Raw genomic sequence first — 70997 nt, 5'->3', positions numbered from 1 at the left:
ACATCACCTCATGCTAGCCATGCTATTACTCATAGAATTACAGTCTCCTAGGCAGCTTGATAAGATTTATAAACGCCCCAGGCATGACGAATTCTCCTTGTGAGTGGGTTACTTCCTGAAGGAGACTCCGGGGATGGCTCACTGCGTAGATGCAGAGTGCTGGTATGGCAATTGGTGCCTGAGATAGTTATGACTGTTTTCTGTGTGAATGCTTCAGGGTCAGAGAGAACACGGATCGCTCTGTGGATGACTTGTACACAATTGAGTGAAATGTGGAGTCATTTTGAAAGACTTTGCCTTAATACCTAAAAGATATTTGGTTCCAGCCCCCTGGAGACTCCCTCGAGAGGTCCCTTGTCCACAGTATGATGGGTGGCAGTTTCTAAAAACGACTGAAATGTTTCTGTCCCATGTGCTCTCCTAGGGTCTTGCCACTCCCAAGAAATGGACCCTGCTTCCTCTTTCTTTGAAGCTGAGCCAGCCTTTCTGACTGTGTCCCACAGGCTGTGAAGACACACACATACACACACACACACACACACACACACACACACACACACACACACACACACACACACACAATGACCATGGGGATTTCTGAAGCTGTGTCCAACAAGAGAACATGCTTTTTTTCCTTAATATTAATTATGTTAGTTGAATTTTATTTATATTGGTTTTTAGTCTTTTCTTCAACAGTTTTATACATGCACATAATTATTTTAGTCAACCCCCTTCCACTGCCCTCATCCATCTCCCACTGAAACTCTTTAACGTGTGTGTGTGTGTGTGTGTGTGTGTGTGTGTGTGTGTGTGTGTGTGTGTGTGTTGGGAGGGGCAGAGCATGCGTGGACATGAGGCACACTGAGTTTAGTTAGAGTGGCCCAGATGAACATGGGTGGGAGATTATTTACAGGAACACGGGCACCTTACCAGTGGATACACCACTAAGGAAAGTGACAGCCCCACTTCCAGTGACCCTTCACTGTCGGTGATGATGAAATGTTGATGGGCGCCATTTTGTGTGGGTCTTTGGTGGAGAACCCCAAGGACAGCACAGTTCTCCACTCTTTAGCCTTACATTTTTCTGTCCTGTCTTCCTAGATATTCTCTTAGCCTCGGAGAGGGTGGTGGCGTTGTCCCACTTAGGGCTAAGCCCTCCACCATGTAACATGCTTTTGACTGCAATGTTGTAAGAAAGCTCAGAACCTCTTGGCGAGTGCATGCAGGGTCCCAGGGAAGGTCCCAGCTGACAGCCAGCACCAATCACTAGCTGTCAGATAACAGCGATGTGAGAAGGATTCAGATGGTTCCAGCCCCAGACATCAAGCAAGCCACCAGTCCTAAGCCAGGTGGAGCCGAGAAGAATCAAGCAACCCTTATGAGTGATGCCCAAATTGCCCATCTGTGAGCAAAGGAAATGCTGGTGCTATTTTCAGTCACTCCATTTGGGGTTGATTTGTTATGCAGCAATAAACAAAGAGAACAATGCCCTTGGGTGAATTCAAGCTTCACTGAGAGCTCAGTGCTTGTACATAACTGCGAGAAATCCTGGGTGGACACAGGGCCATATCCTGACGGTATCCATGGCTCTGCATCCTGGTGAGCTCAGACTGGGCGCAAGTGACTTCTGGATCTGAGGGAAGAACTCTGAGTGCCAATTTTACAGTAACAGGAGCCCAGTGGCTGTAGTATTAGGAGAGGACATGGAATATATGAGAAGCTCTGACTAGGGCTTTCTATGGAATGGAAAATGTCTTCATAGCATCGGACAGCTATATATTCACCTCCAGAATTGGGTATCTCTGAGAAGAGTCAAAACATCAAAGTTGTTCCAAGGTAAGCAGGGATGAGTGTGCTATAGAGAGTTCCAGGGCCACTGAGGGTAATACCTACACATCCGAAATCTGATTCTATCAAGTTACTCCTGAAAACTGGAGTTTGTGTGACTGATAGGGATGAACAGGCCCCACACTGAAGAATATCTAGCCATATCTATAAGGCAGATAGTCATCAAGACAGGTCATGCTATGATAGACTGACTGACCATTGCATCTAAGAATGTGTTGTATCTTAACATTTTCTATATTGATAGCAATGTGGTAATCCAATAGTTGGACCCCATTAACATTATTTCTTTTTCTTAGAAATTTTATTGGTTTTGTTTTAGATAAAATAATAACAATAATAATAAAAGTACCCCTCAAGTGGAATTCCTGTTGAAAGATTTAAAAATAGGCCATGGACTGCTGTGAGCAAGTACTGCTTTCCTTTGGCATTTTCTGGTCAGGTGCTCATAGAATCTCTAAGCAGACAGGACAAGTCTTTGGTAAGCAGAAGACACAGAAAAAAAATGCAGAGTTAGATGTTGGAGGAATGGCACAGGGAAAGATCCAATGCTAACAAGCAAATGTTCCAGTACAAATAAGATATCCTGCCAGGTGATGGTGGTGCACGCCTTTAATCCCAGCACTCGGAAGGCAGAGGCAAACAGATCTCTATAAGTACAAGGTCAGCCTGGTCTATAAAGTGAGTTCCAGGGCAGCCAGAGCTACACAGAGAAATCCTGTCACGAAAAAACAAAACAAAGCAAACGAACAACAAAATCAAATAAGATATCCAATAAGCAGTTCAGAACAAGCCAACAAACCATCAACCAACCAAAGGGAGGTTGGGGCCCAGAAAGAACTCAGCAGTATCCACCTGAGGAAGAGGCAAGGATGCTCGGGCACAAGAAGTCCTTGCTGGTACCTGATGCTGGGGCTGATCCAAGAGACTACTGCAGTGAAAGTAATCACCCTAGGGGGCTCACGGTGAACTGCCAAAGTGTTGATGCAACCTCTTTCACTCCAAAGGGAGTAAGATCATCTATTCTGAACCAAGTTTGAGTGACTATGGCCTGGGAACACAGATTTGAGACACCCCAAATGACAAGTTCCACCACATAGTGGTTACACAAACTTTTATAGATACGGAATAAGTACAGTAATAGATCAATTTATATACCAAACACATTAGTGGGAAGAGCAGGTGTTGAGTTGCAAAGCAGATGTGGGGGTTTGAATGAAATTGGCCCCCATAGGCTCATAGGGAGTGATACCATTAGTGTGGCCTTGTTGGAGGAAGTGTGCCACTGTGGAGGTGGGCTTTGAGGTCTTACATGCTCACACTAGGCCTAGTGCGGAAGTCTCCATCTTCTGCCTGTGGATCAAGATGTGGAACTCTCAGCTCCTTCTCCAGCACCATGTCTGCCTGCATACTATTCCCCCATACTTCTCACCATGACATTAATGGATTAAACCTCTTAAACTGTAAGCCAGCCCCAATTAAATGTTTTCCTTTATAAGAGTTGCTGTGGTTGTGGTGTCTCTTCCCAGCAATAAAACCCTAACTAAGACAGAGGGGAAAACTCTGCTCTAGATTTCATACACTGTCTGGCAGCCTTCTTAACTTTCGAGTTGGTAGAAGCAAGGGGTTTGACAAAAATTCATTCAGAATGTTTATCTAGCCATAAAAGGGATATTTGATAGATACTGAGGTGGCAGTAATAAAGACATTGAAGGGACTAAAGATCACCTAAGATAATTCTGGCTCTCAGCCTGCAACATCCAACACTCTACATTCCAGAAGTCGAATCAGTCAGTTGGCAGAATCTTCAACAGAGGTATGGATTTCTCAAGTAACTTACTCCAGGGAAGTAAGACATGAGAAAGAAATAAAGGAACTTGAGTAGAAAGAGAAATCAAGCTATCTCTATTTGAAAATGGCATGATTCTATACTTTAAAGACTCAATTAGAAAACTCCAGTAGCAGAATACAAAGCCAACATGTATAAATCAGTACCTTTCCTATATGGCAGTAATGAACTTACCAGGGAAGAAATCAGAGGAAAATCTTGTTCACAATAGCCAAACGAACAAACAAAAACACCCAAGAGTAAACCCATCCAAGGAGGTGAAAGGCCTCTGCAAATGAGAGGTTTAAAGCACTGAAGGAAGAAAGTGAAGAGAACATAAGATGGAAAGACCTCAATGGTCATGGGTTAGCAGAACTAATGTTGTGAAAATAATCTGTATTACTGAAAGCAATATACAGAGTCAACACAAAATGTCCATTAAAAAAAAACTCAGCAACATTTTCACAGACTTAAAAAAAAAACTTGAAGTTTATTTGGAAGTGCAAAAGATTCCAAATATCCAAGATAATCAAAAGTAGAAAGGACTGGAGTTTTCACAATCCTGGATCTCAAATTATACTACAGAGCCATAGTAACCAAAACAGCATGGCACTGGCACAGAAACGTGGAACAGAATAAAGATCCCAGATATAAATACACAGAGATAAACACACAGCGATACAGCCATTTAATGTGCCAAAGGTGTCAAAAACATACATAGGAGAAAAGAGCCATAAAAGACCCTGGAAAAACTGGATTTCCACATGTAGAAAAGTGAAACTATTTCCAGATTTCTCACCTCACATAAAAAAAAATCAATTCAAAATGGATCAAAGAACTCATTGTAAAACTTGAAGTTGAAACTTCAGAGGGAGGCACAAGGAGATGTCTCCAGATACAGTCACAAACAAGGACTCCATGCAAAGGATTCCAATCCTTAGCACAGGGAATAATCCTGAGAATGAGGATCACAGGTTCAATGTCGGGCTGGAGAGATGCCTCAGCATTCAAGAGCACTCACTGCTCTTACAGAGGACACAGGTTCAATTCCTAGCACCCACACGGCAGTTCCAGGAGATCCAATACCCTCTTATTATCTCCACAGGCACCGGGCATGCACATGATACATGCAGACAAACATTCATATACATAAAATAAATAGACCTCAAAAAAAAAAAAAGAAAAGAGTTTCCGATCATTCTTGAATGCATAAAGAACTTGAAACCAGCAGTGCTCAAAAATCTAGAATACATATGCAATCTCTCTCTCTCTCTCTCTCTCTCTCTCTCTCTCTCTCTCTCTCTCTCTCTCTCTCTCTCTTACACACACACACACACACACACACACACACACACACACACACACACACACACACCATGAAAGCACAAAGAGATTACAAGGAGAGAAAACCAGGTCTAAAGAAAGGAATACAGGAACAAGAGAGGGTGGGAGGGAAGCAAAACAGTGTGTGTTCTCTGTCATTTGTAGAATTTAGATTTGAACATACACATCTGTGTGTGTGTGTGTGTGTGTGTGTGTGTGTGTGTGTGTGTGTGTGTGTGTGTAACATGAAAGCAGAAGACTCTTTGGGGGCAGGTAGGAGACAAGCAAGGCAGGAAGGAAAGGAGGAGGACAGCAATGCTAAATAGGAGCAAAATACAAATTACAGTCATGTAAGTATCACAGTGACACCCATTATTTTGTGCACTAAATAAAAGGAAAAATTTGAAAGGGCTGATCCTCCGTGTAATGCCTACCCAGCTCTGTAGGATCAGACACCCACTAGGCTTATGCAGGAGCAGAGATGTTGAGAGTGGGGGCCCTGCAATACATGGTAAGAAGCTGGCACATAGCCAGGTGGCAGTGGCTCAATCCCAGCACTCGGGAGGCAGAGCCAGGCAGATCTCTGTGAGTTCGAGGCCAACCTGGTCTACAGAGCGAAATCCAGGACAGGCACCAAAACTACCCTGTCTCGAAAAACCAAAAAATTAGAAGAAGGAGAAGAATAAAAGGAAGAAGAAGCTGGCACATAAGAGCTTTAGGAAGCCTGGTGGACAGTCATGGCTGAAGGAAGGGGACCCATAAGGGAGCTTGGGCCTCGGAGGTAGAGTTGAAGGATGAATACCTGTCCCCGCAGTGTTGACATCTTCTCTCCCGGGCTTCCAGATTGAGGTACAGGTACTAACAAGCTCCTCTGCCTCCAGGAGCAGGACTGAGAAGGAAACAGAGGAGCTGCCTAGGGAGGGACATCTATGGCACTCTCCTCCATCTCCTCCGCTTCAGTGTGTCCCTTACCACTGAAAAGCACAGGGAATCCAACACTGGCCCTGCCCTGCAGGACGATCAGCCCCACACCCACACAGCTGTGAGGCTCATCAGCCTTTGAGCTGGAGCCCAACCTGAAGCTGCTTACAGAAGACAGAGAAGCAGCCCAGGGCCAGGCCAGGGAAGGCAGCAGTCTAGATGTGAGGGACTTGCACTCAGCTGCTGCTTAAGCAAGTTTCATCGCCAACATGTTTAGGTTATGGAAAAACTAACCACCTGGTTTGACGATCATACATGTACTGGAACATATAATTACCCCAAATATACAGTCCTGATGTGCTAATAAACCCTTGTAAATAAATAAGACTGAATGCTGGATATAGAGGCATACAGCTTTAATCCTAGCACTCGGGAAGCAGAGGCAGGTGGATCTCCGAATTCAAGGCCAGCTTGGTCTACATATTTCCAGAACAGTCAAAGCTACACAGGGAAACTCTGTCTTGAAAAACCAGAAAACAAAAAATAGAAAAATAAATAAATAAGACTGAATGTGCAAATCCTGAGTGGAGATCTGCTCTGACTCTGGGTCCCGTGGCAAGGCTGTCTGCACCAGCATTGGGCAGCCTGGCCCGGATGACTCCCACAGCCCCTGGAAAGGCTTAGCAAGAAGGTTCGTGGACCAGGGCACATGTCAACTTCAACCAGAGCTCTCCAGAGAGGCTGAGGGGGGCAGGGATTGGATGGGTCCCCTACTACCCCTAGCCTCCAAGCAGCAGGCATACTCCCTCTGGCCCAACCCAGGAGGCAGGACCAGCTGGCCCCATTTCTCATCCCTATCGATTACTGTGGCAGAAGCCCTACGAGCAGAATGTAAATCAGTGTCCCTGGGGTATTTAACCTAGGGAGGGTTAGTTGGAGGTGGCATCCCTTATAAGCCCCACATCTGATGTTTTTATATTAATTCCTATAGTGGCCAGATTAATTTTTATTCCACTGACTGTTATCTCTTCTTCATTGACTAGGAGACATTTCTCAGAAGTGCATATCTCAATGAGTATCAGTCATTTAATGGGGTGCTGCCCCTGCCTGCAAGGTTTTCATTAAAGAATGAACATTCCTTTGATCCAAAGACTCAGTCTTTGGAAATAACAATACACAGGCCAGCCCGAGTCACTGTCACAGCCATCACCACCTGTGGGGGAGGGTGGAAGCTGTGTAGAAATCCATAACCATGGGCACAGGGTGCCCTTCCTCCATCCACATCTCCCTCCTGTTTTACCCAGGCCCAGAATCTGAGTCATCACAGAGGACTCCAGGGACCAAGTGACCACAGCTTGGCAGAGGGACCCTGCCCACTCCCAGAGATAAACATGTGGTCACCAGCCTTTGCTTTGCAATAGGCACCCCCTCACCTCCCCCTAAGTCAGCTCCCCTTTCCTTGAAAACACAGTGAGGCTGTTGCTATAGCCCTTTGAAGGCAAAAGAGTGCACTAGCCAGAAATTCCCAAAGTCCAGTACTGTACTTGGTCACCGATCGTAGGTAGGGTCAGGTTCAGCTCATGAAAATGATTTGCCTCTTTGCTGGTGTGGCGTAAGCATTAGACTGGTGTCAAGGAGCCCAGGTCTGGCTCAAAGGTCCAGATGAATAAGTAAGGACTGGTAGAACCTCAGCACTACCTGCCAACACAGGTGCCTACAGAAAAGTCAAAGCAAGTAGAGCTGGGGACTCTAGCTGAAGCCAGGGCTGTGGGCACAAGTCGTAGGGGCAGAAACTGAAATCAAAGGAGCTGCAGGCAGCAGAGGCACAGCACTGCAGGGAGAGCTGGCTGGCTGGCCTTACACGAGGGAGCCCACTTCTCTCTCCTGCGGTCCCTTGCATTAGAGCATGGGGTCCCAAATGTGGTCCTGAAACCAACAGCATCTGAAGTCAGAAAGCCTGTGACAAGGGCACATCCTCTCCTGTCTGATGCTTGAGAGGACAAGCAGTATGGAGCAAGAAAGGTGTGCTGGCTTGAGTGAGAAATAGTCTCCATAGGTTGGAGCATTTGAGCCTTGGTTCCCAGTGGGTTGGTACTGTTCAGGGAGGTTATGGAGCCTTGCTGGAGGATGTACGTCACTGGGGGGCAGGCTTTCAAAGTTTATAGCCTTGCCCCACTTCCAATTTTTTTCTCTTTGTACTTCCGGTGTGCAGACAAAGATGTGGTCAGTCAGCTTCCTGCAGCCATGCCTGCCACCTACTGCCATACCTTCTCCACCATGGTCCATTCTCTCTCTCTCTGGAACTGTAAGCCAAAACAAATGCGTTCCTCTATAAGTTGCCTTAGTCATACAAATAATAACTGGACAAGGCCCGCAGAGAAAGAATGCCTGCTATTATGATTTGGATTTTAAGTGGTCCCCGTGAGCTCATGTGTTGAAAGTGTGGGCCCCTCACTGTGAGGGTCTGGTAGAAACTTTAGGAGGTAGGTCACTGGGGATGTGCCTTTGAAGGTGATACTGGGGCACCCACAGAGGTGAGCAGTCTCCTCTGTCACATGCCTGCTGCTATGATGTTCTTCCACACTATAGGTCTCAAAGCAGCCGGGCCAACCATGGACTAAAGCTTTGGAAACTGTGAACCCAAGTACAACTTTTGTCCTTTCAGCTATTTCGGGTATTTGGCAATAACAGAGAAAACCACTAACACACCCAAGCTTGTGCCTCATCGACCTCACCCGTCAAACAGAGATCCTGTCGCCATCTGGAGGTGCTGCCTCCCCACCGAGCCAGAGGCTCCGTACACTTTGTATGTACTCACCTCCCAGGCTGCTGCCTCTCCTAGAGGACATGATTCCCAAAGATTTACCTCTCAGAATGAGCTCACTTGACTCATCCAAAGTCAGGCATGTGTAATTAGACCCTGAGCCTTAAGGGTTTGGAGCATGTTGATAAATAACAAAAGTGAACAAGTAAGCAGACCACACTCCCTCCCCGAGGTTGTGTATCAGCTCCAGCACACCAATCTCTTCTCTCAATTCACACATGATGCCTAAAGGTCCAGAATATCCATGCATCCTTTGGGGGGGCTGCTTCTTAACTTGTTGGAAACTGCTTCCAAGATACAACAGGGGTGGAGGTGTTGCTGTGAGTAGTGTCTAAAGAACCAGCTGCATCCATGGATCTGAATTCTGCAAGGACGTCTATGATGAGGTGGAGTCAGTGAAGTAAGAGGCAGACCTGAGGATAGCGAGAGACAGGTCTGGTTCAGTTCCAGCCCTTTAGCATCCACTGCCTCATTGACTGCCCTAGAAAGCCAGATGGTGGGCCACACATGATCTCATTGATGAACAATCTCTGGACATCCTCAATGAGGAGGCGAAGACCAGGGCACAGTGAGGAATCTGAGGGAGCCTTAACTTAAGGGCTAGGCTGGGGAAGGGGATGGGGGACAGCAAAATATCCACAGAAATGGAAGCCCTAAGACAGATTTTCTCAGTTCCAGCTGCTGGAGTTGCTGAAAACATGGCTTTGGGTCTAACAGAACACACTTGACCAGGAGGTAAGCTTCGGGTCTAACAGAACACACTTGACCAGGAGGTAAGCTTCGGGTCTAACAGAACACACTTGACCAGGAGGTAAGCTCCGTGAGGCTCCTCACTACCATCAACATGGAGCCCTCCTCCAGCCCCTAGGAAGGTGTCCCAGGAAATAGTAGAGAAACATTTGGCCTTCTCCCATGATTCTCACCAATGACCTACTAAGAGCCCCCTCCCCCCACCCCCAACATATCCCTGGGTTTCCTCCCCTCTCCCATTCCTGTCTGTTCTCTGCCAGCGAGATCCTGGGGCCACGGTGCCCCGCCTCCTCCTGGACTCCATATATATTCACTGTGCTGCAAAGACAAGCTTCTTAGGATCCTACCCTGGAAAGTGGCCATAGCACAGGCCACCTGGTGCGTATTTCTTTGGTGCTTGATAAAAAACAGTTTTGGATGCAACTCAAAAAGAGCCCCTACCCCCTCATACATGGCCCCTGTCAGAGAGGGGATTCAGAGGGCAGAGCAACTTGGGAAGGTATACTCAGCTCCACACATGTCTCACCTAAGCTGGGCAGAAGGCAGCTCAGGACCTGCCAGAGCCCAGGATGGGCAGGTAGAGGCCCATGTCTAAGCACAAGAGCAACTTCCAGACATGATTGCATCTGACCTTCTCCTTGAGTTTCCGGTCTCTGGCGCAGGGCCCATGGTGAGCTCAGCTCCTTCATACTTCTGGGCTTCGTTATAGAGAATTTTGTAAGGCGTCCAATCTACAGAAAATTGCCAACTTCTGGAATCATCGGGAGTACCCACATCCTCTGTCCAGAGCCCTTTTCATCCCTGATGCACTTGTCCAGCCTTCTCTCTGGGGATGCAGTAGACTGGGGAGGGGACTCTCCTTGAGCCAGCAGGGTACTTCCAGCCTTCTAACTCAGGTTTCCCAGAGACCTCCCAGCCTAGCCCTGCTGGCTTGAAGCACTGAGGCCTCCAGAACCTTCCTGAACATTCCTCAGTTGAGCAATCGCAGCCCAAGCCAAATCCCAAAGGAACCTGGAGAGGGTAGGCCCCACCCCTCTCTGAGGTGGCTCGGAAAGTTTAAAGGGCCAAGGGAAAAGCATTCCTGAGCTTTTTAGAGTCTCCACAAAACACTTCCTGATGTTTGCCTGACACTAAAAACCTATTAAAGTCGTAAACTTCTCCTGCAGAACGCTTCTCAAAACTGTATTTATCTAAAGGGCATCTGTGTTTGGTCTCTAACACAAATGCTCCAAATGTCGGGCCCCAGGTGATTTATTTGGGGCGCTTTGCTCTCTCTCTCTGCTCAAGCCCTTTCAGCTTCAGACCCTGGTTGCTCGGCCCCTTTGCTCCTTCCGCAGATGTTTATGGATGGCTTCAATCTACTCTGAGGGGCAGCCCAGAGGGAGAGGGGTACAGGGGAGTGTGTGAACTGCAGAGGGAGGGACAGGGGTTGCTGCTCCAGCGGATGCTCACAGAGCCCACCTGCCAGCATGGCCACATTCCCCCGTGCCCAGACCTTGGCTAGCCTCTCTACCTAGAATGCCAGACACACTCAGATGTGGAACCATTAGCCATGAGTCCTTACTAGGTCCCCAACTACGTGAGATGCTGGACATTGGCCATCAACAAGCTACAGTCCCCACAACAGGCAAATGTAGATCAGGGAGTGTGTACAGTAATTAACAATTGTGGCACATAAAACATTAAGAAGAGGCGCCCATGGTCATTCCAAGACTGCCGCCTAGGACTGTGGGTCAGCCCAGCACATTCAGACGAGGCTGCTCATGGGGGTCTCATGCAGTCTCCACAGGGCATCTGAACAGGGGCTGAGTGCTGAACAATAAACAGTTGGGCGTAGAGGGATCCAAGAATAGAGCAATGGGGGATCAGTGCTGGGGAGCCCCAGAAAGTCTATCCAATGGGAAGATAGGGGGCTTTCCTCAGAGGGGAGAAGTGCTAAGATCCCAGCTTTGGTGAGCAGGCCCTTAGGCCTCGGGCTGTAGCAGAGTCCCCTGACAATCCTTCATTACAGCATCTTAATATGCATGAACTCATCAGCCCCTTTGCAAAGAGGCCCTGGAGAGCAGGCCCTGCTGGGGCTGCTCTAGGTTTGCTGGCAGTGGGAGAGATTTCAGAAGGCCGGGGAGGCTGAGGACTCTGCCTGGAGGAGAATATAGGTCTCCACGGGTGGGTAGATGCCCAGAGCGTACTCCCACAATGCTATCCTTCTCTCTGGGGCCTTGGCATCTTCGAGCCTTCAGAAAGTGAATCCACAGAGCGAGAGCTGCTGGAGCAGTCTGTTGGAGCCTTCACAGCACTCCCCGGCACCATCCTGCTTCTCTGCCACTCCACTGGCAAAGATTAGGCCAGAAGCCCATCTTCCCCTCCAAGAATCTTAGGGGAGAGGCTGAGAAGGTGTTTAGGGGGGTTTGTTTTGTTTTAGAGCCACACTGCCTGATAAATACACTAGCCACATGTGGCTATTTAACTTTATATTATTTTCAATTCTACACAATTAAGGATTCAGTTCTCCTTCCTCACTGCTACATTCCAAATGTTCAGAAAGCACAGAATGGAACATAACCAGCATGGCAGTGCCATGTTTCATTGGACAATGTTCTTTCAGGCTATATGACAGGCTGGCCACTTCTGGTGATCAGGCAAGGGCAAGCAGCATCTGGTCTATGGGAGGAATCGGGGGCATAGCCAGAAGCCCAGAGCAGACCTCCCTGCAGAGGTGGAGCTGGTGCTGAGGGGAAAGCAGTGAATGGGAGCTCCCGAGGTGTGGCTGCAGTTGGCTTCTGAGCTGAGTGCAGAGGAACCTAGGGGTTCCTCAAGACAGCCGCTGGTCCTGCTTACACAGAGGGCTAAGAGTCACAGGGGGTGTGAACAGCTTGGACTGTGCCCCCTTGCTCGGCACCTCTGACCAACCTGCAGCTCTGCTGCCCCCAGCTCACGGCTGCTACCATGTGTGCAGCAAGCAGGCAGTGAGCATGTCCGTGTCTACAGGCCTGAGCTGACCGTGGACAGCATGTCCCACACCTAGAACTGCAGCCCACAGAGATCCTGGGCGAGGGCAGCCTGAAGAGGCCATTACAGGGCATTAAGTCAACGGACTTCCTATTTGTCAGTGTGCCAAAAACACAGCAGGTGTTTTTGACTCTGAAGGCAAAAACTCTCTCAGAGGCCAAAAAGAATGCTGGAGACTCCAGAGAGTGGGGACAAAGGCTGCAGAGGGGAGGATTCACGTGGTCGTGTCCTTTCCAGGCGGTGTGGGAATTCCAAGCCATTGGTGTCACACTTTCTGGTGTCTACAGGCAAACACTGTGAGCCCAGTTCCAGCCTCTTTGCCCAAAGTCAGCTAGCCCAGGTCCCCAGACCTGACTGCCACCTTCTTGTGTCCCTTCTTAGGTTACATGCCAATGAACACGTGTCTGCCAGCTCAGGGAATGTCCATGAGAAAGAGCATAAAGGGAGAATCTTTGTTTTCTTCACCATAGTGTCTCCATTTCTGGAAAATGGCACCTCAAATATTGTAAGCACCCAATAAATCAATGCACTTTTAAGGTGAAGTGGAATATACAGATCGGGTAAAATGTAGGTCCACACTGCCTGCAGGATGAACTGAGACCCCTGCCCCTGTCCACTCTGAGAGAGCTAGCCAGTGTTTCCAGGTCTGAGCTATGCTCCTGGACTCATGACCCCTGAAGACCTTGAGGGTCAGGTTGCTGTTCCTGCACTGAGCTTTCTTGACACCTCAAGATGCTCCCACACCATTGTCTCAGAGCATCCCATAATACCAAGTCTCTTCTTTATCCCCAGTTTACCACTGCAGGGTCCATGATAGGATAAGGCAACAGTGAGGACATTAGCAACTGGGATGGAACAATAGGGTCACTGAATCCTAGTGAACAGCCTCTTCTTCTGCTTCAGCCTCCTGCCACAGAGTGAGCATCTCCGGGTCCCCTAGATGTCTTTGCCATCCTGCAAAACACTACTAGCCCCCCTTCTCTCCCCCCTCCTCCTTCTCTCTCTCTCTCTCTCTCTCTCTCTCTCTCTCACACACACACACACACACACACACACACACACACACACACACACTGCCACTGCACTATAGACCAAATCTAGGAGCATCATCCATCCTACCTGAAGGTTTAGCTATTTTAGCCTGAAACTTGAGAAGTTGGAGATAGATTTTGTGATGAGAAAGGTAAGCTTAATTTTTCATTTCCCTCTAGCTAATAACAGACTGAAAATAGGCCCTCTTTTGCTTCCAGAAGCCAAGGGAAAGGAAAATGCTTCCTGGTGACAGGATAATTTGTCAGAAGTTATGAGTGAGTTCAGCAGAGCTGTATAGGAAGTGTATATTGAACAATATGACACACTGGCTTCTAATTGCTTCTGCCTTTCTGATCAATAATACATGTTTTCAAAAAGCCTTCTGTTTGCATTTACACAATGGACAGTAACTACTGCAAAGGATCCATTAAGACCTATTTTAAAAAGTGCATTCTTAAAAAAGTTGTCTAAATCTGCATTACAAGGCAGATTATGAAACTGCCTTGGGAGACGTTTTTCTAAGAGGCATTCAGGCCGTCTCTGCCGGACTTGCCAACTGTGCTCACTGCCCTCTCCATGGCTTGCCTGTGAGCCAGAAAGCTTTCTCCGCAGCTCCAGATGATACACTGAGACACAGTCAAGCCTGGGGCCTCCATAGCGGCCAGCTATGTCCTCCACCAGGACACAGAATGAGCAAACGCCCCAGGAGTCCAGGTAGGTGCAGTCATGAAGCCACCTACCATTCTTGAAACTCAGCTAGAGTCTGAAGTGGCAAGGAGTGGGCTCCGGGGTCCTAGGGCTCTTTCCTTCCAACACACCTGTGGGTCGGAAGGCCCGGAGCCAATGACCAAGGCAGGAATGTGGAGAACAGGAGTTAGCTCAGGCAGGCAAGGCTTGCATTGGACACAATGGGTTCTTACCCTGGCAGGTGGGGAACCTGGAGCAGAGGGAAGCAGGCAGTTTGGAGGAGGGACCACCAGGATTCATATGCTACCTTAGGAATAGCCTCTGATATCTGTGGCTTTCTACTTCTACAGCTGATGGGAACACTCATAATAACAAGGGTTACTCATTGGGACTGTGGTGGGCTCTGACTGAGGGCTCTCTCTCAAACAACCTGGGGAGAAGGGACTGCTTCATGTGAGGCCCCAGACTTGAGACAGAGAAAAGCCTTAAAGATGGAGAAAAGCACCGCTGTCCACTGAACCCATCCGTGTACCATTGCTTAAGCTCAAAATAACACTGGTAGGCAGTTGTCTTGTTAGACCGGTGCTGAAGAACTCTGGACGATGCTGAGCGATGCAGTCAACCTGATTCTTATACTGGGTGAAAAGAATGGAATGGAATTCCTCCAGGGAAATGGAGAGGGGCTGAGGGAAGATGGGAGAGGCCGAGGGGAAAGGAAGAAACTTAGAAGACCCAGCAGGAGGAACATATGAAATGCTGGGGACAAGTCATGTGGAGGTAGACTCTATCCAGTCCCCAAGGGCCTCAGCTAGGCCCTGTTGCTTGCCTCCATGAGGTAAGGGCTCAGGCCTCAAGTGTCTAGTCTGGCTCCAAGAAGGTATAAGAGGAATGTCTTCTCACAGACAGACTGAAGCCCCATCTATGAGCGTCTTTGGTGGGCACCAAGGCAGGCAGCCAGGCAGGATCTCCAGGGGCCAAAGTACACCTCTGGCTATGCTATGCCAGCCAAGCCAGCTACCCTGTGACTATGTTGATGATACAGCATATCTGATGAGGTGCACCTACCTGCCTCCACTGTGGTGCCCTCAGAGTAGCTGTTGGGCATGCCTTTCTTCCTGCAGCTCCCTGGAGGGCAGCCAACAGCAGACAGGGAGGTAAACTATGGAGAAGCAACAGGCCCACCCCCACCCACCTCGACACCCTGCTGAGGTAGCAGAGTACCCTGGTAGGCAGGTGGAGAAAAGATGCTAAGTAGTCCCCCCAACAGGGTCACAGAATCAGAGCTGCCAACTCGTATGTCACACAGCCCGCAGGGGAAGTGTCCACATCCACTCTGAGGGACCTAGCCTGCCAGCCCGGGCTGTACTTGTGGACTTGTGACCCTGAGGGCCATATTCCTGTCCCTGCCTTGAGCTTTCTTGATAGTTCTGGATCCTACGCCATCCTACACCCCATGCCTCCATATTCCTAAAGCACCCCTGCCCATTCTCCCATCCAAGAAGTAGCTCTTTTCGACTGGAGCGATCCCTGGGTCAGCTAGGATCTCTGTCCATGCTGAACCTGGCCTCCACCGTCTTGTCGTTGGGTTGTGTTTTAGGGACAGATTAAGGGGCTCCGAGTGGGCCTCACATACTCAGAAGGTTACCATGAACCTTCCATTGCCAGTTTCTGCAAGGACACCAAGAGAGCTGCCTACCCATCCATTCCTCACAGCCGGCCCTCAGTCAGCTCCCGCTGGGCAGATGACACAATGGACTCAGAGGGGCAGAGCTGCGGAAGTGCCAAGATCCAAACTCAAATTAAATCACTCCAAAGCAGCAGCCTGCACTACAACCTCTGAGGAGACTTCACTTTAGAGTGTGGATGAGGAGTGGCTCAGCGGTAGAGTGCTTGCCTAGCATACTTGAGGCTTGGGTTCAATCTCCAGTATCTTTTTGTGGAAGGAAGGAAGGAAGGAAGGAAGGAAGGAAGGAAGGAGGGAGGGAGGGAGGGAGGGAGGGAGGGAGGGAAGGAAGGAAGGAAAGAAAGAAAGAAAGAAAGAAAGAAAGAAAAAGAAAGAAAGAAAGAAAAGTGTCTCTGTGGGTAAAGTTTAGCACCTACCAAGCCATGCCCAATTCTAGCTCCTGGAGCACTGTGACCTTCAGTGGGGGAAGGGCAATGCCAAGGCCAGGTTCTAGGGGAACCTAGGCAAGACAACGGTTATGATTTGCTGAGCATGTACTCAGTGTTGACACTGAGTTCCACCCACATACGTACTCCCTTTTTAAAATAGTAAGTCCTTTCTCTGAGAGGAAAATGTTTACAGTTGGGGAAACTGAGGCTCAGAGTAAATAGATTAGGAAGAGTTTAAAAAAAAAAAGGAAAGTAGAGCCTTCTGCAAACCCTCCCTTTCCCCAAAAGTCACGGGAAGGGAGCAAGGGGTGGGGCTTCCTAGGTGAAGAACTGGTGGTTCCTTTCTACTGCGCTCAGATTCTCAATACTGAGTTAATGTCTTGAACCCAGATAGAGCTAAGTTGCACCTTCCATGTGGCTCTCAATGCCAGGAGGTCCAGGACTTCCCTCTGATCTAGATACTGTTGCCTCTGTTCAGCTCCCGGGTCATGCACACGGGAGGGTAAGATACACATTCAAGTATGTAGGTGTCCATATGGCCAAACACATGTGCATGCATGCGTGCATTTGTATGTCTGGAGTTCACACAAGATCTTCTGAGAAGAAAGAAATGTCCCCACCATGGTATCTGGACACTCAAGGATGCAAAGGCTTGAAGAACAGACAGGACTGTATTCTTACACGGGTCCTTAAAATGGCCAGAGTTCATCCCAGTGTCAGTGAAGGAGGTATGAGGGTGAGGCTGGTTGGAAGAATGGACCAGACCTCCCTTTTTTCTCTGCATTCTATTGGAAAACAGCCACAGGAACCTGTTTATAGTCGAAAGGTACCTCTCTCCCACCCTCCTATTCAGGTACCTTCCTTAGGCTCAGGCCCAAGTGACAACTCCAGAGATCAGGTGTATTGGCACCCTGTGACTAACACCAGCTCCTTAAACCCAAAGGCCAGGGATCTCAGGGTGCCTCTCCTGGGCTAGAAGGCTGGTGCTCTGGACACCCACCCTCGAGCACACAAGCTCTGAATAACATCTCAGTTGGCCTGGTCCCAAGTCAGCCTATGTCTTGGCAGCTTCTGCTCCTGCCTGTGAGGGTGACTTCACTTTGACTTCATATCTGCAGAGTGATGTAGAGATTGCTTATTCAGCCCTGAGCTCAGCCAGGCAGGAGGGTGGGGCTCTGCATACTGCAGGAGAGGAGCAGCTGAGCCCCTCCCCAGGCTCAGGTTCCAGGGACCTGTTTGCTCACTCCCAAGATCCCACAGGAATCTGTTCTCCTTTCCTTCCACTACTAGGTTCAAGCCAGGCTTCAAAAAGCAGCTGGGAGTTGGGAGAGCCGGGCTTTCCCCACAGAGGTCTAGAGCCCATATCTCACCTTCCATCTCCTGTCTAGAAAGCGCCCCTATCAAGGGTAAATACATTTTGGCATAATTTCTTTGTGTGTGGGGAGGGGAGAATAGATTCTTCTGGCAAACTTCTGTTTTCATCCTCCCAACACGCACCCCTGTACCAGCTGCCACAGTCTGTCAGATCACATCCTAAGAGCTCTTCTATTTGGTGGGATAAGAGCATACAATTCCAAGCACTGCCTTAGACTACAGCAGCCGGTCTCTTTGAAAGGTGTGCTGTTAGCCAGTTTCTTGATCCTATTGGTTGTATTGGTCCGGGGAATCACAAACACCCCCAACAGAGGACCCCCACCCTCTCCACCACAGGATATATCCGCCACTGGAAGCAGGCTCTCTGGTCCTCTTTCTCTTGGTCAAGGCTCCTCCCCTCTTCCCGCCTCTAGCCCCAGAAGAGGCTGCAGGCTCCAAATGCACTTCCCACTCCCGCCCCCTGATAAATGGCGGAGGATGCTCTCCGAGTCCAGAGGATGTCCCTGAGTCCAGAGACTGGAGGGACATCCGTCTAGTGTCTGGGTCTCTTTGAGAGTATAGGTAACCAGTCGGCCCAGACTCTGAATCTTCTGTGATGCTCTTTCTGGGAGGCGGGAAAGGACAAACGCAGAAACAGCAAGCAGGCGCACAGGGTGAGAAAGTGGCTGTGCCAGCAGATGATCATGGATCCAGGCTACCTTTAGTCGACCTGCAGCAGCACCACAACCCAAATGCACCCAGTTCCAACCGGCCTTCCGCTAGGAAGGAAATCGCAGTTCCCGCAGCAGTCGGGTGCCGCCCCACCTTGCCCCACGTAGTACCTGGAGCCCCGCCCCTACACACACACCCGCACCCCCTGGTCCCGCCCCTCCCGCTGCCCCTCCCTCTGCGCCCTGCCCTGCCCCAGTCCGCTCCCAGGGCGCAGGCAGCGCAGGTCTGCAACTGAGACCGTGCACGCAGCGGCGGAGAGCGGCTCCGAGTCCGCACCTGGGAGTCGCGCCCGGACGCAACGCGCCCGCAGTGCCCGCTGCGCCCGGGCTGGCATGGGGAGGCCCGGCTGAGCGCCGCACCCCACCGCCGAGACCCGCCCGCTCTTCCACCGCGGCTCTCGCGCGTACAGCCGATGGCGAAAGCGACGTCCGGCGCCCCGGGGCTGGGGCTGAAGCTGTTTTTGCTGCTGCCGCTGCTGGGCGAAGGTGAGTCCTACGGGCGGCTGGGACGGTAGCGACCGGGGCGAAGTTAGCGCTGCGCACCGAGCCTGGGAGCTGACGCGCGCAGAAGCGCGCTGACATTGGCTGGCATCGGCCGGCTGCGCGGCTGGCGGCCTCCCGGCCTGGGAACCGGGTCCCTACGGCTGGCGGCTGCGCCCGGAGCGCTCGGGCTGCCGGCTGGGCGCGGCTCGGGTCGGTGCGGGTAGCTGGCCGGACGGCGTAGTGGGTGCTTCGCCAAAGCCGCAGCTGCGCACCCTAGGCTGGTCGCGCCTCCAGCCGCGGCCGCGTGCCCGGGGGAAGCGGACAGAGCTTGTCGCCGTTGGGGAGCAGTCGCGAGCGGACAGGGTCCGCAACCCTGGGAAGCCCGCGACTTGCGCCAGCGCTTGAAGACTGCTGCGTCCAGGTTTTCTTTGCGCATCTCACTCCCGCACTTTGTGTGGCTGTGCTCTTCTGGCTGAAGGGTGCTGAGGTTCTTGGTAAAGGTTATTTTTCCCTTGTGTGTTTTTGCCACCCTGGTCTTAAAAAACGTAAAAGCCTGTGATTTCTGGCGTGTCTTCCCCCATGAGTATGACACGGTCTAAGCCCTGCCCGGTATTCAGCTGGAGCACCTGAAAGTGTGGCGTTTGAAGGTGTAATAGGGTCCAGGACGGACATTTGGGCGCTTTGGGCCTGGCCACTCGGGAGTCGAGTGTGGTGATGTGCTCGGCATCAAACGCACATAGGAATCCTTTTATTAGGTGTGGCTTTCAAAGGCTGGTCACTGCTCTCATCCCTATACCCTGACCAAATAAACCCTAAGGATGCAAGATGTTGACCCCCGTGGCTGCACCTGTTATAGAGTCCTTCCAACCTACCCTAACTTGGTTCCCCCCCTGGAAAATATACATACCAAGTTTCTCTCTGATATCAGAACGGAGCCCAGACCACCGTCCTCCCCTTCCTTACAAGGGGCATTTTCTCTTTGCAGTCTTTGGAAACAGAAAAGGCCTTGATCACCTTGCCCCATGTCTTGCCGAGACTGGGTTCACAGGCCAGCTCAAGACTGCATTTGTGGGCCTCCTGGCACCACAGAGACGGATGCAGAGAGGGGAGTAGAATAAAGGCTTTATCATCCCTGTGAAAGAAATAGATTGGAGAGTCTGATGCTAGGTGTTGGGGCACAGTGCTGCAGCCGGTATGTAGGCAGGAGACTGCGTAAACAGTGTGGAGCATTCCTGTGTCTTTGGGTTTAAACTTAATAGCTTCAGGTGTGTAGTCAGGAGTGAAGTAGGAAGACGTGCGGGGCAGCTTCCCCAAACCCGCCTAGCCCTGAATTTAGCAAGGTCTCCAGCTGTTGCAGCAACCCAGCTCAAGGGTCTGGCCTCTGGCATTCAGCAGGGATATTGGGGGCTTTCTGTGTGAGACCCCTGGCCCATAGAATCAGGTGGCCACAACAGTATATAGAATCCAGTGACAATAACCCTTGTCTTATACTCACCCCTTTCTGGATGGCCAAGAACCCATGATAGTGGTACAGAGGAGAGGAGGGGGGGGGCTCGTATCCAGGCAGAAATAATTGGGCTTTTTGAGAAGCCCTATAGCCTCGACTTTGGAGCAGCGGTTGTGACACTCAATGATCTGCTCCAGACTGCCACTAGCGATCTCGGGTGCGGTTCCTCACTGTATTACAGGGAGCAGCTTGGCCTCCTGCGCTCTCTAGTGGACACAGTGTTCTAGTTGCTGGGCCTGTCCCCCAGGGTTTGGACAGGGTCTGTAGAGGAAAGGGAGCCTTGCTCAGCTCACAGGCACCCTCATGTCAGGTCATCAAGACATGCTCCCACCATTCCCATGAAATCACGCTCAAGAGACCGATGGGCACATACGTACTCCCACAGCATGGCCTGGCTCCCTTCCCACCGTCCTCCAAAGACACCCCACCCCCACGTTCACAGTACCGAGCCCCCCCCCCCCCATCTTCTCATTGCTGTTGGGCCCAGTGCCCTGCCTGGAACTAGAGAGATGGCAGCCTCCTTCTCTAAGTTGTTAGAATTTTCTGGATTTTTTTCACTTCTCAGTACAGCTACAACTTGACTGTATGGACGAGGATACTAGATCACAGCTTCTCAGGCTCCCATACATGTCCCAGGGCACCTTGCCCACTCCCACCCCGCCCCAACTACTTGGCAAGACTCTTGTCCGTCATCTTCCTGGCCAGGCATCTTGCTTAACACCTCTAGCTGTCATACCGAAAGGCTCTGGCACCATGTCATGGGAGGGTCCCCTTCCGGACAGCCTTCTGTAAGTGTGAGGGACCCATCTCTGTATTCACCAGCAACCTTGTGAGTAAGGGTTGGGGGCTGGGGCACACAGTCACTGTTTCCTTTTTCCTCCCTTCCCTTACTGAGTGCAAGGGATCCGGGGGATTTGTCCTGATTGTCCCTGATCCAGGCTCACCTGGTCCCTTCCTCGTCTCTTGCCTCCAGCTGCCGCAGTGTCTATTCTCTGGGCTGGGCCAGCCAGGGAGCTCCTGAGGGTGGGGCCTGAGAGCACACAGCAAGCAGGGAAGTTACTGAGCCCATTCACTAAATTGCCTTTATTTTGTAGAATTGCTTTAGGAATGGGCTTAAGTAAATCACTGTTTCCTTGGGGGTGTGAAGAAAATGGGATGCATTCACCTAATGGGGTACTAATGGCCTTTTAGCTAGGGGAGGGGAAAACTAATTAAAAATTATGGTATCTGTTGAAATGGAGCCTGGGATAGGAAGGGAAGGGGAAGCTGGAAGCTGCTACCTCCCTCGGGATCTTCTCTGCAGACTGGCAGAGGACTCTTGTTGGTCCTATTTCCTGCTAACACCAGCAACAACTACTACCCCCATCATCCCATTGACAACCCTATGAGGTTTGCCTTCTTTTCCCATTTTACAGGTGAACAAACTGAGGATCTCCCAATCTCTAGACTCTAGAGCCCATGAAAGCTAAGGACTCCCCAGATCCTGGTCTCTAGTTTTTAGCAAGTCCTATCTCTGGGCTGATGGAGCTTGGTTCCAGGAGTGGAGATGGAGAGGGACCTGGGAGAAGGAAGCGTCCCTGCCTTTCACACCTTGGCAAGTCACTCAGGTTTGTCAGAAGGTGCTGTAGAGAAAGACTAGACCAGATCTAGGTGTGACATGTCACGTACAGCAACCCCCACAGACATGAGGCCTGAGCCTCTCTGGGTGTGAGCAGAGTTCTGAATGAGATATTTGTTGCTTTTAACTGGCTGGCTGACTGTGGGAGTCCCATAGGCTAGGAATGAACAGTAGGCCTGGCTCTGTCAGAGCTGTCCTGGAAAGGGAACCTCTGTGCTCCAGGCATGACTAGAAGGTGCATGTGTATGTAGCCAGAGGGCTGGTGGGGACAAGCCACTCAAGGACAGTGTCTGCTGAGGCACCTGGTGCCTTGACCTCAGAGCTGTGCTAGGGGAGGGATGCAACCGTGTGCCGTCATCCAGGTGGAATCTACCTCCCTAGGGCACTGGGAAAGATTGACAGAGGAAAACACCCATCCATGCCCAGGAAACAAGGGCAGAGTTGGCTGGGAGTCCAGCCCCCACTCACTCGGTAGTTCTTTCCTTCCAGATGAGTGGCCGGAATTGTACTGTGGAGGGGTGTGTTGTGGGGGGAGGGGGTTGCTTCTGGGGTAAGGGCTGGGGCCTGCCTGGCTGCTGATCTCTTACCTCAGTCTTCTCCCGTCAATGCTGTACTTTCTAACTTTACCTCCTTCCCCGTTATTTTTCTGTGTGAATGACTTGATGGTCCTAATCGAAAAGAGCCTTGAGTGGTGTTTTGCAAGTAGGAACTAACAGCAAAAGACACACCTAGTAGTTTGGGAGAGGGAGAGAATGTGTATAGTTCAGCTAGAGGTGAGCAGCTACCAGCAAGAGCAGGGAGGCATGGGCCGCAGAGGAGGTGATGGCAGCGGGGGCCCCTGTCTCTCTGGTCTGTGAAGACTGTCCTCTGTGATCTTAAGGGGTGTTTCACCCTAGGAAGTTGTGGGGTTGGTACAGCTGCCTCTGAGCTGCGCGCCGCCCCCCCCCCCCCCCCCCCCCCCCGCTTCGTTCATAGCAGCAGCCAGGGCTTTGTGTCCTGGGATTTAGGACACAGAGCCTTTCCACACAGAGGCTCCAGGACCCTAAAGGGCTCTTGTGGACTGTGCCTCTTCTTCCTCCTCCTTTCTTTCCCCAGCTGTTCCCTCCCCCATCACCCATCTCCCTATTTTCTACAGCCATGGAGAAACCCCGAGCAGGCCTCACAGCTGTGTGATTTATTGTAGGGGGCTTCAGGGACCATCCCCCTCAGTCTGAGCCTGGACTCTGTCCTGAGTCGGTAGATCCCTGAGCCATCTACTGTGAAACCCTGACCTTCTCGGGGTGAGAGGAGAAGAGAGGAAGAGTGCCGTTGTATTGTGGCAGCTCCTTCTCGGGCACACCGGTGCCCCTTAGAAGGCTGTCTGGTGAGACCCTGAGGGCTGCTTCTGAGGCACCACCTGGGCTCTGAGGAGAGCAGGTGGCCAGCCTCAAGCAAACACTTCTGTTTGCTTTTGCCTCATAGGTAACTCCGCTAAGCAGAGCAGCCCAGATGCTACTGCAGGTTAACTGTGCACCTGGACAGGTGTGCGCCTGCCTGGTGAGCTGACAGCGGAGTCTCTTCTCTGCAGCACGAGGTGTGCCAGTGGCCCTGAGGCCCAGATCTTAGCAGATGGGAGCCCCTTCTTCAAAACTCGAGAGTATCAGACGCCCCTCATGGTGGTCCCAGGCCCTCCCTCTGTGACCTGGGGTGCTGGTGTCTGAATTCTTCAGGGCTGTCTGAGGGACAGCGTGAGCCTGGAGCAGGAGACGAGGGATGCTGGTCAGTGTTTATTGAAATTGATTCCACTCCCTCAGACGGTCCTTAACATTTTCACACTTGAATTCCAGGAAGGAAAAGGGGGCGGGGACTTTAACATCTTGAAATTTAAGAAACCTGAAATGCTCTGAGTGCCATGCTCTGAGTGGGTGAGAGTCGAGTTGTGGGGCACACGGTGAGTGAATTTCTTAGACATTTTTGCCAATGTGACAGGAAGAGATGGGACCTGATTCTGGGTGACTTGGGGGCTTTGTCTTCTCCAGTCTTCCTTTGTGGCCTTCTACCCTCCTTACCTGGGACATCTACTGCATTGGGGAAGTCAGGAATCCATTTCTGCTCACCAGCAATCCAAGCAGCAAATGGTTCTAGGAACCACCCTCCTCCCAGGCAAGACGGGCTTAATGTGCTTCGCACATACTTTGCCCCCATGAGTGCTCTGCCTGGCTGTGACTCAGCACAGGTGGTCAGCTGGAGGTCACCTTTGCAGAAGATTGATCCAGCAAGTCCACATCTGCCGAGCCCTAGAAAGTCTAGATTGAGGTTCCCTAGTCACTCCAGCCTGTATCTACAGTACTAGGTAACAGGCACCCCACCTAGTCTCTGTGGCTTAGCATAGGTGCCCTACCTGTGTGGCAGCTAGCATGCCCTCTCCATCCAGGAATAGCCTCTTCCATGAGAGCTGCACCCCAGAACCTGTGCACCTGGCCATGTGCACAGAAAGATCCAGAGCTTTGTGGAGCCGGGCTTGGAAGGGCCTTGTGTCACCTTGCCTGTGTTGTGAAGGTCAGAATCACACCACAGAGCCCCATCTCAGTGCAAGGTGGACTGGGGGGTTCCGAGAGGAGTGAGTGGGGCCCCAGGATGGGGTGCCACTGTACGAATTCTGGGGATGAGAGGAGTCTCCAGACTTGGGGACCCTTTTTAGTTTGGTTTCTGTTGTGATAAACACCATGACTAAAAGCAATGTGGTAAGCAATTTTATCTTATAGCTTACAGTACATCCTGAAGGGAAGTCAAGGCAGGAACTAAAGCAGAGACCATGGAAGAATGCTGCTCACTGCCTTGCTTTCCTGTGGCTCTGCCTACACACACACACACACACACACACACACACACACACACACACACACACACAGAGAGAGAGAGAGAGAGAGAGAGAGAGAGAGAGAGAGACACCCCAGGACCTACAGTGGAATGGACCCTCTCACGTCAAGAAAATTCCCTCACACACTTGTCTACAGGCCAGCCCGATGGTGGCATTTTCTTAGTTGGGTTTTTCTCTTCCCAGATGACTCTTAACTTGTGCCAAGTTGATAAGCCAACCAAACAAGCCCTTACCCGGTTCACTGGCCTCTCCAAGTGGGCCCCGCTGCCCATTTTCCTGGGTGGCACAGCAGGGGCCTATGCTGGGCCCAACCTCTGTGGGTGAGGGAGGAGACAGTTTATTGGAATTGTCTTTTAAAACAACCTTTTAAATGAAACGAATGTAGCATAAGGGTAGCCATTTTTAAGAGACTAGTGCAATGGCATTTAGCCTGTCCCAGTTTCCAGTGTCCCCTCGTAGTTCCATCACACCCTCATTATCCCCGAAGGATACCATATATGCACTAAACAGTTGTCCCCATTTGTCAACTTCTATCGCTAGATTTGCTGTTCTGGGCATGTTGTGTAAATGGTACAAAGTTTAGGGTAGTTTTTATTAGTGTTTAACCTTCACTGTAGCACGCATCAGTCTGCAGTTCTTTAAGAGTGACTAATACTCCTTTTGTTTGGATACGGCCGCTTATGTATCCATCTATGTATCCACTTATGTATCTCTTGATCCGGGGAGGTGTGTATTCTATTGTGAACGTCCTCTGGATCTTCTGTTTAAGGCTTGTTTTCCGTTTTCCCAGGAGTGAAATTGCTTAAGGCTCTGGTGTTTGGTCTTTGAGCAGCTGCTGAACTGCCCTTCCCCCGGAGGGAGCATCATTTTCAGCAAAGCTTACACTTCACCCACATCCTCTCCGACACTTACTAGTTCCTGCTGTTGTTTGGACACTCTAGCCTTCCCATGGGCTCATGGGTATTTCGTTGTGCTTTTGGTTTGAGTTCCCTAAAGATGAGTGATCTAGTCCTAAGACTAGATGAGCCTGTTTACACACTCACTGGCTGGTTGTGCATATTATTGGATAAGCGTCTCTCCAGATCCTTTGGCCATTGCTTTTGTTAAATTTTTCGCTGACAGTTATATACATGTATGTAGTACATTCTGTTTACTAACCCAGCACCCTCTCTTGTCTCCCACCCATCCCTGTCATCACAACCCTCCACAGGTCCCTTCCCATATTCTTGTTTTGTTTGTTTGTGGTGCACTGACTTTAACCAGTTCCTTCTGTGATGCCGTGGGTTTAAAACTATCCATTGGAGTCTGTGGACTTACCACAGGAACTTTCCCTCCCTAAGAATCTAATAGGCTGGGCAGCGGTGGCACACGCCTTTAATCCCAGTACTCAGGAGGCAGAGGCAGGCAGATCTCTGCCAGTTCGAGGCCAGCCTGGTTTACAGAGTGAGATCCAGGACAGGAACCAAAACTACACAGAGAAACCCTGTCTTGAAACCTCCCCACCCCCAAAAAATGAGAAGAATCTTACCAGTAGTTAGTAATTCAACAGGGAGGTCTAAGCCCCCTTGTGCCTGCTCTGTGATTGACTGTTGACACGTAGGCATGTGCAGCTGCGTTGTGTTTACAATGGCAATGTCATGCCCTAAGAATAGTATTTTGGGGTCATTGTCCGTCTTACAGCCCTTACATTCTTTCTGTTCACTCTTCCTCAGTGTTCCCTGAGCCTTAGAGTTCATGGTATAAAAAATACTTTATCCAGGGTTGAACACTTTTGGCCAATTTTTATTTGCGTGCCTTTGACCTGTCATCTCTGCCAGGCATGGCTGAGAAGCCACTTCATCCAGTAGCATCACAGTCAGTTAGGAGAATTCTCTTGACATTGATGCCCTTGGATGGACATTGAGTCTCCACTGCCCACTGAGTGTCTGTGTTTCTCAGGAGACCAGGACTCTTGCGCCACGTTGAGCACAACTGTTCCAGAAACAATGGCCTTACAGCTCGTGCAGGAGAAGCAGATGCCCTGGAACCTCCCTGCGGAAGGGGAGGATGCTGGAAACCAGAGACCTGCCCCACATCCAATAAGAGTACTGGCAGCCTGGGAAGCCAGGGCTGCCCTCTCGCTCTGCCTCTATCTAGACTAAAAATAACTGGGCAGATTGGTCTAAGTTGATTACGGTAATTGCTGCTGTGATGTCATGCTGCTGGCCAGAGCTGTGTTGCAGGGACCGTAGCCTGTGCGGAGGCAGTGGCCTCTCCTCTGCATTCGCGCTCAGGGTTTGCAACCACAAGCTACGGATACCAGTGATGGGCCTTCAGTAATGGCCTGCCCTGCCATACCAGGGACCCCAGGATTGCAGTGTGTTTGGCCTTAGGTCCTTGCAAAGCAAGAAACTTCTCCTGTGAGGTCCCTGACTTTTATCCTCCACTCTCTTCCAGAGCAGAAGCTTGGGACTTCTTTATCTGCCACCCCCTTCCCAAGAAGAGGCCCACTGCTTCTGCTCCAGAGACTGAAGCAGCCTCCTCCTGCTGCTGCACCTCAGTCAGGACACACTGACCTGCCCAACGTTCCAGCTTTCCCCTCACTCAGAGCAGATCCCTGCAGTTTGGGCACATGGAGCCACACTGCAGGATTGTCACATGTGGGTACATCTTCCTTAGGAGCTGTGCCTCTGTGCACGTGGTAGATTGCAGGCCTGATCCCCACACAGAAGCAGGAATCGCTCTGTATCGGCTGCAGTATCCACCCTCTGACACGGTCAGGGACCTTTTGGCCATTAAAGGCTAGGACTCCGCAATATTCAGTCAGTTCTCCTGTGTCTAGCGAGTTGGGCATATGAAAGCCTAACATTGGGTTCTATACCTGTGGGTGCTTCTTCCGTGGAAGAACCTCTGGTGGGATGGCACCCCTGTGAAAACTCCACCTGGTCTCACATTCCTGAGCCCTCACTTTGTTAGGGGGGCTCCTGCTGTGACTCTATCTCACTGAAGTACTACAGGAGCCAGTTTATAAGCACCAAAGAAACTTCAAGGGGCATCAGCCTTTTTGAGGAGAACCTGGGAAGACATGGATGAATCTCCACAGTGGCATTTTCAGCCCCCTTTGCAGGCACATAAATGGATGGCCCCGGTCCTGGATCTCTGTGACCCGGTTTCTCAAAAGCACTATATGAACAGCTGTCACTGAACAAAGGAGCCTGGGCCAGAGTGGCTAAGTCCTAAATCACTCTGTGTGACCTGGGGCCATCCTCTGTCTTGGTTTATTGCTCGGTGAGATGGGAATCCTACTATCATTAGGTGTGCTTAAAACGGCACTGTGGAAATCTCACTGGTGAATATTGAAGGTAGCACAAAGCGTGTTGGGATGGAGTGTTGAAAAGGAGCATGAGGTGTATGTGGGGTGGCCACTCAGCATGTGGACATGTTCTGAGTCATGCTGTTCTGCTGGGTATATGGGGGACAGCTGCACAGCCCACAGTCCCCAGGGTCAAAGCTGGTAGTGCCTTGGCCTGGTTGTGCCAGTAGTAGTTAAGGCCACAGAGTACTAGGGAGAGCCCTGGAGCTAAAGGGGCCTGGTCTCCCACACACGGCCATCTCTAGACCACTTGGGTGGCCAGGCCTTGCCCTAGGAAAGAAATTAATTGTAAGCTAATTGGCAGTTTCCTTTGTATAGAAGCCGGAAGAAACTGCCAGCAAGACCCACGATTAAGTCAGTAGCAGCTGGGAAATCACATTTGGGTGGGAGCATCCTTCATCTCAGTGAGGCCACTGCAGCTGGTCTGGGTGGGTATGGAAATGCAGGTGGTAGCCGCAGTGCCTACTGGATAAAGCCTGGTGCTCACGTTCCTTGAAGAAGAAGGCTGGGTCTGTGTATAGAGGACAGCTCTGGGGTCTGGCTATCCCAGTAACCAATTAATCCCTAACCTCAGCGGTATAGTAGACCCCTGCCCCACCTGCAGCAGGGAACACTGACAATGTGAAGCTTCGGAGGACTGAGCCCTGGGGGAGCAGTACCAACATGACTGGGAGAGATGATATCCTACAGCACCAGCTCAGGGGATGGGACATATGAGGACCATACCTGGGTATGCAGGGAGAGCAGGGACTCCCAAGCCAGGACAGCCCCACCCCCATACCAGGTATCTTCTGTCCAGCTGCTACCAGCCACCCTCCTCTGGAAGCCTAGTAAGACAAGTGTTGACAGGGATGCTGCACACTGAGGCCCCCCTGCTCTGTACTGGTGGGGGTTGCAGATTTAAAGGGATGATGTGGGGGGAGCTTTGGGAGCTGTACTGGGTGTGGACTCTGCAGACAGGTCTGGAAGAGATGCTGGTAGTTGTAGAGAAGATGGGAATGATGGTTATGATCGTGCAGGTGTTTATGGTGCTGATGGTGGGTAATGGAGGTAGAGGTGTGGGGATGGAGTGGGGATGATTGGAATGGCAGCAGGCAGCAGCCCCTGTTCTTAGAACTTCACGTCCATCAACTCAGTTTTGCTCCCAACAACCCAGTGAAGAGGAAGGGCTTAATCTCCTGGAGAGCAGGGAGGAAACTAATAAGACACAGAACGTATAGCCCTTGCCCAAGACAGTGCCCCACCTCTACCAGACATGGTGCACTTTGTCACCCCAGATTTAGTCCACAGTCTTGCCTGGAATCCACAAGCTGATTCAGCCTGTCACTTCTGACAGGGCTCCTGAGGTCATGATCTCTTAGCCCTGAGAAGCTAGACTTCCTGTTAGTACTTGCCACTTGGAGCTCTCTCTTTCCTGAACTTACATCTTCTCTAGTCCTCTCCCCCCTCCAGGCCAGGCCACCACTGTCCTGGCTGATACTGTCTCCTGTCCCATGCTTCCTAGCAGAGTCCCACCTCCCTGGCCTCTATCTGTGACTCCAGCCAAGCGATTCAGAAGCAGCAGCTTAGGTCTGGATAGTTATTTTCTTGTTGCTCTAAGTGCCTGACAAGAAACAACTCTTTAACTCCTGCGCCGTGTCTCCAACCCCTCCCCTTGGTTGGATTTTGCAAATGGCATTTGTCCTAGTTAGGGTTACCACTGCTGAGATGAAACACTGCTCAAAAACAAGTTGGGGAGGAAGGTTTATTTGGCTGACCCTTCCACATCCTAGTCCGTCATCGAAGGAACTCAAACAGGACAGGAACCTGGTGAAGGCGGGTTATGATGCAGAGGCCATAGAGGGGTGCTGCTTACTGGCTTGCTCCCCATGACTTGCTTTAGCCTGCTTTCTTACAGAACCCAGGACCACCAGCCCAGGGGTGGCACCATGCACAGTGGGCTTTGCCCTCCTCCATCAGTCACTAATTAAGAAAATGCTCTATAGGCTTGCCCTACAGCTGGATCTTTCAGAGGCATTTTCTCAATTGAGATTTCCTCCTCACAGATGACTCTAGCTTGTTCCAATTGACATAAAATAGCCAGCACAGTATCAGAATACCTTTCATTTAAAATTAAGGCTGAATGATGTGTGTGCTGTACATTGCACATTCTCTGTACCCATCCATAGGTGCATCCACCTTTGGCAGTTGTGATTAATGCTGCCATGAGATGGATGTGTAACTCTCTGGGATTTAAGTTCTTTGGAATGATACTCAGATGGAATTGCTGGATCCTATGGGGAGTCTATGTTAAGTAGTTTGGGGGACCCTCCTGTGTTTTCTATAGCACCCACGCCATTTCGAATTCTGACCATCAGCGTGCACAAGGCTTCTAAGGAGCTCTTGCTATTTGAAAACACTATCCTGAAAGTTACTGGACGTAAACAAAATCGGCAGAACAGCCCGAGCTGTAGCCAAGGCCAACATCCACAGCCCTCTCTGATTAGTACTTCAGTGAATCTTACTTCGCCTTGTAAGTTTCCATAGCTGTGACCAAAACAGTACACAGAAACAACTTAGGAGATAAACATGTTTGGGCCCAGGTTTTGTAAAACCAAAACAGGAGCTAGGTTGTTAGGGAGCTACGTTGTTACACATTGTTACTAAGTCCCTGTAATTTACTAGAGTGTTTGTTTTCCTAAGCCTGATGTATCCTGCAAACTTATCTTTTTAAACTCAACACGGAACTTGTAGACCCTTGTAGCCCCTGATGTGTGCCCACCCCGTTGCCTTGCTAAACTCCTAAACCTGTGCTAGACGATTGCCCTTTTGCCTTACAAAAAAAAAAAATGTATCTTCCAAAATCCCTTGATGATTCCCCTCCTGTGTGATGTATTCTTGCCCTTACCTACCCCACAGGCAACCTTGAGCCCCGAGTCCCTCACTCTTCTGTCCAGGTGCTAAGAGCTAATTACCTCGACAGGTGTTTTCTATCAACCCTAACCAGTCCCCATAAAAGGGACCTCAAAAGCTAGTGAGGGGCTGCTCTCTGAAATCCCGACTTTGGGAGAGGCCGCCAGCTGGTGAGTTCTAAATACAGTTTGCTTTAGTCAGACAGTCATGGCATCGGTCCCCCCACCCTTCAGGTCTAACAGTTTAAGTCCATCTTGGCTGGAAGGGCATGATGGAGCAGAGCAGTTCACATCCTGGTGAGCAGGAAGCAGAAACAGATTCCTGGCTCTTTCTCTCCTGTTAGGCCATCCAGGCCCTCAGCCATTGGAACAGTGCAGCCCACTTTCAGGGCCGATCCCCTCCTTAGTTGATCCTTTCTGGAGATGCCCCCCACAGACACACCCAGAGTGTATGTGTGCTTCACTAAGCTCTGAGGTGCTGGTTAATCCAATCAAGTGGTCAAGAGTAGCCATCACAGATTGAAAGGCATGCATCTTAACTGTGCAGGGTTAGGAACTAGATTATGCCCACATGACCTGTCTCCTCATCAGGACATAAGATATTTTACATTCCCCCCAAATTCCCCATCTGCCACTTCCAGGCTGTCAACCCTATACCCACCTAATGGCCCTAATAATCATGTGAAACCTGTTGAGATCACAGCCATGTGTGTTCATTCTGCCTGGCTGCCTCAGCCAGACAGGATTAACAAGGTCCATCCCTTTTCATTACTGCCCTAGGATTCTATGGCATGGATGTACCAGTTTGCCTTTCTGAATACCCACTGAAGGGCATCTGTGTTTCCAGCTCTTGGTTGCCTTAAGTCATTTTGCTGTGTAGTATTAGGGTGCTTGATGGATGGGTTTAAGTTCTGCTGGATAAATGGAGTGGACTTGCTGGGTCATATTTAAGAGCATATTTCAATAAAGATCAATCGCTTTCCTATACAGTGCCCTCTTTGTTTCTGGTGACTGATGCCTGCCCTGCTTGTCTGGCAGTGCCTCATATCATTGAAATGTCCTCTGGCTCCAGATGGCTTGTTGAGAAGCTTATTGAACTTCTGGATCATGTGTGATCTGGGGCTCATCACACTGGGGTAGCAGAGGACTATTTTGCAACTGGTTTGTACTTTCTCCCTGCTTTTCCTTTTTCTTTCTTTGCTTTAATGTGGTGTAATTTTCAGTCATGTTTGCCTGTGTTCGTGTTCTTTGGACTAGAGGTGAGAAATTCTTGGTAAGGTTCGAATTTAAAATTAATCTTTGGGGGGGCATGAAGAAGCTGTTTCTCCCCCCCCCCCCCCCCCCGCCATTCACACTCTGGTGTCTCCTGCAGCCCCACTAGGCCTCTACTTCTCAAAGGATACTTACTGGGAGAGGCTGTATGTGGACCAGCCACCTGGCACACCCCTGCTCTATGTCCATGCCCTACGGGATGCCCCTGAAGAAGTCCCCAGCTTCCGCCTGGGCCAGCATCTCTCTAGCGCCTTCCGCACACGGCTGCATGAGAATGATTGGATCCGCATCCATGAGGACACAGGCCTTCTCTACCTCAACCAGAGCCTGGACCACAGTTCCTGGGAACAGCTCAGCATTCGCAGTAAGGGAATGGCCTGGCACCCCATCCCCACTCCACCTTGGCCTAGCCCTCAAGCGACCCTCATCTCAGCTGCCAGTCTGTGGCTAGGGATGGCTCCCCCTAAGGCTGCTGTGGGCAAGGGTGTAAGGTGTGGGGTGAAGGCAGCTGCTTTGTGTCCAGTCTAATGAGGGACCCACATGACTTTGGCAGCACTAATTGCTCCTGGGCCTCCTGAGGCTATTGGGAGTTGGGAGAACCATTCAAACGACTTGGCATTCTCTCCTTGTGGAGCAGAAGCTGTTTGCAGTGGGGCGCTAAGGGTGTTCAGGTTGTGAGAGAGATTCTAAGGAGTTGGAAAACCCCCAGGGGTTTAATTTAGTGGGTGACCTGGAACTTGCTAAAGAATACCAGGTCCCAGGAAACATGCCTCCCCATCTGCGACAGGCTGGCAGAGGTGTCCAGGACGGAAGCAGAGCAGATGGAAGCCCAGACAGAACAAAAAACTGAGGCTGGAGCTGCAGTCAGGGCTGCATAGGATGCTAGCCCTGGAGGGGAGAGTGGGGGACCTGAGTGGCTTGTGTGGCATGAGGTGGTGATAGTATGAACTGGGTAGCTCACACCTCCCAGCGCTTTCTCTGAGGCATGGCCTCCCTCATCTTTAAGCTCCAGTCCACAAATAAGAGGCAGGGTAGAATACTATGAATACAGAGTGAGCTACGTCACCCAGGGTGTGTAGAATAACTGACCTATTTGACAAGCACAGCCAGTATTGTAAGATGGGAGGGCACCCGGGATGGGCAGTTCCCTGCCAGCACAATCTGTACAGCTGCGTCTCAACCTGTAGGTCGCAACCAGGATTGCGTAGAGATATTTACATTACGATTCATAACAGTAGCAACACTGCATTAAGTAGCAACGAAACAGTTTTACGGCTGGGGGTCGCTGCAACATGAGGAACTGTATTAAAGGGTCGCAGCATTGGGAAGGTTGAGAACCACTGGTTTAGGGACAGTTCCTGAAGGAAGTGCTCTGAGGTCTGCCTTGGTTTTCATATACCCTAGTTTCCTCTGTCCTCCTCCTGAGCCATAGTGATAAACTGGAGAATGAGAGCCTCTTGGTGGAGGCCAGGGTAGAATGTGCTGTGAGCCTGCAGTTCCCTGAGGACCTACACCCATCATCCTTCACAACTACCTTGTCTAGTCAGGAATGAAGCACTCAGCAATCTGGACAGTTTGTGGGTCATAATAATGCAATATAGGCTAAGAGCAAGCGAAGAGAACCCTGGAGCCACTAAGCCAGGTGGAAGGTCGAGATACCGGGAAATGCGTGCCTCAGCCAAGGCCTAGACTTCACTAAACTGGGATGTGGTGCCTCAGAGGTAGAGCTTAACTGGAAATTCTTCCTCTAGGTGTTAATGAAGTATGTCCATGGGATGCATCTGTGGAAAAAAGTACTCGATGTTAGTGGCCAGGTAGTGCAGCTGGCCAATACATACTACAGAAGCCTACGCTGTGAGGTCACTCACCTGAAGGAACCAGGAAACATTAGCCCCAGGGCTTGAGCGCATATCTCAGGAGGTGCCATTTGAACAGAAACCTGAATGACAAGAGAGGCAGATAAGAGGGCTAGTGATGCTTCAGGCCTCAGCACCCTGCAGCAGAGGCAGGGAGGTAGCAGCTGAGGCTTGTGGACCACATTGAACCCCAGCATCCCTGCCCCCCTACCCTCCATCCCTCACCTGACAAGGGGCTGTCTTCTTTTCTCCCTGCAGATGGTGGCTTCCCCTTGCTCACCATCTTCCTCCAGGTCTTCCTGGGGTCCTCAACCCAACGGGAGGGCGAATGTCATTGGCCAGGCTGTGCCCGGGTGTACTTCTCCTTCATCAATGACTCCTTCCCAGCGTGTAGCTCCCTCAAACCTCAGGACCTCTGCGTCCGGGAGACGGGCCTGTCCTTCCGCATCAGGGAGAACAGGCCCCCTGGCACCTTCTACCAGTTACACCTGTTGCCTGTGCAGTTCCTGTGCCCCAACATCAATGTGACCTACAGGCTCCTGGAAGGTGAGTGCCAGCCTTGGGGCTGTTCCTTGGTCCTGCTGCACAGCAGGCATGGTGCTGTACACCCTTAGGGTGAGCCACCTGTCACTTTTGCCAGTGCCGAATGCTCCAGCAATATCTCACAAGTGTCTGTCATGAGCCAAATACTGTTGAAGGAGGCTAGGCTACACCCAGAAACAGACAGGCTGGCATCTTGCCTGCCTGCAGGCTCGAACCCTCTAGAGGCTAGAGCCCATGCTGTGCCCAGGAGATTGGATGGTTTCTGGAAGGAGTGAGGAGGAAAGAAAAGCAGAGAGGACCGGGAGTGATGAAGACTACTCTTTTTTTTGGTTTTTCAAGACAGGGTTTCTCTGTGTAGCTTTGTGCCTTTCCTGGAACTCGCTTTGGAGACCAGGCTGGCCTCGAATTCACAGAGATCCTCCTGGCTCTGCCTCCCGAGTGCTGGGATTAAAGGCGTGCGCCACAACCGCCTGGCAAAGACTACTCTTAATTGTGTGATCAGGACAGGGGCCACTAAACAAGGTGGGTTGGTGCTGGATAGACAACTCGGGCACCAGAGGGTTCTAAAGTGGGATCTTCTGTGGCTGGAGTTCAGTTAGCCACGAGAGGAGCAGAGGCCAACAGGGACAGGTTAGTTCTATCAGGGAACATTTCAGGGTTTGTTTCCCTGGAGCATGGGGAGCTATGAAGTTGGGGGGGGCGGGGGGGGGGATGAGAAGTCTCCACTTATATTTGAAAGGTTTAGTCTTGACTCCTTCATTGGGTATGGGTCAGGGTCAGGGTGGTGTATGGTGGAATATGGAGAGAAGAGGTACCAGGACAGACCCCTGAGTTGGAAGGATGGGGGCTGGCATGAGGCTGGAATTAGCATGATAATTGGGGAGCTTCCTGGCACGCTCTTACAGAGACCCAGGTGGGTTCTTCCCGACCTAGATATGGGGTGTTGAGCCCAGTTCCAAGGATGCTGCTGGTGTCAGCAAGCACAGTAGATGTTGCTGGAGAGCTGACCCTTTGGCCAAAGTGGACTTGCACCCTTCGGCATCCTGTCCGCTGTAGAAGAAATGAAGGCCCCGAGAGACCAATCTCAGGTCACACACCCAGGAGATACACAGCAGGAATGCAAACCTCACATCCAAAAATATCTGTTTTAATGTCCATCACGCCCCAGCTGCCCACTATTTGTTTTCCAGTCATGGAACTGTGATGTTGTCTCACATTGTCTAAAATGAGCAAATACCACATCTGTGATTTTAAAAATGGCTGACGTTATTCTTATATAACCAGCTAGTACCCGGAGCTGGCTCTCTGTCTATCCTCTGCCCTCCTGGACCCCGCCCCCAAGCCCACCATAGAGGTGGGGGGCCCTCCCCAGTCATCAGAAGACATCTGACCCTGTGTCAACACTTGTTTGCCCGTCTGCATGAGTGAGGGCCCCAGCCACAAAAAAAGGTAGTGAACACACATCTCAAGCAGCCTTACATTCAGAGTAATGAGTGCCATCCCCACGGAGCTAGAGAGGGACAGGCGGCCACTAGGGTGCCAGAGTTCTCGCTGCCGAGTCCTTCTCCGTTGTCATCTACTCTGGGTAGAACCATAAGGCAGTTCACACCCCATCCCAGTTCACACCCCATCGCAGTTCACACCCCATCCCCCGTGGTCATGCGGGATTCCCTTCTGCTTGGTGACAGAGGAGAGTCTGCCCTTCCGTTGCAACCCAGACACCTTGGAGGTGAGCACCCGCTGGGCCCTGGACCGGGAGCTTCAGGAGAAGTATGTGCTGGAGGCCGAGTGCAGAGTGGGCACTGGTGCCAACGAAGAGAAGGTGACTGTGTCCCTCCCGGTCACCGTGTATGATGAGGACGACTCGGCACCCACCTTCTCTGGAGGTGTGGACACTGCCAGTGCTGTGGTGGAGTTTAAGCGGAAGGAGGTTTGTCCACAGTTGCATTTGCTTGTCGGTCTGTCCTACGCCTCCGTTGGCAGTTTGAACCTTAATCTGTGTAGCTGTTCCCATCAGCCATCCAGCCCTGTGGCTCTCTACTTGTTCCCTTTGTCTTGTCTGTTTGGCTGACTGTCAGCCAAATAACCAGCAGTGAACTGGACTCTTAACTGTGAAGGCCCCAGGGAGAGAGCATCAGAGAGAACATTCTGGCTTGTCCGACCTGGCAGGAAGGGGAGGCTGCTCCCTTCTAGCAGCTGGGCAACCTCTCACAAGAGCACCTCGGAGGCAGGCAGGAGCCAAGGGGTGATTCTGAGACAGTGTCCTTGCGCATGCTGCCCTGACCAGCCTAGGTGGTGTCCTAGTGCCACCTGCTGGGCGCCATGCCACTCTGCAGCTGCTCCTGGGCTCAGTAGCAAGGGGGAAAGCATGCCACTCTGCAGCTGCTCCTGGGCTCAGTAGCAAGGGGGAAAGTTGCTTCTCTGGGAACCAGATGCAAGTTTCCTAGGGAGTGAGAGCAGGTTTGGGGATGGGAGAGAATGTCTGTTGGACAACCTTAGGGTAACTCCAGTGGTCCTGTGGCTTTGCTCACAACTCTTACTGAGGCCCTGGGGACAGATTCAGTTCTGACCATCTGCCCCTGGGACTAGTTCTGCTAAACATACTTAGTAAATTCTGGGCTGTGCTAGGTTATGTGGTCTTCTGGCTATACTTGCTCTGACTGGCACTCTCTGCTCCTTCAGGGCACTGTGGTGGCCACTCTGCATGTGTTTGATGCAGATGTGGTACCAGCATCTGGGGAGCTGGTGAGACGGTACACAAGCACACTACTCTCAGGGGACTCCTGGGCCCAGCAGAACTTCCGGGTGGAGCACTCACCCAACGAGACCTTGGCCCAGGCCAACAACAACTCCGTGCGGGCAACCATGCATGATTACAGTAAGGAGCCAATGGTGTGATGTCTTTCCGGAACTTCAGAACACTCCATACACATCCCATGAAAACCGCATACACTGTCCACGCATACCATACATACCAAAACAACAGAGCACACACCTCCAAAGCCACACACAGTCTGTATGTAAACACAGCACATGTTCTGTGTACACAAACACTACACTACACAAATACCCTATACACAAACCCATTTATACATGCTACTTCTGCACACACCCACCGTTAAATAAACATGTCACTCACACATTCCATATCCACATAACACACTACACCCACAAAAATATACACTTACTCTATATACATATCAGAACACAGGACATAATATACCATATATATAAACACACACCACACACATACTATGTGTACTTTCTATCTCTGAAACACACGCACACATGCACATGGTATGTGTGTACACACACACACCAGAGATCTAGCTCAGTAGAATGTTGTCCAGCTTATAAATGCAAGGCTGCCCACCAGGCCTATTACCTGGGCACATAAGTGAAAGTAGCATGTGTGTGCAGGGTTGTATGTAGACGTGGGAGTGTAGTGTGTGATACAGGGCGTGATCTTTGAAGCATAGTAACTGGGTTTGTCTCATTGTGTCCTCCCCTACAGAGCTCGTTCTCAACCGGAGCCTCCCCATCTCAGAGAGCCGAGTCCTACAGCTGGTGGTCCTGGTCAATGACTCAGACTTCCAGGGGCCTGAGACAGGTGTCCTCTTCCTCCATTTCAACGTGTCTGTGCTGCCTGTCACCCTGAACCTACCCAGTGCCTACTCGTTCCCAGTGAATAGAGGAGCTCACCTTTATGCCCAGGTGAGCCCATGGCCCACCATGTGACCTGAGATTAGGGGGTCCTAAGACTGCAGGCAGGACTGTGGGTGGATGGCACCTCTTCCCTAGCCCGCCAATGCAGAGTTAGCATAAGTGGAGCCATGGAAGGCTCCAAGGTAGATCCTTGAGCCTGTTTGTACCTTTTCACCGGAGAGGGCTCCTAGCTCCATCTTGGCTCCTGGAGCGAGCCCCTCCATTTTTACCATCTCACTTCTTGGTGTCTTTAAAACATATTTTCACTAATACAAAAGCATAACCCTACATAAGCCTACTTGGAAAGATGTTTCTGGTGTACTGACCAGTGGGAAAAGTGGTTTGAGGAACCACTGGCCTCTGGTAACACCATCAATGCAAAAGCAAATTTTTATTGGGGAGAATTGGAGCGTGCAGCAGGGTAGTAGTGCCCTGTGGAGAGAAGGCAGAGGTCACGTCTGCTTTTGTAAGTTTATGTGCTAGAGCAACTACAATGAGATGTTTGTATTTGTCTTTGGAAAATTAATAATTGACATGGGAAAGTAAAAGACCAGGGCTGCCATTCAGTGGTATAGAGCTTTCCTAGCACATACAAGGTTCTATCTTGAGCACCCCTAAAATAAACAAAAACTAAAAGAGTGGAAAATAAGCCATGAATTTTTTTTTTTTTTTTTTTTTTGGTTTTTTGAGACAGGGTTTCTCTGTGTAGCTTTGCGCCTTTCCTGGATCTCGCGCTGTAGACCAGGCTGGCCTCGAACTCACAGAGATCCGCGTGCCTCTGCCTCCCGAGTGCTGGGATTAAAGGCGTGCGCCACCACCGCCCGGCCATGAATGTTTTTTAAGGAAGATGGGGAAGGAGGTGGGCTTGTCCCTCTCTGCCCATAGCTGCCAGTGACAAGCATTTATGTCCTGGCTTGGTTTTTCTCAAGCACACTCTGGGTTTCTTTACAGTTTGGGTGTATATGGCTTAACCAGCTGCAGCAGGTTGATTTGTCTTCAGAGTGTGCTTAGGACCACCTCCAGTTGTCCCCCAGTCTTCCCAATTCCTACAGTCAGCTTCAGACTTGCTCCTGTCACCAGCACACAAGGGACTCACCTGTAGATGCAGCCCTTGGCCCGTTCTTCAGGGTGTTAACATCAGGTCAGGGGTGGGGATGACAAATCTTGGGGCCTGAGGAGGAGTTAGAGGCATCAGTTGGAGGGAGATGCACCTACGTTTAACAGACTCCGAAGCCCTAGGCATTGTCCTTGTGACTTCCTGTCCCCATCGTTTTTAAAACCCCACTGAGCCCAGGGACCTTGGATGGTTTTAAGGACCATCTGAGAAGATGGAAGTGAACATTCTTCATAGGGGAAACTGAATCGACCAGGAGGCTGATTTGTTACGGTGTAAGTGTGGCTTAGAGGGCACCTGCCCCTGCTCCTGGCCTTACGACGCTGGCCTGTTGTAGGCCTGTTCTGCACCTGTAGATAGGGCCTCACATCCAGAACCAGTGCTGCAGCTCTTAGCAACCATGGCTCACTGGATGGCTAAGAGGTAAGGGCTCAGTGGCTGGCTCCAGAGCCAGGCATCCTCAGAAAGGGCTCTCTTTCCAGAATCCCTAAAGAGGCCTCTTGACCTCAAGTGGGACAGGTGACAACATTACAGTCACGTGACTAGGGAGCAGTGCCCTACCAGTTAGGAGAACTAGACAAGGATCGTGACCCTCTCATCTGATTCCCAGTGGTGTGGGTGTCTGGTGAGTCGGTGTCCATAAGCAGAAAGTTGGCCAGGTAGGTGGACCTGTAGCTTTCTGAGGATGTAGAATACTGCACATTGAAGAAGGTTGCCATCCCGGCTAAGTTGGGGACCATCCTGGGACTCGGTCTACCCAAGAACTTCTCCAGCTACTAGCTAAGGGGTACTGGTGCCACCCCCCTTCTCTCCCCCAGATTGGGAAAGTCTGTGTGGAAAACTGCCAGGAGTTCAGCGGCATCTCCGTCCAGTACAAGCTACAGCCCTCCAGCACCAACTGCAGCGTTCTAGGCGTGGTCACCTCAGCTGAGGACACCTCGGGGACCCTCTTTGTAAATGACACAGAGGCCCTGCAGCGACCTGAATGTGCCGAGCATCAGTACACGGTGGTAGCCACTGACAAGCAGACCCGCCAGCAGGCCCAGGCTTCACTGCTCATCACAGTGGAGGGGACATGTGAGTGCTCCATGGAGGGTGGGGCATTGGGGACGATCACAGAGAGCCGGTGTTTGTAGTTTCTCTGAAACTCTGGTGTAACCAGTCATCCTGTGTGTCCTCTGCTGAGCCTGGTCACCCTCACATCCTTCCTGCCCTTATCTACTCCCCGGACCGGAGGATAACAAGTACCTGCCTCTGGCTCTGCCTCTGGCGCCCCAGCCCTGTTCATCTGACACGCTCTTTACCCCTGAACCCATGGAGCCTCACTCCAGAGGCAGGGTGGAACTGCTGCACTCTGTCCGTCGGTGAGGTCTAGAGACTGGGCCCACGTCAGCCCCTGTGACCTTGGCTTGTCTGCCACTCCCAGACGTTGCTGAAGAAGAGGACTGCCCCAAATCCTGTGCAGGCAACAAGAGACGGCCTGACTGTGAGGAGTGTGGTGGCCTGGGCTCTCCCACAGGCAGATGTGTGTGGCGTCAGGGAGACGGCAAAGGTAGGCCTGAGAGCTGGGGGAGGGCGGGAGGGTCTGGACTGGCTGTCACCAGGAGTGAGGACAGCCGCTTGATAAGGGTTCCTCCAGGGTCGGCCAGTCCCTGCAATGAACTTCCCCAACCCTTGTCTTCTGAGCCTTGTCCCTCATATGGAACCAGTGCCAACAGAGAAGGCCGGGTATGGGGTCACGAGGGCTTTGCCACCTTGAAACCAGAAGTTCCTCAGTTGGATTCACTCTGGGATTAGAAGGGTCTATCTAGATCAAAGCTGGGATATACAGGGGACAGAGTGGTTCTTCTAGAAGGTCCCAGCCAGGCGGTGTTACCTGCCTCCTGTGAGTGTGCCTAGCACTAAAAGGCTCCCACTGGCAGTATAGCTTTGACAGGTCTTTGCCTTTAAGTGGCCTCCTTAAAAGAAGGTGTCTGCAGTCCTGGAACTCCCCAGTATTTCAGTCCTTGGGAGACCCCTCTGTCCCATCATTCCTCAGCTGATACCTGACGTGTATGTAGTTCTCACTCTGGGGGTTCCTCTGTCCCCCTAGAGAGGGGCAGGGTTAGTCGGGGGACTATGACAGAGTTAGACCATGATAGGATATGGCCATGTGAGGTGACAGCCTGCTCTGTGTTCCATCACAGGAATCACCAGGAACTTCTCTACCTGCTCCCCCAGCATCAGGACCTGCCCCGATGGCCACTGTGATGCTGTGGAGAGCCGGGATATCGACAACATTTGCCCCCAGGACTGTCTCCGTAAGCCTACGCTAGGCCCATGGTGATGCATTTCATCAGTGTACAGGGAAGGACAGAGGCAAGAGAGCCAGCAGCGGAGAGCTTGGAAACTCCAGCCCCCACCCGCACACAGTCTGAAGCCACGTTTATCTGTTTGATGCGTCAAGCTAGACTGGGGTATAGCACCATGGCTGTGTACCAGCTTAGCTTATGTAAGGCCCTGGGCTCATCTTCAGCACCAAAGAACAGAAGTGTGTAATAGTAGGTTCACTGGGCGGCAGTGGCGCACACCTTTGATCCCAGCACTGGGGAGGCAGAGCCAGGAGGATCTCTGTGAGTTCGAGGCCAGCCTGGTCTACAGAGCGAGATCCAGGACAGGCACCAAAGCTACGCAGAGAAACCTTGTCTCGAAAAATACTCCCCCCCACCTCCAAAAAAATAGTAGGTTCAACCAGGCAGAATGTGTCAAGCCAGTCCTCCTACCATCTCATTTGAATGATTGCTGCTGTGTTCCCCAAGACTGGGCCTCTGTACCCTGACCTGTCTCTCCTTGGCTGACTCATGAGCTGTGATCCACATTCTGCTAGCTCAGGGCCCACCTTCCCTTTGGTCTCTTTCCTACGTCTTTACCATTACTGGATGATAGCCATGGATGATGCCTTCTGGGACCTCAACAATGACCTCTAAACAGTCTTGGTTCCCCTACTTCCATAGCCAATGTAGGGGGACACTGTGTTGAACCCCCTGCCCAGGTGAAGGAGTTTCTGAGCTTTCGCTGGGCCTGAGCTGCTGACCCCAAGTTGAGAAAGCTATCACAACCTGGGGACCGTGAAGTGTCAGGCCACACCAGGAGACTGAATAGGCTGCGTATGTCCTCAGGTGGCAGCATTGTTGGAGGACATGAGCCAGGGGAGCGCCGGGGGATTAAAGCTGGCTACGGTACCTGCTACTGCTTACCTGACGAGAAGAAGTGCTTCTGCGAGCCAGAGGACAGCCAGGGTAAGGAATGCCCCACACAGGACTCCCTGGACCTCTCCAAACCCCAAAGAGAGTTTTGAGCAAACATTTGTGAGGTCCACCAAGGGAAGAGACTGGGGGGAGGCCCTTAGACCCCAGGAGGCTCCCTCCTCCCTTCTGGGCCTCAGTTACCCTTTGGTGCAGCTATGAATAGAGCCCCTATAAACATAGCTTCTTCTAGCCACAAGTTCTCAATGAAGGATGACCAGAAAAGCAGTTCTTCACAGTGACTTGGTCAGCGTCCTGTACAGGGTCTTGCTTGGCTTCTGGCACTGTGACACTCTGCTGGTATTAGAGTCACTCTCAGACTCTCTGTCCAGAGCCTTTGATGTTTGCTCCTCTCTTCCTACCATCTTGCAATGACCATCCAGATATTCGTGACAGGAAGACGGTACAGCTGGTGTGGCTGGCACACTGCCTCTGCTGTCTGACCCGGACAGTGCGCTCTGGCCCCGTGCTTGCCATGAGAGGGTGAACAGTGGTCTGGGATAGCCAGCACGGCTGCACCTCTACCAAAGCTGAAACCCGTCGCTGTGCCCTGCCACAGGTCCGCTGTGTGACGAGCTGTGCCGCACAGTGATCACAGCTGCTGTCCTCTTCTCCTTCATCATCTCGGTCCTGCTGTCCACATTCTGCATCCACCGCTACCACAAGCATGCGCACAAGCCGCCCATTGCTTCCGCGGAAATGACCTTCTGCCGGCCAGCCCAGGGCTTCCCAATCAGCTATTCCTCCTCGGGGACCCGCCGGCCCTCACTGGATTCCATGGAGAACCAGGTGTCTGTGGACTCTTTCAAGATCCCGGTAAGGGGCCCCAAGAGGTAGGTGGACAGTGTTGGAGGATACATGGCCACATGAGCTTTCTTTACTGCCTGAGGCACCCACGAATGGTTGATGTGGCATTGCCTGTGTCTCCTGCCACATAGGACTAACAGCAGGGGGATCCCTGCCCTCATATAGTCACCTTCCAGTGGGAAGCTAGGCTGTGAAGGCAGGCTTGTCTAGGAAGGATATGACAGGTACCAATTTAGATGGGCCTGGCTGGGACCTGAGATGTGGGCCGTGAGGTCCCAGGGAGTGTGGGCTTGGTCCTACCTAGCAGGAGAGGTGTGAGCAGAAGCCCCAAGGGATGAGAGCAATGAGTCCTGTGCTCACATAGACAGAGACAAACAGACAGACACACACACACAGTCTGTCAAGTGTTTTATTTCCAAGTAGGAACAGTGGAAGAGGCCATGTTCTGTAGCATTTCAACAAGCCACCCTATTGAGAAGTGGGAGGGGCGAGGCAGAGTGTGGGGATCGTAATGAAGTGCAGGTCCCGAGTTCCAGGGAAGCAGTAGTGTACAGGGTGAATACCCAGACATGGATGGAGGAGGCAGTGAGAACACAGCGAGTGGGACAAAACTTAACTCCCTGGGGCCAGTGACAAAGGGGAAAACGCACGCACGCACACGCACGCACATCTTCAGGGTCTTTCAATCATCTCTCTCCTTTCTTTTCTTACCTCTATCTGGATGTATCCCTTTTATGTATTCTTAATTTTTTTCCCTTACAGCTTATATACCCCAGTAAAATCTTCCAAGCAGTATAAAAATTACAATGTGGTTACATTTTTTTAAGTGAATGATTATAATGAATAAAAGTTAAAAAAAAACGTGTTTCCCATATTCCTTAAATTGTTTTTTTTTACCTCAAAGCCTTTAACAAAAACATCTTAACCTAACCTTAAGTCATTATTTGCCCTAACCTGAAGTCATAGCTAAAAGTTTGTTTTAGCTATGATGCACACCAAAACCTATGAAGACATCTCCCAACATTAAGATGAAAAGAATTTGAGCTATCCTAGCTTCTGGGACTCAGTTGTTTTTCTTAATCATTAAACCTAAGCCACATCTATATGGCTCCTCAAGAGAAACTCCTTAGTCTCAGCTGCATGACACTTCTGTGTTCTTATTTTCTATCCTCTTCAGCGCCTGCTTTATCAGGGGTGGGGGCAACGCTGTATCCTACCTTTACCTATATTTTCCACTAAAATAATCTCTATCATAATCCCTTACTATATTTATTAGGAACCCTTAATAATCAAAGTTCTGTTTAAACTAACACTATTATTGTATAAAATCATTGCTTCAGTTAAGCAATACAGCTTAAGAGGAAATCGTCTTCATAATAATCCACAGGTTAAAATGCCCAGTAGAACAGGATATTTCCATGAGATAATCACATTACATTAAAGACAGTGGGGCTTCACACACACACACACACACACACACACACACACACACACACACACACACCCATTCACACCATGCCAGATAACCAGAGAAAAATGGCAGCAGCAAACACGTAAAGGCACAGCAGCAGGAAGAGACATTCAGGAGCCCAAGCCCTCAGGGGCTTGCCTATACCTGAAGCGGGGATATAGCAAAGTGGAGTGCATGGGACAGGCCATGGGAGGAGCAGCTGCCTCACATTTCAGGTGGGAGTTTCCCCAGGGGCTCAGTGGTGCCTTTCTTTGTCAGGCAGCCACACAAGGAGGTTGCTCTGAATATTTCCACTGTGGGGAGATTCTGGGCTGAGACGTGCCCTGAGCCATGGTGTCTATTCAGTCCTCTAGGGGCCTTGGGTGGGGGGTGTCAGAAAACTTGGGTCTGGGCTGCTGTCGAGTCAGCCACAAGCACCTCTGGACCCAACTGGCCTTGAGGATGAGAACTTGAGACTAACTGGTCCTGGGGTATTCAGTGGAGTGGAGACAGGGCGAGTTAAGATACTGAATGCAGGCCCTTCCCTTGGAGACTCACTTACGGCCTCCCTGGCCTGGCCATGGTGTCCTCAGTAGATGAGTTGTGAAGTGATGGGTGTGACTCAGGTGATGACCAGCTCTGCATGCTGACCCTTGTCAGGCAGGGTTAGGCGTTAGTATTTAATGGCCTTGCCTTGCTCAGCTTTGCCCAGCATACTTGTCTCCCTTCTCTGCTAATGGTCCCTGTCTCTACCCCAATATAGGAGGATCCAAAGTGGGAATTTCCTCGGAAGAACTTGGTTCTTGGGAAAACCCTGGGAGAAGGAGAGTTTGGAAAGGTGGTCAAGGCGACAGCCTTCCGTCTAAAAGGCCGAGCAGGATACACCACAGTGGCCGTGAAAATGCTGAAAGGTACCTATCTGGGAACCGCATCTGTAGGGTGGCTGTGGCCCTCCTTCCTGAGACCCCCTGCAGAGCCCCCATTGCCGTTCTGTGGCAGCTGCATTCTGAGCACCCCGTGGGTACATAGCCAGTGTTCTGAAGAGGCAAGGTGCGGACCTTGCTCTCGTGGAGGATGCTGTGGTACTGCATCTGCACCATGTCAGGGAAGAGGCCAGCACTGACAACGTTTTAAGGCCCTTTGGGGTTAAACTGAGAGTTGCCAGCACCCCAATCTGCCCCATTTATTCTTCTCATCCAAGAGGCCACTGGGGTCTCAGTGAAGAGATCCTCTCTGTAATAACCAACCCCCCTCCCAGCAACCCTGTGGGTCTTCTCTGTTCCTGTAACCAGTCATGCTCTGGGTCTTGCTCTCGGTGTGCACACGTACCTTTCTTAGACAAGGGGTGTGACTCTGACTAGAGGCTGTGGCTGCACTGGGTGGGTAGCCCTCACTGTGGTCAGGTCTCCAGCCTTGTGGACCGAGGGCCCTGTGGCAGTCAGACTGTGTGGTGAAGAACTCATGTAGCGGGTTAATAGCTGAGTTCCAGTGCTATGGTCAGGGACTACACACAGAGCACCCTGTGTGTTTCCCCGGACACTCACACCAGGTTCAACCCTCAGATTTCCTGACCTCCTAGGCCTGGCTCGGGCTCCTGGCACCCTGTCTCCCAGCTGTGTCTGTCCTTCATCCCAGACCATTCTAAATGCCACCGGCACCTGTGTGTTACTGGCTAGCCAACCAGGAAGAGTTCTTGGGTTACATGTCCGACACTGTTTACCTCCGTATTCAAGTGCCTAGTGAGAATTAGAACCAACCCTGGCTGCCCTCAGGTCCTGTGTTTCATACGATTTTGGTGAAACCTGATCATCGTCACAGTGTGCCAGATACAGTTAGGCACTAAAAGAAGAATGGCACTCTAGCTCGTTTGGAAAACGCAAGGCCTGACGTGTGGTTGCCACACAATGCTAATGCTGCCTTCCCTCTGGTGCATTCGCGCAGGATCGCACAGTAACGGAGCATAAGCTCCAGGCATACAGTAGAAGCTTTAGAGAGGGCCGCCGGACTCCCAGGCCAGTGCTGGGCAGACTGTAGAACGGGAGATCTGGGCTCGGTGCAGGGTCCCCCTCTTTCTCCAGCACCTGTGTCTCTAAGCAGGTGTGTGGGGACATAGGCAAGATGTCTCTCCTTCTGGGAAGACTGAAAAAAGGAAGGGGGTCCCAGCACTAGGGAGGCAGAGCTAAGCAGATCTCTGTGAGTTCAAGGCCAGCCTGGTCTACAGAGCAAGATCCAGGACAGGCACCAAAACTACATAGAAAAAACTCAGTCTTGGAAAAATTTTAAAAAAAAATTTAAAAATTTTTAAAAAAAGGAAGGGGAGTGTTCTCTGTAGGATTCTCTCTGCTGAAGATGGCAGCCAAAGAGACATGCCGCCATACACATAGGCAGTGGCCCTGGAGACTTTGGTGGGAAGGTCCTGCTAATGTGGATGTTAGCTCCATGGGCTCTTTTCCCAGGGGTATATGAAGTCACTCTTGTCTGACACAGAGGACTGGGAGGACCCCTAACCAGCTGGGTGCTGAGGGCCTCCATGTAAATCCAGGCCGTGTGCCCGTCTGTTCCATACTCAGCGTGGTCACAGGGGGATCGCAAGGGCTGTAGCAAGCCCGGTTTCTGTGTGCTGTGTTTCAGAAAACGCCTCCCAGAGTGAGCTACGAGACCTGCTGTCTGAGTTCAACCTCTTGAAGCAAGTCAACCACCCACATGTCATCAAGCTGTATGGGGCCTGCAGTCAGGACGGTAAGGCTGGTCGGGTGATGGGGGGGTGGGCAACCGCCAACGGGGCTGGGACCCCCTCTTGCCCCTTGCTGTGCTTTACCCACTACTTCATTCTCCTTTCTGGAACACCGGGCGTCTGGCTCCACTGCTGGTCTGGAGAGGATCTGGGTCTGCTAGCTGAGCAGGCACCTCTCCCAAAGTTCCTACTGTAGCACTCCTTGGGCCTGCTGAGGGCAGGTCTCCAGCATTGGCACCCATTCTAGGGAGCGCCAAGAGTGAACAGTGCATCCTGGCGGCCTACAGAATAACAAGCGTGCTGTTCCCCACAGGTCACCCTAACCCCAGCCCTGCAGGGAAGGATCATTGTCACCTTCTCAGACAAGGACAAGTCTGCACCGTCTGTTAGTTTTTCACACCCATTCTTTTACCAGAAGGCTTTTGGTGCATGTGTGCGCATGTGCGAACACACAGAATGTAAGGAAGGCAAAGAACCAGACCTAGGCCTGACTGCACCCCTAGTTGTTGAGTTTAGGCAGGAGCAGGGAGACAGACGGGTGCAGAGCTAGCTGGGGCCTAGACTGAGCTGACAGATTTGCACAAGCCTTCCTGCCTCCATTGATTTCCCCTCTCGAGCCTACAGGACCGAGGACGGAAAAAAGGATGAAGTTCTAATAGCAGGGCACGGTAGCTCCCAGGATGGGCTTAAGAACAGTACCCACCCACTCAGGCACCATGGGGATGGTCTTAACTGTACCTTGAAAGGAGCTGATGTCGACACGGTCAGTGTGGGCCTGGAGTGAGTTGGCCTTCCATAGATTCATGATCCATAGAGCCATAGGTCTGGGCCTGCCCACTTGCTGGTAGGGTAACAGAGCCTGCAGCCTTCCCCACCATACTCCTTGAAGCCTGAGGCTGACCTGACCCCATGCCCAGGGCTGCCTTTCTCCTTCCCCAGGGCCACTTCTTCTCATTGTGGAGTATGCCAAGTATGGCTCCCTACGGGGATTCCTCCGTGACAGCCGCAAGATTGGGCCTGGCTACGTGGGCAGTGGAGGGAGCCGCAATTCCAGCTCCCTAGACCACCCGGATGAACGGGTACTGACCATGGGTGACCTCATCTCCTTTGCCTGGCAGATCTCAAGGGGTATGCAGTACTTGGCTGAGATGAAGGTGAGTACCACAGACACTGTGCTACTCCTGGTGCCCATCCCAGCCCCTGCCTACCCTGGCCAACCTGAGGGGTCCTGCTGTTTTGTTTTTGTTTTTGTTTTTTTCTGCAGCTCGTACATCGGGACTTAGCTGCCAGGAACATCTTGGTGGCTGAAGGACGGAAGATGAAGATTTCTGACTTTGGGCTATCCCGAGATGTTTACGAAGAAGATTCCTATGTGAAGAAAAGCAAGGTACCTGGCCATGCGTGCACTAGCAAGTTTCTGGGTGGGGCAGTGGGCTCACAGCTGTACTGACAGGGTTGGGTGGCACCCTTAGAATGACTGGGGAAATGGAAATCTATCCCGTCCCTGGTGCTTTTAGTTCTCAAGACTTCCCAATACTATAGAACTAGTCTCCTCTCTGCAGTTCCCCTGGTTCTGTGGAAGAAGGAGGCCACTGTTGGCTCTGTAACTGCTCTTTTGCACCTAGGAGAGTGAAGTGGAACAGACAGGCCCACGATCAGCCTTGTTTTGTTGTTTTACATAGGCGTCTCACTGAGATCCCTGTGTAAAACTGGGTCCAGAAATGCACCTCGGGGGTCTTGAGAAATTCCTCCAAGTTCAAGCAGTATGTGGACATCTGTTCACTGACATCATCATGTTCCCATGGTAACTGCCTTGCCTTGTCACCGGGCATCTGCTCTCCCAAAGTTCCTATGTGACAACACAGGCATGAAAAGTTCATGGGAGTGCTCAGGGTCCTGATGAGCAGGCATTCGAGGCAGCACACACACAGCTTTATCTGCTGCTGTCTTGCTGTAAGCATCATGGGTTCTTTCTGTTACCACGGGTTAGGAGGGCTGTGTTTGTTTGTTCCGGGGTTTCTGTGGTGACGAGAGATCTCAAAACTGCATGGAGGAAGTAGAAGGGGCTGCTGTGCCACACAGCCGAGGGTGTGATGGAGACTTCCTGTACATACACACATGCACACGTACATGCACGCACGCATACATATCTTCCAGGGAGGACTGTGGTCACAGTGGGGGTGCACAGGTATGGCTTCCAGGGGCTTTAGCAGCCCCTGAGCACAGGCTGCAGACTCCACAGACAGCACTGTCAGATGCACAGTCATACTTCATTAAGGGCATAACCACAGACATGTTCGAGCAGTAGAAATGACGGAGGATGTATGCTTCTTAAAATGATAAGTTCCTAAGGCTTTCTTAGGGAGCCAGCCTGGGCAAATGGTGAGGATAAAGGACAAGGTATGTCCGTTAAAGCCGTTCATTGTGTTTTTTTTTTGTTTTTTTTTTTTTTTTTTTGGTTTTTCGAGACAGGGTTTCTCTGTGTAGCTTTGCGCCTTTTCCTGGGACTCACTTGGTAGCCCAGGCTGGCCTCGAACTCACAGAGATCCGCCTGGCTCTGCCTCCCGAGTGCTGGGATTAAAGGCGTGCGCCACCACCGCCCGGCATTTTTTTTTTTTTTTTGGTTTTTCGAGAAAAGGATTTGTTCGGTCAGATGCCCACACTGCTGCTGGGGGTGGGGGTACGGAATGCTTATTCTGAGATGCAGGAAGGTCCCTAAGAGAAGGAAAATCCAGCTTTGGTACACAAACGTTTTCTTCCGTCAAGGTTTCTCAGATGAGCTTTGGTGATGGCATACCAAGTCTACAGATGGAAACTGGGAGTTGGTTTCCCAAATGCATGTGCTCTTGGGATACTAGAAAGGAATTTATCTTGCAAGACAAGCTCTTGGCTCTGTGCTGGGGAGCACTATTGTGCCCCACTCAGGGTTCCCCAGAGCTCTTGCAGCTCTGCTATAGGTGGATTTCTTGGGTTGCTTCTTCACAGGGCTGTGGCATGTGAAAAGTTGTCCTCTGTGACTGTGGATGGTTGTCTTCACTCCCAGTAGCATTTCAATAAAGTCAAAAGTTCAGGCTGGAGCCGTGGCCCCTTCAAGATTGTGCATAGTTAATCTGTCCACAGGAACTGGTACCCCATACTCCCTTCAGAGCTGGGGTAAAGGAATATGGTTGACTGTCTTGGTTACAGAGCTCAGACCATGCTGATGCCTTCTTCTACTACCTCTAGGGCCGGATTCCTGTCAAATGGATGGCAATCGAGTCCCTTTTCGATCATATCTATACCACCCAAAGTGATGTGTAAGTGTGGAAGTTGCCGTTCTGGGGGGTGGGGGTTTTGGTCCATGATGCCTGTCTCTGCAGCTTGGCTAGGGGATTCTGCTGGTTTCCAAAAACTCATCTGCAGTGTTGGCCCAGGCCAAGAGGTCATCAGCTATTCATTCAGCAAATGACTGGGCCAGGCAGCAGTTCTGCCAACCACAGTGGAATGCGTAGGAGTGGGGTGGGGTGGGGCAGTCATAGCCCTCTTCCCTTCCGTGACTTCCTCCACCCCTCCCTCCTCTCCTCTGGGTAGGGCCTGCAAACAGCTCCTCCCATTAGTGCTGGAAGGAATGACTCGGACAGGGCATCCTGTGATGTTCACTGCCCCCAGGTTGGGGAGTCCACTGCAGGTAGTCTTTTATGAGTTTGTGGACTGGTGTATCCTGAACTGGTTAAATATGGGAGCCCATACTTGTTCTTGCATCAGATGACAAGACATGATATGTTTTTCTAAAGACAAAATACTTGTTTGTAAAAGACAAGCAAACAAAACCCCCAAATCTTGATTCTATAGTGTTCTGCAATCTGCAGACATGCAGGCCTTGAATAGAGTGAGAGCTATGAAAGTAGAGATCTTTCTTAAGCAATTTTAAACAGTAGTTTTCTGATAACATAATGTCGACTTAGAAGAACTGGAAAATCCAAAGAAAAATATAATAGAGTAATAGCCTTGAGTCACAGTAGGCCCCTCTGTCCTAATGCACTTCGGATAGTTTCTATGGTGTGCACATATATACTTTATTGCCAGGTGATACGTGTTTTGTGATATTTTTATTCCCACCCCATAGTGTTTCCTTACTACTAAATATTTTCTATAAAAGTTCTTCCAAGACTGTAAAAATTTTACAGCACACCCTGAGTTCTGTTGCTGGGATCTCACCCCTTTAAGTATCATTGCTCCAATGGCAGCAGCGTGGCAGGGACTTGAGCATCCCAGGGGCTGGTCTAGGTAGGCAGGTGGACCTTGCCCAGCTCTTGTTATGCACCTGCTTGTGCAGCCAGAACTAGGCTAAAATCCCAGTACATCATCCACTTAGGCCTTGGAGACTCAAGCCACAAACATCTAGGGTTCACCAAGGAGGCTTCAGGGGCCAGGAAACTGCTGACTGGTTCCCTTGCTCACCACAGGTGGTCCTTTGGGGTACTCCTATGGGAGATTGTGACCCTGGGGGGCAACCCCTACCCTGGAATTCCTCCTGAACGACTCTTCAACCTTCTGAAGACGGGCCACAGGATGGAGAGGCCGGACAACTGCAGTGAGGAAATGTGAGTAGACTTACATTGACAGCCCCTCTCTGCCACTCGTGCCCTGGGCCCCGGGTGGAACGTGAAGCAACCATCCATTCTCTTCTCCTTCCCACGAAGCCCAGTGCCACTCACCCTGAATAAGGTGGATGACGGGGAGTGATGGGGCCGAGGTCAGACAGCCAGCAATGGGTGTGAGGTAGATGTTGGGGCCCCTGACCACGTAAGGTGGACTTCCTTGGAACGTCTGAGAGCTGATGGACCAGGCAAGAGTCAAAGGTCTCCTGAAAAATGTGTGGGAGGGCATGTGTTAGGGAGATGAGGTACAGAGGTGGGCAGAGCCAGCCTCAGCCCAAGAATCCCAGAGCCATTATGCTTTAGACCAGGCAGTGAAGTCCAGAGGGAAGAGTGGCATTAACTGGAGAAGATACTCTGGTCCACTCATGCCAAAGCCAGTGCCTCGCTGAGAGCAAGGTTAGGCATGCCGGAGTGGGAAGAGGCCTCCTTGAGCACCTGGGCTGACACCTAGTCACCCAGCCTAACGCCTACATCACAGCTCCAGAGAGCTCAGCCACGCCCAGCTCCTCAGGAAGCAGAGCTGTGGGACAGAGCTAAAACTGATAGCCAGAAACTGGGTTTTTAAATTTTTAAATTCTTGAGAATTCCATAGAGGTATGTAATGCAGCATAATCACACCTACCCCTGTCCCCATCCTCCAGCTGCCCCACATCTCTGCAACATGTCCCCTTTCCAATTTCATGTCTTATTTTTTGGGTAACTCATGAAGACCAATTAGTGCAGCCCATATGTGCACGGGTATGGGGCCTCCCCTGGAACATGGGAATCTTACCCGTGGCCACACCCTCCAAGGAGAAAGATTCTGCCTCTCAAAGAGACTCTCCACTGCCAATCACCTCTCAGTGAGGGAGAGGGCCTAGAGATCATCTACTCCCTCGATGCCAGAATTTTGGCTGGCTTGATCTTACACTGGTCGTGTGCAGGTCCCCACAGCCACTGTGGGTTCATGAGTGTGACAGTCATACCATGTCCGGAAGACAGCGTTCCATAGCACTCCTCCCTATTCTCTGGGCCTTACATCCTTTCTGTCTCCTCTTCTGTGATGTTCCCTGAGCCTTGCTTGGGAAGAGTGGACATTGATACATAACGTTTTGATTGGGGCCAGCACTAAGGGAGCAGAGTTTTTTATTCTTGGCACCTTGACTAAGAATGCATGCCTCTGTTGACTGCTGCTCACTGCAAAATAAAAAGAAGCTTCCCTGACCAAGGCTGAGCCCAGGTCTATGGGGATAAATGTGAATATTTTGAAAGCAGTTTGACAACATTACCATTTAGAATAACAGCAACAGGTTCTACCTTAGGGCCCAGGACCTCTCCAGGCATGGGCTTTTGACAAGGATTACAGAACCAGGCTTGAAATTCCCACCTGTGGAGCAAACCTCAGATCCAGTCAGAAAGTTGTGATAATCTGACATTGTTTATTTCTACTCCTAAGAGTCTTTAATTGGTTCTTCCTTTGTACAGGGTTTTTGTTTGTTTGTTTGGTTTGGTTTTTTGGTTTTCTGAGACAGGGTTTCTCCGTGTAGTTTTGGTGCCTGTCCTGGATCTCGCTCTGTAGACCAGGCTGGCCTAGAACTCACAGAGATCTGCCTGGCTCTGCCTCCTGAGTGCTGGGATTAAAGGCTTACACCACCACCTCCCGGCTCTTTGTACAGGTTTTAAAGACTTGGCTTTTTACTCAGCCACCATAGTGAGTACAGGTTCAAACCCTGTTTACTCCTGTTGATGTAAGGAAAGAACGGTGAACCCCTCTGGAAAGAAGGCCACCGGAGGGCCGTGCCACACTGTCAGTGCCCTGCCCTTGGGCCCAGTGAAGCTCAGAGTTGCAAATGATGCGGAAACAGCCTAGAGAGTGGAGACTGGGGCTGTGGCGGCCCTGCCTGGGTGTCACCACCTGCCTGTGCTTCCCTCCAGGTACCGCCTGATGCTGCAGTGCTGGAAGCAGGAGCCAGACAAGAGGCCAGTGTTTGCTGACATCAGCAAGGATCTGGAGAAGATGATGGTCAAGAGCAGAGTGAGTCCCAGAGTCATTGCCATAGGCTCACCGCGGGATGGTAGTTTGAGGCTCTCTGTCCCCCCACTATAAGGCCAGAGGAGGATGGCTGCGCTATCCCAGAGGGCAGGCAGCAGGTGAAAAACCTGCCCTTCAGGCCAGTCCTCTTGGGCCTTCCAGTAACGATAACATCTTGATTTCTAGCTTGTCTTCGGGCAAGAGCTCTTCACAGGCAAGTACTGGAGACCATTTCAGAATTCTGGCACCCGGGAATGAGTGTCCCTTCAAGGGCATCTTCCTGTCACCACATGTGACCTACAGGAATAGGAGTCCGGGCATGCCAGGTCTTCTGGATTTGAAGAAGTTTATGTTGTCCCCCAGATTTTATTAACTGGTCCATGTAGGTTTCCAAAGCCTGGTTATGAGCCAAACACAACATGTGGGAGTAGTCGGTCTCTGTGCCGTGGTGAGAAGGTTGATTGGTTTTTGCCTAATGTTTATTGAGCAGCTGTTTGCACTGTTTTGTACTGGGTGCTAAGGAGACAGGAAAACAAGAGCAAACAGCCGTCCTGCTCACACTACTTCCATAGACCTTGTCTTCATCTGTACTAAAAGTTATACTTCCTTCAAATTCTGAAAGCAGAAGTGCACAATCTAGGCTCCAAGGAGTAAAATTTAGCAGTTTGCGTTGCTGGAGAGACGGCTTAGCTGGGAGGAGCAGCTGCACAATTAGGCCCTGAGTTCAAATCCCAGCATCTACTAAAAAAAAAAAAAGAGCCAAGTGTGGCCAGTGCTATGAAGGACAAGGACAGAAACAGCCGGATTTCTGGGACTTGCTAAGAACCAGCTCCAGATTCAGTGAAAGCCCCTGTTTGGAAGGAGGGATTTGATGGAGACATCCCACTGAGGGCTGAGTGTGTTCAAGGTCTCTCATGCTCTGCGTATTGTCTGGCTGTGGGTCTCTGTATTTATTCCCATCGACTGCAGGAGGAACCTCTTCTGGTGATGATTGAGCAAAGCACTCATCTATGAGTATAGCACAATGTCATTAGAGGTCATTTGATTGCTATGTTCCTTTAGTAGAATAGTAGTATTTAGTTTTCTCTTAGATCCCTGGGCTATCTGGTCTCAAGTTCTCGGTCACCCAAGCAGTGTTCGGCATGGGTTTCATCTCGTGGAGTGGACCTTAAGTCACATCACTTATTGGTTGGTTGCTCCCACGAGCTGTGTGCCACCGTTGCACCAGCATAGCTTGTTGGGAGGACACCATTGTAGATGGAAGGGTTTGTAGCTGGGCTGCTGTTTACACTTCTCCGTTGGTAGTGAGCAGAGTACCTTCCAGAACCACAGGTTAAAGGCTTAGGCAGGCACCAGCTCAAGGTCTCCATGTTCAGTGAGTTGTGCAGGTGTTGTCTTCAGCAACAGAGCCCTGCTGACTCTTTGGGGAGACTAACCTATACTATAGCCTTGGCAACAACCTGGGTTGTTTGGAGGTTCCTATTGGACCCCTTTGGCCAACAACTCAATTAGATGTAACCCATTCCTGGTACTGGAGGCTTCATTTGGTGACAAGAGATAGCCAAATGGGGTTCTTTCTCCCCTATTATTTGGCAATTTCATTTATATTGCCTTCATATATATATATATATATATATATATATATATATAAAATATATAACATACACACACATATATATACACACACATATATATACACACATACTTATGCATGTGTTTTAGGAAGCTTCTACTGTATTAGGTTTCCATACTTAGCTCTCTAATGGTCCTTAATTTTATCTATCTCCTCCTGTATTCTCTCCCCCATCTCCTCTATCCTCCCACTCTCTGTTTGATCATCCCATTCCAGCCCCCACCCCTGTCTATCCATAACTATCATATTTTTTGTCCTAGGGAGATCCTTCCCTCCCCCAGGCCACTTACTCTATACCAAAACTCTGTGGTTCTATGGATTATAGCTTGGTTATCATTGATTGAACAGCTAACATCCACGTATAAGCAATATGTACCATATTTGTCTTTCTGGGTCTAGGTTACCTAACTCAGGATGATTATTTTTCTAGTTCAATCAGTTTACCTGCAAATTTCATGGTTTATTTTTTTAATGACTGAGTAATATTTCATTGTGCAAATATACCACATTTTCTTTATCTATCCATCTGCAAGGGATATCTGGATTGTTTTAAGATTTCTGGCTATTAGGAATAGAGCAGCAATGAACAAGGTTAAGCAAGTGTTTCTGCGGTAGGATGAAACATCCTTTGGGTGTATGCCCCAGGTAGATAGAGCTGGATCTTGGGGTGGATCAGTTCCCAACATCAACTTAAATAGAAACTCGAAGCATTTCACTAAAGTCAGGAACAGAAGTTCTCCATTCTCCCTATCTATTCAGTATAGTACTTGAAGTCTTAGCTAGAGCAGTAAATAAGACAACTGAAGGAAATCAGAATGATACAAATAGGAAAGGAAGAAATCAAAGTATCTTTATTTGCAGATTATACGATAGTATACATAAGGGACCTGAAAAATTCCACTGAGAAACTCTTACAGCTGATAACACTTTCAGTGAAGTGGCTGGACACAAAAACAACTCACAGAAATCAGTAGCTCTCCTATATACAAATGACAAACAGACTGAGAAAGAAATCGGGGAAAAAAACACCTTTCATAATAGCCTCAAATAATATAAAATATCTTGGGGTAACTTTAGCCAAGCAAGTGAAAAACTTGTATGATAAAAACTTCAATAAAAAAAGAAATTGAAGCCGGGTGGTGGTGGTGGCGGCGGTGCATGCCTTTAATCCCAGTACTCAGGAGGCAGAGGCATCTCTGTGAGTTTGAGGCCAGCCTGGTCTACAGGGCGAGATCCAGAACAGGAACCAAAACTACACAGAGAAACCCTGTCTCAAAAAAAAAAAAAAAAAAAAAAAAAAGAAAGAAAGAAATTGAAGAAGATATCAGAAGATGGAAAGAGCTCCCATACTCATGAATTAATGGTAGGATTAATATAGTAAAAATGGTCATGCTACCAAAATCAATCTCCCATACTCAAGAATTAATGGTAGGATTAATATAGTAAAAATGGTCATGCTACCAAAATCAATCTACAGATTCAATGCAGTCTCCACCAAAATTCCAACACAGATCTTCACAGACCTTGAAAGGATAACTTTCAGCTTCATATGGAAACATAAAAATCCATGATAATTAATCCTGATCAATAAAAGAACTGCGAGAGAGGTATCATCCCCTATTTCAAGTTGTACTAGAGAGCTATAGTAATGAAAACAGAATGGTACTGGCACAAAAACAGACAGGTTGATCAGTGGAATCAAGTTGAAGACGCAGACATAAGTCTGCAAACCTATGGACACCTGATTTTTTATAAAGAAACCAGAAATACACAATGGGAAAAGGCAGCATCTTCAACAAGTGGTGCTGGTCAAACTGGATGGCTGCCTATAGAAGAATCCAAACAGATCCATACTTACCCCTCTGCCCAAAACTCCAAATGGATCAAAGACCTCAGCATAAAATCGATAGAAGAGAAAGTAGGAAACAGCTTTGAACTCATTCACACAGTTCCGTTGTTTCTTGAGAAAATCTTCCAGCTCTGTAGGTACAGGGTGGTTCTGAGCATGAGTGAAAATAGATACCCAAACCACAGTGTTGAGAAACCTCCAGGACAACATTGGAACTGTCTACATCGTTAAGCAGTGCAACATAAGTAGCAAGTGCCTGGCACCCTTTGTTCATGGGAGCTGAAGCCTGTTTCTGTGCCCTGGCATAATACTGTGTAGAATGCAGAGGTCCTGGGAGGGAAGCTGGAAAGGATCCATTGGATGGAATCTACGACTTGGCACACTGTGATTTTGCAGGAATAATGTGACCACAGCAATGGCTTTCAGACCTAAGAATACAAAAAGAAGCCACTTCCCCAGTCCTCTGCTCTTGGCTGGATTAAGGAACCAAAGTGCCGTACCTCATGCCACCCTCCTGGGTAGAGGGCTGTGGTCTTACAGCGAGGCCAAAGGACAGGGTAGGGACACAGCCAGACCCTCTGTCCCCTGAGCATTATGGGACCCTGAGTATGTTTAAGAATGGTCCAGGGTCAAAGACGAGTGGCTATCTCTCTTTCTCTCTCTTCCAGGACTACTTGGACCTGGCGGCATCCACCCCATCTGACTCTCTGCTTTACGATGACGGCCTCTCGGAAGAGGAGACGCCCCTGGTGGACTGTAACAGCGCTCCCCTCCCGCGCTCCCTCCCTTCCACATGGATTGAAAACAAACTCTATGGTAGAATTTCACATGCATTTACTAGATTCTAGCAACGCTGTCCCTTCTGCACCATCCCAACTTCTCTGTAATGCCTTTTAAGAGTGTTTCTGATCCTAACGACACCAAAGCCTACTCTGCACCCTTTTCTTTGTAAATATCTGACTTTGCATCCAGTTTACATTCAGGCATTTTGCAGCTATGTCTTTCTAAAAGGATGTGGAAATCAGTGTCATTACCACGCAAGCCCAGCAACTTAAGATGACACAGGAGAAGCGGATTAGAGCAGAATTCTCAGGGGACATTGGGAAGCAACTCAGAGTACTTCTGACTTGGTTACCTAGATTAATTTTCCTGATCTGGGGAGGGATTCAGTTTAGCAAGGGGAAGCTGGCATCCCCAGCTTGCAGTGGGGACACAGCTGGGGGGATCCCAGGCTGCTCCTGCGCTGACGGGTGCCTCACGAAAGCCTTCCACATTCCCGCTTTCAGCTACTCGTCCACCGCCATGCAGTGTGGGGCAGCGGGAAAACCACGTGGGCCCTGGGCAGACACCAGACTGTTGCTGTCACATCCTTGGCACCCTATCACCCCGTTACAATGCTGTCACTTAATGAAGCCAGTGCTAAACACTGAGCCAATGCTTTCTGAAAGAACATAGTCTGTGGTGCTGTGGCCTTGCAATGGACAGTAAATACGGTTCTTGCCAAAACTCCTTCTTTGTCTTGGATTAAATACTTGAAATTTTTTCCGCTTCCTAACTTCATCCTTGTTCCTTTTTGAAGTCTTGGTGTTTCGAGCACTTTCAAGCTAAGGTAGGTTCTTTCCACATGCTTCCTGAGTCACAAGTCCTCACTGGCTTTGGGTGTAGTGGCCATGAGTACTGACAATGCTGCAGGGCAGCCTGTGTGCACCCTCCATGGGAAAGGAAGCCTTCCTCCTCCATTTTAGCTGGGATGACAGATGAATAGCCTCCTTTACCTTAGAACATTTCCTACAGTGTTCCCACTACAGGAAGCTGTGTGGTCCAGCCATTTGCTGATGCTTTACACTGTCCTAGGAAAACAGCTAGGCAATTCACCAGCTCTATTTCAGATTGGAGAGTCTAAACTCATAGACGTTGAGACGGGTAGAGTCTGCTAAATTACCTTTGCCAGGAGCGTGTGGTATTGCCCAAAGTAAAACAGTGTTCTGGAAACCTGGGATGCAGAACCACTCATGGAATTGGCACGGAGAGCGCAAGTTGGTTTAACCGTCAAGGGGAGTTTTGCCAAGGCCTTACTGTCTGCATCTGAAGTCTGAGTTCTTCAGTGCAGAACAAATTATCTGTTTTCATTTTTAGGCATGTCAGACCCGAACTGGCCTGGAGAGAGTCCTGTACCACTCACGAGAGCCGATGGCACTAGCACTGGGTTCCCAAGATATGCAAATGATAGTGTATATGCTAACTGGATGGTTTCACCCTCAGCGGCAAAATTAATGGACACACTTGATAGTTAACATTTCTTTGTGAACGGTAATGGACTCCCAAGGGGGAAGAAACATACCAAGAGCACCAAGTCCACCGGCCCCTTTGTGTCCATCACACTCGCCAAGGCCAGCACACGGTGGCAGACGTGTTTTCTGTAGTTGTTTTAGCTGGTTTCCAAAGTGGTTTCCCTTCAGTTTTACCAGCCGGTGGTCCTCCGTCCTGGCACACTTGCCCCACTGGGTGGGTGTTCAAGTCTCTGGTTTAGAACCCCTCCCTCTTTAGTGTCGGGTAGCACCTCTGTTGGTCTGTTCCTCAGTAGCCACCACGAGCTCTGTGTTCACCTATGTGGGGTCTGCCCTTCACAACTTGTATGAGAAATTGTACCTGAACTGTATTTTCCTGGTTGACAAAAAACCCACTACGCAAAAAAAAAAAAAAAAAAAAAAAAAGTTTCAACCTGAAGCACACATACAACAAGGTTGAAAAAAGGCCAGAATGGCCTGTCCTTGTTCAGAATGAGAGCCCAGGAAGGGTCTGGGTGGCAGCATCCGAGCCCACCAGGGCTGGAGGGGAGAAGGGGCCTCAGGGCAGTCCTCGGCTCAGCATAGGACATCTTGAATATAGATTTTTTGTTGTTTTTTTTTTTTTTTAAAACCATATAACTTTTTCTTAGGAAAACGTTTTGTTTCTGTCATGGTTAAATGGCTCTTAGATTTAGCACAATGGAGAGATTTGGTGCTGCCCTTGCTAGGGACAAGGCAGCTTGAAAGAAGTGGCCCCGTAAGACGTATTTCCCCCATTGAGCCCTCTGCATCGTTCTCACACGTTCAGTACTGAGTGACTGCTGCCAGCTGACCAGAACAGGATGAAGAAAGGGGGCATTTGGAGTGGAGTGTCCTTCAGGCCCAGAATCGCTGGCAGCAGAGGCCTTGAGCTGCAAAGGCTGCCCCCCAGCACACCATCCTGCAATACATCCCACCACCAAAGAGTGCACTCATCTTCTGCATCCGGGGCAGGTGGGTTTGTCTCATTGTGATTGGTGTCTTGTCAGCTCACGCCCAAAGGGAAGAACAGTTCAGCTAGTTGTATTAGAAGTTGCCCTGATAATGGCTGAGGTGAGAGAACAAGGTTTTGGCTCTTATAGAGCTTGTGTGAAAGGCACATGGGTCAGCTCTTCCTGTCTGTCGTTTATGCTGCTACGGCACGTGTTTTGGTTTCTTTGGTTCTGACCATGACTCACATGTAAGGTTCTTAACTTTCTGTACTGATGGTTTGTAGCCACGGACACTCCACCCTCCTCTGGGGTTTCAGGGGTGCCTCTTAGAAGTCTCAGCAGCTCTTTTGGCTGTCTCTGGACTGTCACTTCCCAGGAAAAGGTCACATTACCAAAACACTGCCTGGTCTTCAGACTTAAAGCACTGTGATAGGACTTTAAGTAGTCATAGTAAAATACTATATTTTGTGGGCATTTCCCAAACATAGTAAAATTTTGACATTTTATGTGGCTGAGAATGCTCAGATAAGTATACCAGATAGAGCCTTAGGAGTGTGTAATTTTTGTGTGCACACACAGCCAGGCCAGACAGAAAGATGAAAAAATGCTTATTTAGGCATGTAATGTGGCTTTAGTTTGGGCCATCTTTTTTTCAGATACACTGTGATAAGTTTTTTTTTTTTATAAATATCTCTAGTCATGGGACCCTTTTTGTTTTTCAGATGTACTTACTGATAGTTTTATTAAATGCAAAAATAAGGATAAACTCCGATTATTCAACATGCCTACACAAAAAGTACGAATTGCTACAGCAAGTTGGTTCTCACGGGCTGAGAACTCCAAATCGAAATAGCTGGCCCACCTGTGAGGAGTTAACACTTAACTAATAACCACTTGTCTGTCTGTTCCTGAGATAGAAAAGTACCCATACTTGTTCAAGTACCCATACTTGTTAGCACTATCAGACAGATTTTTCATCTACATATATGCAGAAATTAACCACATACTAAGTATTACTGAGTATTAAGTAGCAATCTGTCAGCTATTAAAGTTTGTAAGATCCATTTAAGAAAGGCTATTAAACCATGCTGTGTCAATTTGTTTTTGTAATCAAGGTGACTAAGGAAATTTCAGTTGTGTAAATAAAATGATGAATCACAAAATGTGTCAATTTTCTCTCTTTTTAACTTCCTGTTTGCAAAAAAAAAAAAATCAGGTTGCTGAATTTAAAGTTTCTATGCATAATTAAAACGTCACAGAGAATCTCTTGGCATACCCAACAGGGATAAAGATGGTGGTGTTTGTAGTAAGCATGAGACCAACAGGGATGAAGGACAGGGTGTTACTCATCTGTCTCCTACAATAGTCAAGTGCTAAGTCCCCTAACCCTGCAATTCTAGGATTTTCTTCTTGCAGGCGACCTCCTTAAGAACAAGGCAGTGGGCAGTGGTGATACAGTGCTCTGGAGTTTTTAACTGCTAGTTTCCTGAAACTTCAGTAATCGTGCCTCAGTTATTAAAACTTAAAATCTGCCTAGCCATGAACAAAAGTCACATGGTGAAGGAAAACTGTCACTTAGAAAGCCTAACATACCAGCTACTTCTGTTTGTTTTAGCCTTGATATTTGGGCTCTTCAAGTCCCATCAGCTCCTTCATCCAGGGCAAACACTTGTTAGTAACACCAGTCTCTCTGTAACCGTGTTGGGTGCTAGGAACCTGAGTTGTTTCCAGCACACACACATGTGTGCTCAACAGACTTTGCATGTATCACCCAGCAGCAACCTCGCCCTTCAAGGTCAAACTCCAGGCCACCCTGCCAACCTTTGCTTTCTCCTACTTCAGTCTGGACCGCAAAAGCTGGAAAGAAAGAAATTTAATGCTGAAGCTTCAGAGGTACCTCGGGCAATGTGTTACGTTAGTGTGTTGGAAATCGTTTCTTTCCAACAGCATAAACTCCATGAGGGTCATATGTCTGTGTATCTTATTTTTTTCCCTAGAAAGCATACCAACTCCCATGAAGGATTTCTTCCTCTCATATCCTGCCATGTGGCCAGCTTATTTGGGTGGAGGACTAGCTAAATATATCCAAGAGCAGGCCCTAGATAAATGTTTTCATATATAGAAGAATTATTGATGGGGAAGCATATTTCCACTGTATACAGAGACGTTTCCCCTAGACAGGATGGAGGGCCACCATCCTTCCTTCAAGCATGTTCACATAGCATATTAAGCTTCCCCAGCCTATAGAGGGCTGGTCGGAAGGCCGAGGACTTTACCTCTCTGGCTGTAAGACATGTAAGCAAGGCTTCTGTGCCCCCCTCCTCATTGTGCAGATTGGCTAGTCTGGCATCTTCTCCTAGCCCGCACAGAAAGTCCCTCTTTGATGGCAGCACCTTAGCTGAGTTTCATAGGACTTCCCACTCCATTGGGGTGCAAGGACTCACAGGATGGATCATCTTGGGTAAGAGCATTAGAAACCAGATTTTGTATATAGGGAATGGTTCAATTTGGTCACATTGCCATGCTCTGTAACAAGGCCAATGACAACTCTTGAGGGTAATCAGATAAGCTTCATTCACTTCCAGTGTTACGGAAACGTAAACATTAAAAAAAAATCAGTTTATCCTTGTGACTCTGGCAATGTGTGTTATGGCAAGTGACAAGATGTTTTTGTAGCTATGGGGACATGTTAAATTACAAGACCTGGTCAATGAGAGATCTCGGCTGAAGCCCAGATACAGAATTTCATCTACATGCCTCCTACAGCTAAAATATAGTATTCAGTTGGGGGTAGAAACATTTTTTGGTATTTCAGTGCAGATACTTACCTTGCAAACTGTCAGCTTCATGAATAAAGATATTAAGGTTTCTTTAAGTGTCTTTGAGAGTTTCATCCTTATCACTAGTCCAGATTTAGGACTGGACCAACTGTGTCTCTTATTGGCTGTCTTCACCTCATCTGCACTCCAATTCTTTTGTGGGTTTAGAAGGTTTAGAAATGTCTAGTCGGTGTTTAGGTAATACATAAGGCTGCTTATGCTACCTGAGGCCAGAGATTGTAGTAGATGGATGGTGCTGCATCATACCCCGGTTGTGAGGCCTCCATTCTCATCAAGGCTATGGCTTTCCCATATCTTGGGTCATCCCGGAAAGTTTTAAAGAACTTGGGAATTTTCCTGGTAACTCTGTGGTCATGGGGCCTCGTAGAGTAACATTCCTGAATTCCTGAAAACCATAGGGTAAAGAATCGAACTGAAGCTTGAGTGTAATTGGTTTACGGATAGAAATCACTCTAGAAGCCCACTTTTCTAAGAACAGGAATCAATACCCAGCAGGGGAGATACCAGGATCACAAAAAATAAGAGTAGTACTCTCCACACTTGGGAGGCTGAAACAGGAAGGTCACCACTACAGTGGGAGACCTTGCCTTAAAAAAAAAAAAAAAAAACCATTAAGGTTGGAAGAATTCTGGCAGTTGCATTTTTGGATATATTACAGGAATCATCCACACTATGATTGCCTGTTAGCTGCAACGGCTAGCTGCAACGGCTAGCTGCAGCTGTTTCCTAGCTGCTAAGGAGAAGAAACTCCCAAACTTTTGAACTGTCTGCACAGGGTGCAGAAAGTGCCGGGGCTGCAACTTCCATGAGTTGTCCACACTGGCGTGGGCCTTTGCCCACACAGCTGCCTCCGAGTCAGATATGCTCCTCTAAGTAACCCAGCGAAACCCATCGGGTCTCCAAGTCAGACCTTGGTGCTATCACTACTTTTGTCTGATACTGGTTCCCTATCTGGGAGGCAGAGACATTGATTCATATTGCTCAGGAATAGTGTCACACAACAGATGGGAATTCATTTGGCTGAATCTGTGAGGAATTTCGTAGAGAAATTGACCTAACACCTACCTGAAATCATTTGGTGCTACCATGCCATGCTCTTGGGAGCACCTGAGATTATCTAAGAAAGTTCTTAGATTTTCCCCAGTCTTCCTCCTCAGAGTCAGGAGTCTAAAAGTGTGTTTTATAATGTCTTCTTGAATTCCACCAGAGGTTCGTCCTTTCACAGTTACTTGGTTCTAGCCATAGGTTTGGGTAAACCTCCTTGTTTAGCATAATAGTTTGCTGCAGCAGGTTTTTTCTTTTTTTAACTTCATCTTAACCCCTTTTGGCAGAGTCCCCTCCTCTGAAACAGTCCTCTCTCTGGAAAATAGAAGTGTAAAAGTTAACCTGCTGGCCATTTTGGTGGCATTCTGTGTACAGAGTCCAAAGCCATGTGCACTCCAAAAACATATTTCCTGTCTCTGTGTTTGTCCCATAGGCTAGCTAGTTGACAAGTTGTATGTGTGATCAGACATGGAGACTGATGTGTCCCGGGGAGGACTGTGCTCTAAAGAAGAGCTTATATTGCTACAGTATATCTCATTTGATAACTTCAATGTTAACATACGGTTCATCCGCCAATAAGTCTTAAGTCCGAGTTCTCATGAGGAGGATCTGATAGTTGGAAGTGAGGTCAGAGAGTAGACTAAGTGAAGTAGGACAGTCACTCAGTTCCTTTCCCTGAGGGGCAGCAGGGAGGGGATTCCGTGCTGCAGTAGTGAAGGGTAACACAAGCAGGGGAGCAATCGAATCTCAGCAGATTAGCGGACCCAGGAGTGGGAAGGAGGGGAAAGGGTGTAATGAAGAAGGGCGGCTGTAGACCAAACACAATGATGCACACAAATGAAAATTGAGCAATGAAACCCATTATTTTAAAAACAAAACTTCCCACCATCTTGGTTTCTTCAAGCGGAGTGGAGATGATATAAGTGTCAGCAATGAGATGTCCTTAAGATACGCATTAGGGTTCTCTAGAGAAACAAAGAATATGATGAAATATATTACAAAATGGGGGATAGTAGATTGGCTTACATGGTGTCTTCGTTATGGTTTTTATTCCTGTGAAGAGACACAATGACCATGGCAACTCTTATAAAGAAGACATTTAATTGGGGTGGCTTACTTTACAGTTTCAGAGGTTCAGTCCATTATCATCACAATGGGGAGCATGGCGGTGTGCAAGCAGACGTGGTGCTGGAGCTGAGTGCTACATCTTGCAGGCAATAAGAAGTTGACTGACAGTCACATTGAGGGAAGCTTGAGCAAAAGAGACCTCAAAGCCCATCCCCACAGTGACACACTTCCTCCAACAAGGCCACACCTACTTCAACAAAGCCACACCTCCTAATAGTGCCACTCCCTTTGGGGGCCATTTTTTTTTCAAACCACCACACATGGTAGGGGCTGTATAGTCCAACAATAGCTGTCTGCACATTGGAGAGGCTGAAATCCCAGAAGCTGTTCGGTCCCTGAGGCTAGATCTGACACTGAAGGCCAGAGGGTTCCTAGAGAGATGCTGGTCTTCATTTGATTTTGAAAGCCTAAAGAAGCTGAGTTCCTTGTCAGCAGAAGATGGCAGCAGGATTAATGCACTCACCGAGGAGCACAGGCAGATGGGTAACAGTGATCCTGATGCTCCCTTAGACTTCTCTGTACTGCTACCACCATGGGAAGGTGCCCCCTGCTCTGGTAGAATGGCTTTCCCCTCTGCTAGTCATCAGGAAGCACCCTCATGGGTCCGCCCAGAAGCTTAACTCTTAGTTGGTCACTGGTCAAATCAAGTTGAAAGCCAAGATTAATCATCGTAGGATGGAAGTGCAGGGTTGATCATTTTTCTAGTTCTGCTTTTAAGCATGAGTAATGGTTTAGTGGAACCTACTAGAACTTTTCATTAGTTCTGCTCCTGTCATTTCCCCCTATGTCTGTGGAATCTTGATTCCTTAACTGGTATCTGCATAACATGAGATGCAGAAAGCAAAGGTCCATACAGAGTGACGTCAACCGACCTGTGCATGAAGAAGCCCTCTGGAACCTCCCACAGGGCCCAGAGGCTCTACAAGGACTTAACTATCACAGGTCCTTTTGAAGAGAAAGTTTCTCCTTATTGAGATTTCAAGACTGGGAGCTATTGCTCCGCAGTTAAGAGCATTTGCAATTCTTGCAGAGGATCCTGGTTCAGTTCTCAGTATCCAAATGGTCATTCGAAACCACCCATAACTCCAACCCCAGGGGAATCTGGCACCTTCTTCTAGCATCTACATACACTAGGCATGCACATGGCACATAGACATTACATGCAGGCAAAACATTCATTCTCAAAATAAAAATAAAATTAAATCTTTAAGAAGGTTTTGAGGAGATAATCAAAATGTGGTACATATACACAATGGAATACTACTCAGCAGAGAAAAACAATGACATCATGAGGTTTGCAGGCAAATGGATGGATCTAGAAAAAATCATCCTGAGTGAGGTAACCCAGACTCAGAAAGACAAACATGGTATGTACTCACTCATAGGAGGATACTAGATGTGGAACAAGGATGACTGGACTGCTACTCACATCACCAGGGAGGCTACCTGGAAAACAGGACCCCAAGAAAGACACGGGGATTGCCCAATGACAGAGAAATGGAATGAGATCTACATGAACAGCCTGGACATGAGTGGGGGTAATGAATGGCGAGTGTCAAGGGAAAGAGAGTTTCGGGAGCGGGAGATCCCAGCTGGATCAACAACAGAGAGGGAGAACAAGGAATAGGAGACCATGGTAAATGAAGACCACATGAGAATAGGAAGAAACAAAGTGCTAGAGAGGCCCACAGAAATCCACAAAGATACCCCCACAACAGACTGCTGGCAATGGTCGAGATACAACCTGAACTGACCTACTCTGGTGATAGGATGGCCAAACACCCTAATTGTCGTGCTAGAAACCCCATCCAACTACTGAGGGATCTGGATGCAGAGATCCATGGCTAGGCCCCGGGTGGATCTCTGGGAGTCCAATTAGCGAGAATGAGGAGGGTTTATATGAGTGAGAATTGTTGAGACCAAGGTTGGATAAAGCACAGGGACAAATAGCCAAACGAATGGAAACACATGAACTATGAACCAATGGCTGATGGGTCCCCACTGGATCAGGCCCTCTGAATGGGTGAGACAGTTGATTGGCTTGATCTGTTTGGGAGGCATCCAGGCAGTGGGACCGGGTCCTGTGCTCATTGCATGAGTTGGCTGTTTGAAACCTGGGGCCTATGCAGGATCGCTTGGCTCGGCCTGGGAGGAGGGGACTGAACCTACCTGGACTGAGTCTACCAGGTTGATCTCAGTCTGCGGGGGAGGCTTTGCCCTGGAGGAGGTGGGAATGGGGGGTGGGCTGGGGGGAAGGTGAGGGGGGCCGGAGGGGGGAGAACAAGGGAATCCGTGGCTGATATGTAGAACTGAATTGTATTGCAAAATAAAAAAATTTTAAAAAAAAGGTTTTGAGGAGATTTCAGGGCTGATGTCACAGAGCAGGAAAGAAGGTTTTGCAGTCAAAGGCTCAACGCTTTCAGATGAAGGCTGGAGAACAGATAACATCCGTGGAGTGTTTGAAATGCTTGTTACCTGGGTTAAATGTTTACTCCAAGGAAGAGATGCAATAAGGAAGCAAGGTTTAAAGCAGAAAGAGCAGTGCTTGAATGTACCAGAGACCGGCAAGCTTGCTATCTGAAGTGGGTAGAATTGTATTCCTCAGAAGATGCCTTTGAGTCCTCGTCCCAGAACTGTGAATTTGACAGTATTTGAAAGTAGGAGGCTTCATATTATGGAAGCGAATGAAAATGAGGTTATACTGGATTAGGGCGGGCCTGACTCCAGTGACTGGTGGCAGTGATGGAGAGGGATATGTGGCCAGAAAGAAGAGAGTGTGAACAGCACTTTGAAGACAAAGGTGTGATTGGACTGTTACGATATTTTATTTGTGCTGAAATGTGATTTTACTTGTATGTTAATAAATAAAAGTGCCTGGGGGGTCAGAGCTAATAACAAGCCATTTAGCAGAAGTCTGGCAGTGGTAGCACACGCCCTAATCCCAATGACATGACAGGCAGATCTCTGTGTGTTCAAGGACACCACCAGCATGGAGACACACACCTTTAATCTCAATACCAACCGTAGAGACAGACCGGGAGGTCTGCATAGACAGGCAGTGATGAGGAGGTCATGTGGTTGGGTTTACAACCAATGAGAAAGCAGAACAGAAAGTCAATAAAAAGACAGACACACAGGAAGTAGGTCTCTTTCTGAGGGGAAGGACGACAGCAACAGCGAGGGGTATAAGAAGGTGGTTTTGGTCTCAGCTCTTGGCTGCTGCTCTGACCTCTCGGGCTTTTAACTCTGCATTTGGCTCTGTGCTTCTTATTTAATAAAACTGTTTAGAATTACATCTACAGTGTTGCAGATCCATGACAGGCACCAAAACTACATGGAGAAACCCTGTCTTGAAAAACAAACAAACAAAAAATCTACCAGCCCCTTCTGCCTCTTCAAAAGGGCTTTTTATAGCAATGCCAAGGGGTGGGGCAAAAAGACCAAAGCACACCACACAGCCAAGTGTAAACCCTTCCAAACACCTGGTAACCATGCCCATGGTCCAATCATCCTCTTACCCAGCCCTGTTGGGTAAAGCAAGCTCAGATTCTTGGACTCTGAGTAAGTTCTCACTAGGAAACTTCTGTGGGTCTCTACAGAAGTGAATGCTTTTCAGAGAGGATGCAACAGCTGCGATTGTAAACACAGTGCCCATGCTCCTTCACTTAAAACAGACTACATCCTGCTAAACTTAATGTAAACTGAAAATGCCAGATGTTGCCGTGCATTTACTCCACCTTGCCAACCTAAGTCAAAGCTGAGCAATACGACCGACCTACTGTAGAGCCCTGGCTGTTCACTCTCAGGATTGTGTGGCTAACGAAGGGCTGTGACTCAGCATGAGAGCCCACTGTTGCAAATTACCAGTGAGGGAAATAGAACAGGGGACAACCACAAGATGGGGAACCTGAATTGAATTTGTTTCCACCCCAGGAAGAGGAGCCCTAGGAGACAGCTGTGCAGAATGACAAGTGCAAGTGGCAGGAGTCTGGAGTCAGGCAATGAAGTGCTGACAGAAATGTCACCCCACGTTTGCTTCCCGGGGGCAGATCTCACCCACCAAGATTAAGCCTGGTGATTGTAGTCTGGAGCCAAAACTCGAGGACTGAGACCACCTCTGGCGCTGCCTATCTGCCACTCACTACTGTGACTCTTGATGACTGACTCTTCAGTGCTCTAGCTGACACTGAGCTGCATCCCTCCAGCAGGATGATTAATACTTAGGACATCTTACAAGTATGAGGACAAAGTGTCACCAGACACTAGATATCAGTGCTGTGGTTGCTTCTGCTCCCCCAGCAACTGGGAGACACATCCTAGCTAAAACAGCCATGAAGACTCCGAAAGGCAAACCTGCCCAGCCCACAGACTGCCACGCCTAAGTGGGGCTGGAGTGGCCCCTGATACACAAGGAAGGTAATCTACTAAAAGGAAGGCAGAGCTGGCAGACACGGTATCGACCAATAGAGGCTCAAACCAGCTTAAAGCATAGGAAAGACAAGAGTCCGGGAGTTCAGCTGAGCCTCCCCCATGCAGCCATGCAGTCTCCAATTTTCAGGGACCAGAATGCACCAAAACTTCATCCAAATGTATCCCTCCTTGCCCTTCAGCATTTTTGTTTCTTTTGATTATCATTTTAGCAGTAGTTTAATTTTTTGTTTTTTATTCATCTTTGTATATTCTTTGACTTTGTTTACACATC

General features: G+C 49.6%; 1 protein-coding gene across 2 annotated transcripts; it reads left to right on the top strand.

Moving 5' to 3' along the window:
• The first annotated feature begins 18607 nt into the window (after nucleotides 1-18607).
• Ret (ret proto-oncogene) lies at nucleotides 18608-62446 on the top strand. Of its 2 annotated transcripts, none has more exons than XM_052720621.1 (20): nucleotides 18608-18901; nucleotides 32499-32762; nucleotides 34513-34800; nucleotides 36486-36727; nucleotides 37480-37675; nucleotides 38312-38511; nucleotides 40435-40693; nucleotides 41043-41168; nucleotides 41803-41916; nucleotides 42775-42894; nucleotides 43460-43716; nucleotides 45921-46068; nucleotides 47789-47896; nucleotides 48831-49045; nucleotides 49156-49278; nucleotides 51117-51187; nucleotides 52337-52474; nucleotides 54446-54545; nucleotides 58693-58840; nucleotides 60161-62446. In XM_052720621.1, exons 1-20 carry the CDS (start codon nucleotides 18829-18831, stop codon nucleotides 60316-60318), a joined length of 3348 nt encoding a protein of 1115 aa, XP_052576581.1. In that variant the 5' UTR covers nucleotides 18608-18828; the 3' UTR covers nucleotides 60319-62446. The 2 variants fall into 2 exon arrangements, with proteins under 2 accessions (XP_052576581.1, XP_052576582.1); XM_052720622.1 differs by lacking the exon at nucleotides 18608-18901 and adding an exon at nucleotides 21906-22012.
• The last annotated feature ends 8551 nt before the right edge of the window (nucleotides 62447-70997 follow it).

The sequence above is a fragment of the Peromyscus californicus genome, unplaced genomic scaffold (assembly GCF_007827085.1).
Source record: "Peromyscus californicus insignis strain IS unplaced genomic scaffold, ASM782708v3 Scaffold_6__1_contigs__length_162567912, whole genome shotgun sequence".
NCBI lineage: Eukaryota > Metazoa > Chordata > Mammalia > Rodentia > Cricetidae > Peromyscus > Peromyscus californicus.
Note: the sequence above shows the minus strand (reverse complement) of the source record. Positions and strands in the feature narration are given on the sequence as shown.

Coding starts and splice junctions, on each gene's coding strand:
- Ret (XM_052720621.1), top strand. CDS start 18,829: ATGGCGAAAGCGACGTCCGGCGCCCCGGGGCTGGGGCTGAAGCTGTTT. Junction 42,895..43,459: donor CGAGCCAGAGGACAGCCAGG/GTAAGGAATGCC, acceptor GCCCTGCCACAG/GTCCGCTGTGTGACGAGCTG. Junction 49,046..49,155: donor AGTACTTGGCTGAGATGAAG/GTGAGTACCACA, acceptor TTTTTTCTGCAG/CTCGTACATCGGGACTTAGC.